Consider the following 72,089-nt stretch of genomic DNA (forward strand, 5'->3'; position numbering starts at 1 on the left):
TTTAGAATATTCTCCCCTTCCTTGTTTGGAAGTTTTAATGGAGAGAATAGAAGGTCTATTCTCTTATTTGGGTAGGAGGGAACACTCATTTCTCTATATTCTTTTAAAAACTCAAATTTTCATTCTTCTCGAAATTAGAAGGAATTTGAGAGAATGAAATTATATTTAATGAATTTTTTACTAAAAATTCTAAAATACCCCTATATATTCAGTCATTATTTTAAAATAAGAGTCTAATAGTAATATTGTCCTAAAATACATTTATTTTAACGTCTCCACATGGTACTTCCATCATGGGCTTTCGAGCACTCCAAGCCCATTTTTAAGGCCTCCAATTCAATGACACCAAAATATGTAATGAAAAAAAAAGCCCTTCTATTCCCTTAAAAGGCCACATGCTAGAAATAAGTTTCAGCTCATGCCCAAATAATAGTTTTGTGAAGAACACGTTTAGGCTCATATACATATTTTTGATGGGATTCATTGTATTAGTGTTGGTATGATCGCGCCCTAACTCATATGCATATTTGAATTACATAATTCATATCAAAATAATTAAAATAGAATTTATAAATTTAGATAAGAAAGTTCTATGGTTCTCAAAGTAAATTATTCTAAGTTCTAACAACAAAGAATAGTTCATATTACCACCACACATCTTTAACGCGATGGTAACTTCATAAGTATAAGTGCTTTGTAGGATGTGGGAGAAGGGAGGGCAAGAGTCAGGGCCAAGATTCAAGTCTCCAAGAGAGAGTTTCATACACATATACACTTAAATTATGTTAGAGTAGAATTTATATCTTGTATTGAAAAATAAAATAGCTTGTATTAAAATAATTAAAATAGAATTTAAAAATTAGATAAGAAACTTCTACCTCAAGTAAATTATCCTAAGTTCTAACAACCTTTATATTTTCGGAATAGAGTTTCATTTGAACTATGGTATATCTATATATATTGGATAAGAAAAAACAATTATTATTATTTTATTATAATATGTATTACTTGATACACAAGCAAGCGTGAAAAAACCATGTCCAAAGCCTTTTTCGGCTATACCAATACATTTACTTTTTAGAACAAAGAAGAAAAACTTAAAACCCTAGAGCAAAACTAAAACCTCTAAAATCTCCTAGTGGCTGCGTCCATGGCTCCAATCATCAGAAGACTGATTTCTTCACCTCTTTTTTCCAACTTGCTAAATCATAAACCCTCTACTCTGCTCGCTCCACTTTCTGTTCGTTCCTTCAGCACCAACCTTTGGACTTCGTTCGATTCCAGCGATGAACTCTGCTCTATCAACTGTCATGGCGGTTCAATGACTCGCACCGACAAGTTCCACGCTCGTCGTGGTATTATTCATATTTCACCATCTTCCTCTTATGTATATATATTTTCTTTTTTACAGCTTAATTCAAGCCTATGGGTTTTACTTTTACAGGTACACATGATCAGATAACAGAGTATCCATGGCAACTGGAAGGGCCACAAGGGACATATGAGGCAAAGAAAGTTGATGACGGTTTGTTTGTTCGGGTAGACATGCCGGGAATAGATAAGAGTGAGGTTAAGATCAATGTGGAAGAAGATAGCTTGGTTATAAAAGGAGAAGGTCTAAAACAATCAGAGCACGAGAGTAGTGGCAGGACCTATGTTGGAAGCATTGATCTCTGCCCCAATTTCTTCAAGTTGGATGAGGCAAAGGCTCAGATGCGTAATGGGATTCTAAGGTTGATCATTCCCAAGATGAAGGATGGTCAAAAAGAGTCCAAGACTGTTTCACAGATCAGGGTAGAGTGACCACTAATTGATTAACTGATCATTGATATTTGTTTGCTTCTTTCATGGCCTGCCTCGCCCTTTTCCCTTATAAGATTTTGTTGCTTCCGGTGTTAAAGGTTTTTTAATATATAGTACTAGTTGATTTGATGGTATTAGTGGCAATTGGCACAAATGTTGATGAAAGTTTTTAGAATGGTAAGCAGTTGTTGATATCTATGGCGATTAGTATGACAATTTATGACATACTCACAGTTTTCTCCTTCATTCTAGCACATAACAATCTTCATAATTACTCTTGTATATATATATTTAATCAAGTTACTGTTTATCGAATCTTTTGTTGTGGATTCTAGAGTCTGGTTTGTGAGTCATTTTGGGAGTGATATGTAATGTGGGCTCATCTTACATATGTTAAGGTAGTAATTTATTTTGGTTGTTCTCTTTAAGATGTTGAAGCAACTTTACAGAGTGAATGGATTTTTGGTCTTAAATAAAAGAGGCTACTTAATTATTTTGGGGCTGGTGCTGTCCTTGTCGGCTTTTGGAATCTTGAATGAAGAGGATTCTAAAGTTCCTGATGCTTTTGTAGCTAGAAATAGTTCTGCAATTGACATGTGGAGGTTGAATTTAGATGTCCTACAGTGAAACAGGGCTCTGTGATTCCCAATTACGATTTGTGAAAATGAAAATGCAATAGAGCCTCGATCATTGGATGGTCTCAAAAGATTAAATGGCTGTGTTTCTTTAATAATTCAAAATCACCAAGCAAGATTGCATCTCCATAGTGGCCATGAAGGATATTTTAGTATACACCAGATTGAATCCATATACTTGCCCTTTGATCCTCTCTTTTATTTTCACAACTCCACACACCCCTACTTTTGAGAAAATTAAAGGGTGTAATTGTACATTACATTGCTATATGTAGGTTATGATTCTAACTATTGAATGTGGTAGTTTAGCATTTGCACATCATTACTAAAGTTGAAGGGAAAGTGGGATATGAAGACAGGCTTCTTTAATCCTATGGATAACAACTCTTGCAGTTAGAAAATCCAAAGGTAAGACCAGACTAGTCCTAAGCATATGCTTTTAAGAGCTATTCTAGTGCTAATGGTAAAAGGCTATTTTCCTCCTCCCCCTCCATTGGGGCCAAGCTTATTAAAAATAAAGTTAAGCGGCTAATCTAGATGTAGCAAATAAGACGAAAGAATATATAAGAGAAATTTTTGAACCTCTAAATGTTTTGGAGAAATCAATCAAAACATTTATTGAGGCAGAAAACCCCGAAAAATAGGAAGACAAATTTAGAACAATTCATGGAAGGGGATTATTAGTCCAGACTACTCTACTTGAGTGTGACCATTATAACTCTTTTATCACTTTAGAAACCAATGCCTTATGCCCTTAAGAATCTAGATGGGGATGGGCTCATATGCGCTCTCTCAAGTGAGTTTAAGGCATAGTTTGAACTCAGGTCTACCCAAAACACTAGTGATTATAAGTGGTGGGAAGTAATAATTCTTAAGCTGAATCAATGTTATGCCATTGCTCCTGAAGATTTGTATTTAGGACCTAGATCTTGGAGGCTCACAATTTTACTCCTAATATAATAGCTATATACTTAGATAATTACAATATATTGCTAACCTTGCAACTCGAATCATTTCCTCTTTAAACCCCTAAACACTTTGTGCATGGAAAGATACCAATTCAATTACAAGACCCTTGACATAATAGTTATATACTTGATAAATGAGGATTTTTATTGGTGTACTAATATTTATTGATGCAAAATAAACTAATTTAAAAATTGGATAACCTATTCAATAAGACATAAATTTTAGTATGATAAGTGTTTTTGAGTAACCTTGTTAGGGTACTTTTTTTTTTCTTTTTTACACCTAATTTTATTTGAGTACCACCTATTTATTTTTCAAATACCACTAATAAGTTATTGGGTTTTCCCAAATATTTTTTGCTCTATTATTATGTTAATCACAAATATTTCATAACTCATTATCTAAATTGGGTCATGATATAAACTATCAAAAAAAGCCCAAAAAATCATATTTTTATCCAATTTTATTATCATTATTTAGCTAAGCCTAAAATCAACCCTATGAACCCAATACACACATCATATTCTATTTAAAGCCCAAGAATACTTATGCTTGGCAATATTTAAAAAGCCTATGATTCAAATTCATGGAAAAAAAAAAATTTATCAATGAAATTCAAATCTATAATCAAAGCCCATGATTTAAACCCAAGGAAATTTATTTATCCAAAGTCCAATTCACATTGGCAACATCAAAGCCTAATTCTCATTGGCAATATTAAAGCCCAGTTCTCGCTGGCAATATTTAAAACCCAATTTTCATTGGCAACATCAAAACCCATTTTTCATTGGCACTATTTTATCAAAAAAGCCAAAGATTATTAACGCTTGGCAAAGAATAAATATCATGATATAATATTACCATGGCAAAAACCATGGCAATCGTCTTATAAAAGCTCATTGGAGTTATCTTGAAGATTATGTTCTCATATTATAAACCCATGAAATACATGGCCATCATTTGCAGCACAACATCCATAATATATACCTTCAACACTCATGGTAAGTATTCAAACCCACAAGCTCATCATTTAAATTATGATGCGATTATTAGAAACCATGGACATTATTTACAATATGGAATTCATCATAGTCAATGTTATTTACAAAGGTATTTTGAAACTTGTCCTATTGTTTCAAACATTACAAATAAGCCCATTGAAGTATCTATGAAAAACCCAAAAATATTTATTAATAAAAGTTCATGAAGAATGAAAACCCATGGCAAACATGTGTTGTTAATGTCCATTTTGTAGGATGCACACAACCCAGCCTAAAGGAACCAGCCCAAGTAAGCAAGCCCAATCCAAAAGACCCCAACAAGAGGCAGATGATTGAAAGAGGACAAACTAGCCCTTGTTCATCCCTGACCAAAGTACAGCTGGAGGTCACTACAAGAGAACCAAGTCTTTGAAGAGGAACTAAGGGTTATCCCATCAGCTTTCTATCACCCTCGACCTGACGTGCACAATGCCTGAGGGCTATGATATCAGCTGAAGTCTAAAGGATGTTGGAACTCTATCATCTTCCTCAAAACTGTACCTCCAGTGGCAAGGGAGCTGAAACTAAGTTATCCAAACCTCAACAAATTGATGCTATAAATGTCAAAAACGTTTAAGACATGATTGATGTGCCAAGCCCATGAATCCTGAAGGGGAAAAATTGGGAACATGTGGTTTGGAGGGCATCAAGGGATTTCCAGCGGAACCCCCTGAAGTGGACTTAGAGTTTGACACTTGGCTTGGGGTTTTGAATCCTACTTCTTGGGGTCCAAATCTTAGTTGCAGCATTAGGATTCGTTCTTGATACATGCCTTAATCTCATTGGTTAAGCTCAGCCTCAGAAATCCTGGCATTTAATGCAAAACACTCCAAAATCTCATCATGTGTCATATATTACCCAAAGAAGCAAGGCAGCCCCTAAAGTGAATCTCCTACTTCTGGCCAAATCCTAGGAAGATTAACCTTGATTCACTGCCTTTGATCAGTCCTACGTTTTTTGGATTCTTGTTAATTAATGCTTCTTTAAAACTCCATTATAAAAACATAAGAATCTTAGCCTAGAAGGGGACAGCCACTCCCTCTGAAGCTCTTGATTCATTTGCCATCTTTTGCTTGTGTTTTAACTCTCCTTAAGCTTACCACTCATTCCTCTTAGACTACACTCACTTAACCTCAGATATTCTTCTCCCCCCTTACACAATCACAGCTCATAAATGTCTCCCAATTAGTCACAAACAGTCCACTACTCACTAAAGCTTTAACCTCAGTTTTAATCCTATCTCATTCACTCAAAATAGCCCACATTGCCTCATTCATGCTTTATGAATGCACACTCACCAAAATCTTAGTTTAATACTTGTTGCACTGAGTTGAGATCTCTCTCTCCCTTCACACCATGCCAAATAACTCCTTTTTCATCACTATGCACCCTCTAATATTTACTTATTGTTTTACTATAGGAGGATATAATGTATTTGAGACTTTTGAAAATTTTTTTTCTTCATATTGACGTAATGATGGCTGAGAGTACTGTGGACCCTATTGAACAAAACACACAAGAATTTCCTGAAGTTAATACTTTCTTAAATTTATTTAATAATTGAATATAATTTACCCTACTGCTGGAGATAATACCGTATTGCTGAAGGACTGATTTGAATTATGATACTGTAAAAGGACTAATAATATAACGAACTAATAACAATAATGTATTTATCAGGCTTTATTGTTGTCTTCTTGTCAGGGTGCAGCCTCTATCTCTTGCTTAGGCAGGCTTACATGACAACAAAAGTCTTTGGGCTTTATTTTAAGAGCCCATCGTCGAGTTTCGGCTTGGCTACCCCATATTCTATTTGGGAACATCAAAATTTTCCCCTCAACAAACCTTAATTGCTAATTTCAATTATTAATATGAATTTTAAATAATAAAAGATTATTTTCTTTGTCTTCTTTACATTTACCACCCAACAATTTACTGGACATGTATCATGTAATATTGGCCTTGGCTCTCATGATCATTATTTTTGTAACACAAACATATAAGTAATTTTAGTTTATTATTTTTTTTAAACGATAAAATTTTAATTTATGATTTTTGGTGTAAATAGGATTCGAATCTTTAATTTTATATTTCGCAGTAAATTTTTTTACTAATTGAGCTTACTAGAACCCATAAAAGTTTTTTTTTTTTTTTAAACAGCCAAAACCTTATACTTTTCTATATAAAACTACTAACCCTCAAGTTGGTCTTTCATATAAATTTGAAATGAAGATATTGTTGTAAGTGTACAATTTGTACCCGGTCCTCACCAGATGGACTCAGGCCCAAAGAGCCTTATACAATAAAATTTATAGAGTATGAGCTTGAAACCTAGACTATGGACTTTGGATAAAGAGAGAATTCAAGCTAGATTGCCGTTATCCGCGTGTTCAATAGATGAGAATAGCAAAGAAACTCTCCTCGGACGTAAGCCGAGGACCACTTGTATTGCCTTTCTTTCTTTAAGAACAATATTGCAACTATAGTTTAAGTATTCGATCCCCCTTTTCTTCTGTCAACTTCTCCCTTTTATATCTCTCTCGTTCTCTTGGCTCTATCTTCTTCTTCCTTTTTTTCTTCCACGTGTATCACAAATCTCCCCACTAGATACTTGTCCCATCTAGCACCTTCTTGAAACCTTCAAATACCAGCTAGAAGGCTGAACCTCACTGTTCAGAGGTCATTTCTCCATTAATGCGACTAGGGAGGTAGGTGCAAAGTCTTTAATGCGATGGTAGCAGCTTTTTCTCCTCTGATATTTCTTACACGTTCTTCCTTCCAACAACTGCGTGGATCACGCCTTTACCCAACAGATATTCCAGAATTCTGTTTCCAAACCCCTTGGCATGTCCCATGACCTTTACTTGACCCGTCAGAAGAGATACTCCTCCTTGGACAACTCCTTCACCCCTTGTAGCGTGAACTGGCCTGCGGGCCTCAAAGACTCTGCTTGGACAGGCTTACATCACCAAATCAGGCCCAAGGCCCAAATATATATATTTTATTTATTTTACCCCCACAAAAGCCCCTCAAAACTTCATTTTTCTCCCTATCCAAGGAGAGAACTAGAGTTTTAAACCAACAGCAAAGCCTCCACACGCTCTGCGAACCACCACATGTGTAAGGGTCACTTTGCTGCTTTTAAACCGCCTTTGACGCTTTGGAATCCGTAACTTTCGCATTAATGGCTGTGAGTTACGTCTTGTTTCCCACGTTCAACGGTGAGATGCGCATCCAGCGGTCCGGGTCCCTTTTCAAAATTTGGATGGGATAACTCTGATTTGAGGCCGCCTCCCACACGCCAAAACGCCTAGGAAACCGAACTTTGATCTATCCTTTCAGAAATCAATCAAATCCAAAAATTGCTCATTCTCTTTCCTCCCAAGAAGCTCATGATGAATCGTCTAGCTTTTTCCCGTAAGTTCTCAATCCTCTTTATTCATTTCTCCTCGGCCATTGTCCTCGGCCACCAATTATATCCTTTCCCTTTCTAAACATCTGTTCTTACTCCTACCAAATGGGTAGATTTAAGTGTTTAGTAGACACCGACGCCGGTATGGAGAGTTTTCGGGCCAACTACCATATTCCCCAAGACGTAGGCTTAAAATACTGCCCTTCAGAAGCCATAGGTGGCGCTAGAAAAGAGGGGGAAGTTATTATCCCCATTATCGGATTCCTAGAGGGTGGGATGACCCTTCCCATGAAAAACATGACCAACGAGTACCTACACAACCATAGGTTATGCCCAGATCAATGTACACCCAACGTGTTTAGAATCCTAGGTTGTGTCGACGCTCTAAACGAGCAAATGGGTCTGAACCTCACATGCCACGACGTTGTGTACATGTACGAGTGCCATAAGCTTAAAGACATAGGGTATTACCTTAAATCCATATCTAACATTGTTAGGCTCATATTCTGTCTTCTCAAGTCCAACAAAGGCATGAAAGACGACTATCTAATCGCTTTGGGAAACTGGTCTGACGGTCCTCACTACCCAGTCAAATGGGGAGACCCAGGTGTGACTCTATAGGGGTTAGATTTCCTAACCTGTGACTTAACCCTATTAACGTTAACATTACTGGTTACACTGTTTGTTATTACCCTTTTTTTTTTTAGTTGGCATTCGCTGCTGACCTAACCATGCTTGTCTCTTCGGATGTTTTTGCAGACAAACAACATGTACGGCCTCGTTTAAGTCTTTGCAGCGTCGCGGATCTCAATCGCGTTCTTTGATCTGAAGTGTTCGTAAGCGAAGACCTTCAAGTGAGGGCAGCCCATCTGATACTGGGATATGACCCTTTATCAGACAATTTCCAAGAGATTGACAACGCGATCACCACAGGCGACCAGAGACATAAAAGGATAGATATTTCAAGACCGGGCTTCCTTTTTGCCCACGAACTTCCGGACGACCCCTCAATCATTTTGTACTCTCACCCCATCGCCGCAGTTCCTCTCTCAGCGCACTCCTAGACGACAGCCGTCCGAGAAAAACCAACATCTTCACAACAAACGCTCGAAGAGGAAATTGATCAGTTTCGCCTTGGAGAAGCTGAAAGACCTCATGAGGATCACCTCGTTATCCTCTCGGACGAAGAACGCATGCTTGCGGAAACTTCTGGCATAAAGGGTTTGGTAATAGCACAACCTGACTCTAGTTCTGAGGAAGACGACATGTCTACCCTTAGAAAGCTAATGTCCAGGAAGGGCACACGAGCTCCCAAAAAGGATGCGGTTGGGTCGCAACCCCCTCCCATTCTGCCACCACCACCTCCTTCGACTGATTCTAAGATTTCCATCCCAGAGCCTAAGAAGAAAAGGAAGAATGAGGCCGAGGAGGCAGATATGGAGAGGCAGAAGAAACTTAAACAACAACAACAACAACAAAAAGTAGGCAGAGGTAAGCCGCGGGCCTCTTCAGTAGAGAGTGGGGAAAGCCGGGACTTGGCCGAGGTACGCCGTACACAGGCCAACTGGTCTCCTGCGCTGAAGTTAGATGGGGCCCCCATTTCCTCCCAATCCAGTATTAGGGCGTTCCAGCAAGGACATGCTCATCACCTGGCCAACGCATTGGAGAAACCTCTGCTCCTACCAAAGTACATGGAAGCTCTAGATAATATGACTTAGCCATATCTCTTTCTCTCCCTCAAAAGGGACTTGGCCTTGGTGAGTGTCCTCCAATTACGTCCATATCACTGCTGTCATTAGGGCTGTCCAGCGTGTAAAAGACCCGATCAACCCGTCCGAATCCGACCGACCCGAGGCCCAACGGGTGAACCCGAAGTCCATGGTGGTTCGGATTCGGGTCTCCCTCTAATAAAACCCGAAAAATCGGTTCGGGTGGCGGGTTAAGGGGTTAAATACCCGCATAATCCGACCCGACCGATAGTTAAGTGAAAAAAAATATATATATATATACATGTAGTCAGTCAATAGACCCGTGAAGTCTGAAGCTTGGGAAAGTGGGTTGATTGGACTATTCAAAGAAGACTACTTCAGTGACTTGTTAAGACCTACACGGCAAGTGATGGGACAAAAAGCTGAAGTGCAAATAGTGGTAAAGCTCCTAAAACCACTTGCTCCCACGGTTTTGAACTTTTGAAAATGCCAAACATTATTTCAAGTTTCAACTTTCCACGCATAGAGAGCTGAGAGTCTGAGAGAAGTTCCACACTTCCACGGTTCCACCACACAAACACAATCTCCTTTACCTTGGTCATTGAATCCCTGATGAGTCATGGCCTCAAAAAAAAAATCTGCTGAACTTCAATCTCTGATCACTGAAGATTTGGAGCGGCCAAACAGCTACACAAGCACAGCACTTCAAATCAAAAAAAAATTTCACTTCCCCATGCCTCTACTCTTAGGCTTAGGGTTTCAAGACTCTACCATCTCCATGGTCCATGGTCCAATCTCGGCTACACCGGCCTACATAGAGTCACAGACACAGTACACTTCAAGAGTTCAAGTGGAGTCTCGGGCCTCTCTTGGCTACACTTCCCCATGCCCAAGTCTCGGCTACTCTCTCTCAAGTCTCAAGCTCAACCCTCATCAGACCCATAAGTCTCGGCTACTTCCCCATGCCCAAGTCTCGGCTACTCTCTCTTAACACTTCACAAAGTTCAAATCAAAACCCAAATCAGACCCATACTCGGCTCACTCTCTCTTAAGTCTCAAGCTCAACCTTCATCTCTCTCTTTTATAAATTGGTCAAGTTTGAGTTCTTTTTTCTTTCTGCTTTCTAGTCTCTACTGATTTCAAAATTTGTCTTTATTTTTTGAAACAAACCAAGTCCTTTACTCCTTCCTTTACATCAAACTATTAAAGGTTCAAAATTTTTATAGTTTCTGCACTCCATGTGTCTTCTCAGCCTCTCTGTCTCGGCTTCCTAGTCTCAGATCAGGTAATTTTTTCCCCTTTTCATCCCTCTTTTTCTGTATCTTGTGTTTGTGAATCTGTGATATGGATTTTTAATCTGTGATATGAATCTGTGAATCTGTGATATGTATCCTGTCTCGGCTCAGTCTTTGTTTTTTTTTCTTTGTTATAAAATTTTAACCTTTTAATTACTAGGAATGTGAGTTTTAATTACCTTGCTTTGTGTTGTTATGAATCCGGTTGGGAAGTTGATGTTTGTTACTCTGTTTGGTTGTTGCTTTTTTTATTTATTTATGTAACTGAGTATATTTATGGATTTTTAATCTTTTTTACTTGGGGTGTTAGTTTTAAATACTTTGCTTCTATGTATAATTGAATAGAACCAAACAAATGGCGAATTGTAAGAAGGGTTGAGAGCAAGTGAATGGATATGAAGAGTGTCAAAGGAGAACCAAATAATGCAATTTTGTTTTTGAGTAGTAGAAAAGAATCTCTAACTAGTCTATGGCTGACCCCAAAATTTTACCACTAAGGATCGGTTGGTGTTTTAGTAGTGATAGTAGAAACGAAATCATGGCAGTTAGTTACTAGCATGTTATCAATGGAGACGAGAAACATAGAATGTTAAGCTTTTGATTCCTTAAGAAAACAAATAACTGAAACTAGCATATAGCATTGGAAGAGGAAGAGGAAGAGGATACAGATTCCTAGGCTACGAGATACAGACACAGACAAAGAAGTAGTAGTAGTAGAAGTAGAGCATATATGATTATGAAGAAGAGAGGTGCTTACCTTACCTTAATAATAAATGAGAACTTTTTTGTATCATAAGTCCATAACCAGCGGAGGCAGAGGCAGTGAGAATGAATTGCTTTTGCTGCCTTTCCTTCCAATTCCCACTTCCCCTACTTGCCCTGCCTTATCTGTTGCTCTCTGGGATTTAATGTGTTAATTCAGATGGACGTTTTTTAATTTGTCACTAATTAATTTGTCACTATTTATATTTATAAAAAAAAAAAAGTTTCAACTTTTAACATTGTATTGATTGGAACTTATTATAACTAATTGATTGTTTGTTGATTTGTTATAACTTTGAGAGTTGAAGGTATGGATTATATGTTGAACAAGTGTTTCATGTGCTTTGTGTTGTGGGGGTTATGGTAGAGAAAGCTTAATTGGGCTAATTTTTTTTGCTTTAGAGGACAAGCTGAGAAGGAGTTTAAGGTTGAAGTTGAAGCAATTGGACGTGTTCAGCATAAGAATTTAGTGAGGTTGCTCGGTCAGTGTGCTGAAGGTGCTCATAGGTATTTTGATATTTAGTTACATCCTGTCCCTCTTATCTTTATTGTTTATGGATATAAAAACTTTTGCCAAGGACAATTTCTTTCAAATGCTTATAGTTATAGAAGTGCTTAGTTTTGTTTTGACTCTTAAACATGCATGTAATTTAAAATGAAATCATGAAGTGCTATGTAATATACCTTGATACAGAACACTAAGTGTCAAATGAAATCAATACTTGTGAAGACAATACTTATGCATAATAATATTTCTTATTCTACAAAGGTGTAGTGTATGTGACTTTGCCCTTTTAAGAGGTCAACTACAATGATCTTTCTTAGGAATAGTTTATTATGGTTGTTTTCTAATGCTTAAATTTGATGTCTTTAGGCTATGGAAACCTCTAGTGATGCACCCCCTTCCCAAACAATACCCGCTGCCCAAGTTGATCCTACTGTCCAAGCTGAACCTGTGGCCACTCCAACCAGTGCTGAGGCACTTCCACCTAACCCTAAGGATAAAACCAAGGTGTGTGAGGCAGTTGTTGATTGTGGTAGTAATAGGAAAAAGTCTAGTGCTTCGGATCATTTTGAAAAAATAAAGATTAGTGAGGGTCAATTTAAGGCTGTTTGCCATTATTGCAAAAAAACTTATCATGCTAATAGTAAGGGACATGGTACTACTAATTTATTGAATCATACACCAAAATGTGTTAAGAACCCTAATAGAGTTTCACTTAAAGGGCAACAAACCTTAGCATTTGAACCCAAGGGGGAAGGGTTTCAGCTTGTACCATCAGCCTTTACTGTTGAGGCTTCTAGGAAGGCACTTGCTGAAATGATTATAATAGATGAGTTGCCATTTAGGCTAGTTGAAGGGTATGGGTTTCAAAAATATTCAACAACCTTACAACCTAAGTTGCAAATTAGGGAAATTCCATCTCGTCAAACTGTAGCTAGGGATGTGATTGGCATTTATGGTGTTGAGAGAGAGAAACTAAGGGAAGCCTTGAAAGGTCGTAGGGTGTGCCTTACTACGGACACATGGACTAGTATTCAAAATCTGAATTATATGTCCCTCACATGTCATTTTATTGATGATGATTGGAACTTGCATAAGAGGATTCTGAATTTTTGTCAAGTGGAGGACCATAGGGGGGAGACTATAGGTAGGAAGATTGAGATGTGTTTGCGTGAGTGGGGTGTTGATGGCATATTCACCTTAACAGTGGATAATGCTTCCTCTAATGGCACTACCATTAAATTTTTACAAACAGTAACTAAAGATTGGAAGGGGACTGTTTTAGAACATGAGTTCTTGCACATGAGGTGTTGTGCACATATTCTAAATCTGATTGTGGGAGATGGTTTGAAAGAAATTGATGCGTCCATTGCTAGGGTGCGTGAAGCGGTGAGGTATGTGAAGTCCTCACCAAATAGAAATCAAATTTTTAGGAGTTTTATGGAGAGATTAGGTATTGAGTCCAAGTGTTTACTAAGTCTTGATGTACCTACTAGGTGGAACTCTACCTATCTCATGTTAGATACTGCTGAAAAATTTGAGAAAGTGTTCCTAAGAATGGACTTTGAGGATGATAGCTATTGTTCGTACTTTTTGAACAAGGAAAATAATGGTGGGTTGGGAGCTCCTTGTGGGGTTGATTTTAAAAATTGTAGGACATTTATGGGTTTCTTGAAGCTTTTTTACAATGCAACAAAAAAGTTTTCTGGTTCATTGTATGTTACTTCAAATACCTTCTTTGATGAGATGTTTGTGATTCAAGAGAATATTGCTCATTTAATTAAATCTGAAAATCTTCTCTTGAAAAACATGGCAACTAAAATGGAAGCTAAATTTGAAAAGTACTGGGGGAAAGGGGATAAAATTAATCAGCTTTTGTATGTGGCTGTGGTTCTTGATCCAAGGAAGAAAATGAGGTTTTTGAAGTTTTCTTTTTCTGAAATTTATGGGGAGTCGGTGGCTGATGAGATGGTTGATTTAGTGAGGAAGACCATGGATAGGTTGTATGATGTTTACTCTAGGGTTGATTCGCCAAATGGGGTAGTACCAAGTGAGAATGAGAGGACACACATGGAAGGTGATACAATTGGTGGTAGTGATCCATATGCGATGGTTAATTCACGATATGAGCGGTTTTTAGAGGCTGAGAAGTCTGTAGGGTGTAGCAATGAGATTGAGATATTTGGCTGAAAATTGTGAGAGTAGAAGGGATGTGAAGTTTGAGATTTGGGGTGGTGGAAAGCCAATTCAGATAGGTACCAAGTGCTGTCCAAAATGACTAGGGATGTGCTGGCTGTACCTGTTTCTACAGTTGCTTCTGAATCATCATTTAGTACCGGAGGGCGCATTCTTGATCCATTTAGAAGTTCACTCTCCCCTCTTATGGTTCAAAATCTTGTTTGTGCTCAAAACTGGCTGCAAGCCCATGTCCCAATTTCTTTTCGCAAGTCAAAGGACGAGGTTGAGGTCTTGGAGGATGAATTTCATGAATTAGGTAATATGTTTAACTTCCAAACTGCTAGTCTATGAAATGTTATTAAATGTGTCATATACTTGAGCAAAATTTAATCCATTGTCTCAATTTTTTCTTTTCCAGTTTTAAATCAAGCAACAACAGCAGCAAGTTCTAGTTCCTGCTCAAGCAAAGGTGGTACTCGTACCACCATTAGTATTGATGAATGATCACAGATTGGGTATGTTTCTGCCCTTGTAATTTTTGTTCATATGATCCTTCCCTTTTGGTTATTCTGTAGCTAAATATTTTTTTCCCCATTGTATTGTAGGAGGAAGGAATGTCGCATTTTGTAAAGGAGGCAGTTTTTTTGGATATATTTTGAAGTTTTTTGGTAGCTTTTCTAATTATACATGAACTTGTCTTGCTTATAAAAAGGAAAACTTAGCATCAGTGTCGGCTTTCCTTTTTATAAGTTATGGACTTGTGAACTATAGATAATAGAGTAGTTCTTTATTGCTTTAGGAAAGCTTTTTTTGGAAATACTTAATAGTATTTCATAATTGTAACTAATTATATATACTGCTGGGAATATTGCCTAATGCTTTGGTAGTTTACTGCCTTATCTGCTGCCTCAATGGCTTTATATATATATATATATGGAATTATGAAGATATGGAGTATTTTTAGTAATGCTGGCTACGGTGTGATTCTGGATATTTGTTTGATGTGTAGAATGGTTGGTAGATCTGTGTTTCAGATTGATAGATTGATGAGTAACAGGTGGTAACAATTTAGAAAATATGGAAAATATTTTAGTAACAGGTGTTTTAGATTGGTACTGCCTAGGCCTTAAAGGCTTGGACAATTTGGAAAATATTTGTTATTATGTGTGGATGAGTAACAGGTGGTAACAATGCTGCTTAGTATTAATTTGGAAAATATTTGTTATAATTTGGAAAATATTTGTTTGATTGATGCTTAGGTTTATAATGCTGTTGATGTTTAACAGTTCCCAGGATTATTTGTTTGATTGATGCCTAGGTTTATAATGCTATTGATGTTTTAACAGTTCCCAGGTTTTACTTTTGTATATTTTTGTTCACAAATGCAATACTGTTCTGGCCAAATTCATACAGATGTAAGGAGTATAAATCTGGAGTTTTGGTCAATAATTGAAGGCCCAATTTAAAAGAAATTAAGTAAAAAGCCGGCCCACTCTATTAATTCCTTGAAAAGCCCAATAATTTTTGCCAAAAAGGCCCAAAAAAATTGAATCCAATAAAAAGGCTAAAATTGATCCAACCCGCCAATCCGATGAATCCGACCCGTTTCAACCGATGATCCGACCCGGCGGATTTAACCACTATTTTGGTTGGTTGCGGGCCAGTTTTTCAGTGACCCGACTCCATCGGGTCGAGTGCGGGTTGGGCCCAAACCCGGGCTGACTCGACCCGTGGACAGCCCTAGCTGTCATTACGCTTTAGCATAAAGTCGTTCATACGCACTTCGAATTTGCTTCAACAATAATGCACTTGTTCAATATTTCAATGCAGGCCATACAAGAAGTCTTCGCTGCAGAGAAATGGGTGGAAGATTCTCGAAAAAAGGCTACAGCTGAACTCAAGGTCAGAATGGAGACCGAGAAGGCCTTAGGCCAAGCCCTAGCGGAGAATGAGAACCTGACCAAGCAGTTGGCAGATGAAAAGAGGGAGAGAAACGGTGCAGAGGCCAGCCTTAAAACGCTTAGAACTTAGGTGGAAGGGCAACGCAAACTTCTACGTCAAAAGGATGAGGACCTATCTAAAGCTCAGCAAGAAAACTCTAACTTAAGTAAGGAGCTTGGCCGAGCGAAGGAAGAGGCTCGTACTCTCAAGGAAACTATGGAGGCTACCAAGAAGGCTGCTTACAATGAAGGGGTGGAGGCGACAGAAGATCGATTGGCAGAGGAATTGGCTGAGCTGTGCAGGGAATATTGCCAACAAGTATGGGCAGAAGCTCTGAATGTGGAAGGAATTCCCACGACCTCTGAATTGAGGAAACTTGAGAACATCTGAATTCCTAAGGACATCCAAGTGCTCGAAGAGCTCCCTCCTGCCAAATCTACCCCCGAGACAGTGCCTTCAACACAGCCATCCATCATTCAAGAACCCATTCCAACTCCTAAAGAACCTGTTGGTTCCGACAAAGAGAAGGAACAAGGTGGCAAAGCCGAGAAGCGTCCAAGCAAGGACACTGAGCCAAACGTTCCTCCACCAGTGGCAAAGGACAAAGGGAAACAAGTCCAAACCTCATTCGAAGCGGAGCTTAAACAAACAGAGGAGGAGGACAAGACCAAAGAAGCTGCCAGCAAGTCCCAGTAGGATCCCCCCACCAAGACTTAAAGCATAGGCCAGTTAGGACCCCCCCCTTTTCCTTATGTAATGAATTTTTGTATTAGAGCTTTTACTTTAACCTTTTTATTTCAGAATTTTATTTCCAATGTATCCCTTGATAAAAATTAATGAGAAACTTGAAAAGTTGTTCTTTAACTGATTTCCAATCTCCAATAGAAAAACACTAATTTGTTTTACCCTAACGTAAATTACATGCATGGACTGTAATGTGTAAAGTACAACAACATATAGTCTAAGACTTAACTTGGTATTTAGTTTGGGTCATAAAGCAAACCGTCAAATTTACCATGGTTTATCAATATGTCAATTTCCATGAGGCATGTAGCCATAGGACATGGTTTCTGTTTGATGCTTAGCGTAATGGACCGAAATGTTAATTTCCCCAAAGTGGAAGGTCCGAGGACCCGACTTAACTAAGGTTTTGTTTAACATATAATAAGATATCAATTCTCACAAGGTACGTGGTCTGAGGACCAAGCATGACCAAGTTTCTGTTTGATATTTATAATAAATAGATCGAAATGTTAATTTTCCCAAAGTAGAAGGTTCGAGGACCTGACTTAACTAAGGTTCTGTTTAACATTGAATAAGATATCAATTTCCACAGGGTACGTGGTCTAAGGACCAAACATGACCAAGTTTCTGTTCGATATTTATAACAAATATATCGAAATGTTAATTTTCCCAAAGTAGAAGGTCCGAGGACCTGACTTAACTAAGATTCCGTTTAACATTGAATAAAATATCAATTTTCACAAGGTACGTGGTCCGAGGACTAAACATGACCAAGTTTCTGTTTGATATTTATAATAAATAGATCGAAATGTTAATTTCCCCAAAATAGAAGGTCTGAGGACTCGACTTAACTAAGGTTCTGTTTAACATTGAATAAAATATCAATTTCCACAAGGTACGTGGTCCGAGGACCAAACATGACCAAGTTTCTGTTTGATATTTATGATAATGAATCGAAGTACCACATAATGATAATTAAACAGACATGACAAAAGTAACTTTCATTAATAGTAATACCTTCGCAGGTTATTTACATTCTAAGGGCGTTGTACAATTTTTTCATCTAAATCAGCTAAGCGATATGACCCTATGCCCGCTACAGAAGTGATTCGCTATGGTCCTTCCCAAGTAGGTGCTAACTTTCCCCACACTGGATTTTCGGAAGTACCCATGACCTTCCTCGAGACCAAATCTCTAGGCGCAAGTGGCCTTAGTTTCACATGAGCATCATATTCTCGTTTGAGCTTCTGCTGATAATAAGCCAGTGGAACCATGGCGGCCTCTCGCCGCTCCTCAACCAGATCCAGGCTTTTCTCTAGCAAACCCTCGTTATCTTCTGGGTTGAAAGAGCTTGTCCTTAATGTCGGAAACCCAGATTCCAAAGGTATCACTGTCTCGGCCCCGTAAGTCATGGAGAAGGGTGTTTCTCCTGTGGATCTTCGCAGTGTAGTCCGATACGTCCACAAAACGTGTGGCAACTCCTCTACCCATCTACCCTTTGCGTCATCCAGTCTCTTCTTGAATCCACTGACTATAACTTTGTTAACAGCCTCGACCTGCCCATTTCCCTGAGGATAAGCCGGAGTGGAGTATCTATTTGTGATGCCCAAGTCACTACAATACTTTCTGAAAGCTTTATTATCAAACTGCACACCATTATCTGAAATAAGTGTGTGGGGTATCCCAAATCTAGTGATAATGTTCTTCCAGACAAACTTCTTGGCATCTACATCCCTAATATTTGATAAAGGCTCAGCTTCAACCCACTTGGTGAAGTAATCAGTTCCCACAAGTAGCCACCTTTTATTTTCCACAGCTCTCGGGAAAGGCCCCACTATATCTAGTCCCCATTGAGTGAATGGACAAGGACTAGACAAAGGATTAAGGACACCACCAGGCTGATGGATGTTGGGCGCAAATCTTTGGCATTGGTCACATTTTCTCGCGTAGTCCTGAGTCTCTCTCTGCATATTGGGCCACCAATATCCCTAGGTCAGAGCTCTATGGGCTAAGGATCTCCCTCCAGTATGACTTCCGCAAATTTCCTCGTGCAATTCTTCCAAAAGTGCCTCCGTCGCTTCAGGGTGTACACACAGCAGGTATAGTCCGGAAAAAGAGCGTTTATACAGCTTCTGATCCTCGGACAACCAGAATCGAGGTGCCTTTCGACGAATCTTATCTGCTTCAGACTTCTCCTCGGGCAATACATCGCTTTTTAGGAAAGAAACTATGGGGTCCATCCAGCTAGGTCCAAGTCTTACCTGACGAATACGGATGACACTTGTCGTTGTTAAAACAGGTGTCAGCAAGTCTTCAACGAGGATAATCTTAGGCAAACCCTGAGCCGAGGATGTTGCCAGAGTGGCCAATAAGTCTGCATGTGTGTTTCCACTTTGAGAGACATGCGTCAGGATGAAAGAATCAAACTTGGATTGTAAACATTTGACCTTAGCTAGGTATTCTTGCATTCTAGGATCCCTAGCCTCTATAGTCCCCATCACCTGGCCCATGACTAACTGAGAATCCGAGGACATATGAATTGACTTCCCCCCTATTTTCTGGACCATATCCATACCAACTAAGACAGCTTTGTACTTAGCCTTGTTATTAGTGGCCGAGAACGCTAATCTCAACGAATTTTCAAAGGTGATTCCTTCAGGGGATACCAAAATAAGTCCGATACCTGACCCTCTTTGGTTCGCCGCGCTGTCAACATATGCTTTCCAGACCGGAAGACCTTTACCTGTGATCATACCAACTGATTTTTCATCCATCTACAACTCCTCTACAGTTTCTTCTAATGAGGGTTCGACGAATTCTGCCACTAAATCGGCAAGGACCTGCCCCTTCACGGAGGTGTGAGGCATATATTTGATATCGAAAGCTCCTGGAATAGTTCCCCACTTAGCTACCCTCCTTGGGTAGTCAGCACTTCGTAATACTGACTTGAGAGGAAGTTGAGTCAAAACCACAACGGTGTGGGATTGGAAGTAATGAGGAAGTTTCTGCGTAGCATGACTTACAGCCATAATCGCCTTCTCCAAAGGTAGATATCGCATCTCAGCTTCATTCAAAGATTTGCTAACGTAGTAAACTAGTCTCTGTACTCCACTGTCGTCCCGGATTAAAACCAGGCTGACTGCATGGATAGCTACAGCTATGTATGCAAACAGGACTTCATCGACCTTTGGACGAGACATGATGGGTGGTCGGGAAAGATACTCTTTAAGTTGATGAAAAGCCAAAGCTCATTCCTTGGTCCATTCGAATCCTTTCCACTTATTCAGCAACTGGAAAAAGTGTTTGCACCTATCAGCGGACCGAGAGATAAACCTGCTGAGAGCAATAGTCATCCCAGTCAACTTTTGAACTTCCTTTGGATTTCGAGTTGGTTGCAAGCCATGAATAGCCCTGACCTGTGCCGGATTTACCTCTATTCCTCTATGAGTCACCATATAGCCTAGGAACTTACCAGAGCCCACCCCCAAAGAGCACTTGGAGGCATTAAGGCGCAACTTGTACTTCCTAAGCGTTTGAAAGGTGTCATCCAAATCTTTCACATGCATAGGTACCGTCTTACTCTTTACCACCATATCATCCACATATACCTCAATAGTCTTTCCAAGCTGCGACTCGAACATCCTGGTCATTATTCTTTGGTAAGTAGCCCCTGCATTTTTCAAATCGAATGGCATCACTTTATAGTGATAATTTCCCGTAGGAGTAATGAAGGCAGTTTTCTCCTGGTCATCCAACGCCAAAGGTATTTGGTGATAGCCTTGGAAGGCATCCAAAAAACTCATCCGAGGATGCCCAACTGTAGTGTCCACCAGCTGATCAATGCGAGGCATTGGAAATGAGTCCTTGGGACAGGCTTTGTTCAGGTCTGTGAAGTCCACACACACTCTCCACTTTCCGTTCTTCTTTTTTACTACAATAGTATGCGCCAACCATTCTGGGTAGAATACTTCTTTAATAGCCCCAGCCCTTTTGAGCTTGAGCACCTCTTCCTTGACGGTCTCGGCATGTTCTTTGGAAGAACGCCGAGGTGGTTGCCTCCTGGGAATAACGGCAGGATTGACGTTCAAACGATGGCAAATGAAGCTTGGGTCAACCCCCGGAGCCTCGTAGGAATCCCATGCAAATACTTCAATATTGCTTTTAAAAAACATCACCAATTCCATCTTCTCTTGATGTGGTAGTTGTACTCCAACCTGAAAGAACCTTTCAGGGTCATCATTAATAAGAAAATTTTCCAACTCTTCACACGTTGCCTCCTCTGTTGTCACTGCACCGGACGCATCCAAAGTCGTTAATTGCTATAAGTCGTCCATAGCTGAGGTTGAGGATTCTGGTTCGGCCTGAAGCAGTATTGTAGTCGATATGCATTGCCTTGCTACCGATTGACTCCTAAGAATCTCCTCAATTTGTCCTCCCGACGGGAACTTTATTTTGACATGTAGAGTTGAGGAAATAGCTCCCAGGGCATGTAGCCAAGGCCTTGCAACGATGGCCGTATATGGGGAATAAGCGTCAACCACAATGAAATCCACATCAACTGTTTCCGGACCTGACTGCACCGGCAAACGAATTTGTCCCTTTGGTATGACGGCCTTCCCTTCAAAACTTATCAGTGGTGAATCATAAGCCGTAAGATCCTTGAGCTTTAAATTGAGCCCCCTAAACAAATCAGGGCACATAATATCCGCACCACTACCCTGATCAACCATCACCCTCTTTACATCGTAGTTCCTTATCCTTAGAGTAACCACCAGGGCGTCATCATGCGGTTGGATGGTCCCAACTTTATCTTCGTCCAAGAAGCCCAAGATAGGTAGAGAAACACCTTTAATTCTCTTTGGCCTAAAGCTAGACTCCTCGGTGAGAATATGTGATACGGACATCACCCTAGTAGAACAGGAACTAGTCCTGCCTGAGGCTGCAAGGATGACATTAATCGTTCCCAGAGGGGGCTGAGATGAATTATTCCTTTGGTTAATCGAACCCAAATTGCTTCCTTGCCCATTAGGCTGATATAAATGTTGCTTCAACTTTCCTTCACTGACCAGTTGTTCCAAATGATTCCAAAGTGTTCGGCAGTTCTCAGTAGTATGGCCTACATACTAATGGTATTGGCAAACAAGGTTCTGATTTTGCTTCGCAGGGTCCCCAGCCATCTTACTAGGCCACTTGAAGTAGGGCTCCTTGCGGACTTTCTCCAAAAATTGGTGGACTAATTCTTGGAATACGGTGTTAACTACCTGAGGGGTGGCTGAACCAAGTTGCCCAGAGAAGTCCCTCATCTGCCTGTTGTTACTGTACCTATCCGACCTAAAATCCCTCCTCTCGTGAGGGATAACCTTCGCCTTACCCTTACCTTGTTGTTGGTCTTTCTCAACCCTTTTATACTCGTCAATGCGATCCATGAGCTGATGTACACTCCGCACGGGCTTCTTGGTCAGAGATTTCCTTAAATCGTGATTAGTTGGGAGGCCCACCTTGAAAGTGTTAATCGCCACTTCGTCAAAATCGCCGTCGATTTCATTAAACATCTCCCAGTATCTGTCAGAATACGTTTTCAAGGTCTCACCCTCTCTCATGGCCATAGATAACAATGAGTCTAAAGGCCGAGGAACTCTGCTGCATGTAATGAATCGAGACGCGAATGCCCTAGTGAGTTCCATGAAAGAATCAACAGAACTCGCCTTCAATCCGTTAAACCATCTCATAGCAACAGGTCCCAGGCTAGAGGGAAATACTTTGCACATCAAGGTCTCGTTCTGAGAGTATACTGCTATCCTCTAATTAAAATGACTCATGTGCTCAACTGGGTCCGTCCTACCATTATAAATGGTGAAAGTGGGCTGGATGAACCGTCGTGGAAGCTTTCCCTTCTCGATCCTACGTGAGAAAGGGGACTTGGAGATCTGATGCAACGCCCTGCTCATAGCGTCATTTCCTAAGCCCCTGGAGGGAAACTTTTTATGCCTATGACCCGAAAGCTCGTCCTTCTCGTAAGAGAAGGTTTCACTAGAAGGAGTCCTGGACCTTGGGCTGTAACTGTTTCCCTGGGAGCCCCAGAGGAAGGATTGGAAAGAGGTGAGGCTCGCCTTCGTCTGATACGGCGTAATTTTTTTCTTAAGGTGGTCAATCTCCCTTTGCATGGCCTTGGCGTCATCCTCATGGGTGGCTCTGCTTCCACCACGAGAATGGCTTACACCAGGGTGTACCGTATGCACACTTCCCTCTCGATCCCTCTGACGCTCGAGACGCTCAAAGTGATCTTCACGTTGGGACCCCTAAGACTCTGCATGATGCGAATCTAAGCCTGCCATAATGTTCTAATTCCTTCAGTACTAGATTTCCCACAGACGGCACCAATTGTAAGTGCACAATTTGTATCCGGTCCAGTCACCAGATGGACTCAGGCACAAAGAGCCTTATACAATAAAATTTATAGAGTATGGGCTTGAAACCTAGACTATGGACATTGGATAAAGAGAGAATTCAGGCTAGATTGCCGTTATCCGCATGTTCAATAGATGAGAATAGCAAAGAAACTCTCCTCAGACGTAAGTCGATAACCACTTGTATTGCCTTTCTTTCTTTAAGAACAATATTGCAACTATAGTTTAAGTATTCGATCCCCCTTTTCTTCTGTCATCTTCTCCCTTTTATATCTCTCTCGTTCTCTTGTCTCTATCTTCTTCTTCCTTTTTTCTTCCACGTGTATCACAAATCTCCCCACTAGATACTTGTCCTATCTAGCACCTTCTTGAAACCTTCAAATACCAGCTGGAAGGTTGAACCTCGCTGTTCAGAGGTCATTTCTCCATTAATGCAACCAGGGAGGTAGGTGCAAAGTCTTTAATGCGGTGGTAGCAGCTTTTTCTCCTCTGATATTTCTCACACGTTCTTCCTTCCAACAACTACGTGGATCACGCCTTTACCCAACAGATATTCCGGAATTCTGTCTCCAAACCCCTTGGCATGTCCCATGACCTTTACTTGACCCGTCCGAGGAGATACTCCTCCTTGTACAACTCCTTCACCCCTTGTAGCGTGAACTGGCCTGCGGGCCTCAAAGACTCTGCTTGGACAGGTTTACATCACCAAATCAGGCCCAAGGCCCAAATATATATATTTTATTTATTTTACCCCCACAATTGTCATGTTGTGATGTTAATGCAAGTTTATACATATGGTCAAACTATTTTTTTTTTGGATAAATAAAACCATGAAGATCAACAATCCATTTATGACGATTCTCTATCAACTTGAGAACTCATACTGGTGGGGAAACTCATGGTGCACAGAAAATGATCTCTTCATTTGGTTTAAAATGGAGAGAGTTGTTTATGTTATATATCACCTGTTGTGCCCGTAACAACTATTGATCTATCTTTCTTATTATCAATTATTGATCTAACATCTACAATCATATAATTCAAAATTTGAAGATGATTGATTGTAGTGATGCTGTTTGATGTCAACTGTAACGAAAGAAGAAATTGAATAGGTCTTCGGCTTGAATATTTTGTTGTATCAAAAAAAAAGATTCAAAATTATTGTTTCCAACCATGATTGTGATGATGAACACTGCTAAAACTATTTTTTATGGTAGTAAGTAACTGGTAGATTTAAAATCAATTATTAATAACAATAGTATCCCAAAATTTAAATATAGAATCAATCATATATATGATATTATCTATACAAAATTACAATTATGTGCAGTCTGTCACAGAAAAAGCTGGAATGGGTAGCTAGTATGCGCAGTAATGAAAATACCACATATGCTCTGACCTGAGTCTAACTCCAAGGACACAGGACAGTTTGGACAACAGATATCTTCCAATCAAAAAGCGAAACGTTACCATTCTCAGAATCCAGTCAAGGCCATGTTAATTTCTCAGTCCCAATGTTTCTTGAGGAGGACGCAAATATCCTATGAAGTACGTGTGCGTTTCGGGATTTGGATTTGGATTTGGGTTTGGGTGTGGGTGCAGGAGCGGGTGTGAAATTTGGCAATTTTTGAAAAGTAGGGTGCGGCGGGGTGCGGCGATTAAAAAATTATTAAAAATATTTTTAATATATTGCTAAACATACTTTTTTCACATTATATAAACATATACTAAATTTAAGAGCAATAGTAAATAATAACTAGAATACAGAGAATGAGAGAGAGTCCAACTGAAGAGTGAAGGCAGAAAGTGGGAGAGAGGTGCAAGAAAAATGAAGAGGGAGAAGGCTGGGTCTTGGTTTTTTTCCAAACGGTGCGTTTGAACCTTTTTTTTTTTAATTTTTTTTTTCGGCCAAGTTAAACGATTAAGCACCTGTTTTTTTTTGTTTTTTTGAATTTCGGCCGGTATCGGCAGATTTCGGCCGATATTGCCGGTATTGGCAGATTTCGCCGATATCGGTGTTGCGCCCGATACAGACCGATTCGGGCCGAATTGGCGCAAATCGGCCCGATTTCGCGCGCGTCGGTGCGAATCGGCGCCGTATCGGCGCAAATCGGCGCGTATCGCGCCGAAAATAATATTTTTTTAATGTCCGACGCGGCACGGACGCGCAGGCAGCGGCGTCGCCTGCACGTCCCCGTGTCGCGCCGCATCGGACATGGGTGCGGCGGCCCAAACGCCGCATGGGCTGCCGCACCCGTGCTTCCCAGCAAATATCTCTCTCTCTCTCTCTCTCTCTCTCTCTCTCACACACACACACACACACACACACACACACACACACACACACAGGACAGCAGGCATTTTCCAATAGCCTATATCCAATGTGCAGCTTCACCCTTCACCCTCTCTAGCTTCATACACTCAAACTAGTAGATTAACCCCACACACACCCTTGTTCCTTTTTACAATCGGTTCATTCAACACAAAACCCTTCTTGCATAAACCCTCACCTCCTTTGTTTTCTTCACCTTTTGAGAGTATGGCTTCTTCATTTTCCCCCAACCCCAAGGGTCCTCCTTTTTCTGACTTTGGACTCACTGATTCTGGTTTTTACCTTCCTTTCTCTTATGGGTTTGTTTTACATGTCCTTAATTTCTTCTCTTAGCACAGCTTCTTAAATAACATTTCTCTTTTCATTTCTTGTGTGTTAAAACATGCAGGTGAGCTTTATGGTAAGAACAACCCCTTTCAGAGGAGTGGACCAAAAGGTGCGGTGGAACGCATTGCTCTAAAGAATGACAAATTATACATGCGGGTAGATATGCCGGGTGTCCCCAAACAAAACATGTCCTGCTTTCTCGACCATTTCAACAATGTCATTTTCGCTGGCTTAGCACCCAAAGAATGGGAGCACGATGACCAAGTTAGAGAGTTAGGAGGTCTTTATGGACTACGTTGTGGTTGTTGTCAGATCGCTAAACTCCACGGCAATATCACCAACGGTGTAATCAGGATGAAAATGTCCAAGGTTTACTTTTTTTTCTTTAACTTTTGTTTAAGTTCGTGAGAAATATACATGTTCGTAATAAATATTTTTGTATTTACTTGTTTGACAGAAAATATTGAAGAATGTAACTCGTTGCTCTTATGGTCCTCCCCCAGTGGACACTCCCATTATTTTTTTGCATAAGATATAGGTATCTCTAAATAATTTTAGTGGATTTATTTTGGGGGGTTTAATTTGTTTGTTACTTAGTTTTTTTTTTTTTTACCTTTATTATTAATATATTTTTGTGTTTTCATTGGATTCAGCCTCACGTCCATACCAAACCAAAGGGCCCAGAGAATCATATGGAGCTAAAAAGGTGAAGGATGGTTTTTATGTGTGGGTGGACATGCCTGGAGTCACTATGGACAAAGTGAGTGTTGGCGTGGAAAATGGTTGGCTTTTGTTCTCAGGTAAAGCTGGGAAGGAGTCCATTCACAAAGGAGTCTATTTCCTACCATTAGCTTATTAACCGAAAATGTTTAAGTGGTAAACGGTTTGTAGAGTTGGCAAGACCAAATTAAAAAATTAAGTGAGATGCTGACATGTTTAAATTTTATTGGCCGTGTCAGTGCTTAGCTATGAAGCACCGACGTGGCATTTCGGCCGCTGAACTCGTGTTCGACGTGGCCCGATGTGGGGTGCGGTGGGCGATGCCGCTACCTGCGCGTTGGTGCAGTGTCCTTTTTTTTTTCTCGGTGCGATACGCGTCGATGCGGATCGATTCGAGCCAAAACCACCGATACAGACCGTACCGGAGCTGAACCAACCGATTCAGGCTGAAATTAAAAAAAAATGGTGTGAAACGAACTGTCTAACGTCTGACTCTCTCCAATTCATTCTCGTCTCACGTCTCAGCTTAGCTTCTCTCACTCTCGTCTCTTTGTGTGCCTCCAGCTCCACACCTCCACCATTGATAACTGATAAGTTTTGTTAACTTCTGTTTCCTTTAAGCCTTTGTTCTTTTTTTTTTTTTTTTTTTTTTGAAACACTTTGTTCTTTTTCTTAAAAGGAAGTATTTTATTTTTTTGTGCCTGACCAAACACGTGAGCCACTGCTGAGCCACATCTTCCCTTTTTTTTTTTTTTTCTGAAAGCTACACCTATTTTAATACCTGCCACATACATCCTTTATTTTGTTTTTTAGGCTGCACATATTTTTTTTATTATTTATTTAATTCAAGTGTCAAAAACTTTTGTGTACTTATTATTATTATTATTATTATTATTATTATTATTATTATTATTATTATTATTATTATTATTATTATAAAGTTGTAATTTACAACTATTTTGTGTTGGTTTTAATTCCATGCCAAATTTGATTGTAATTTTGTTCAATCTTTTGTACCCTGTAATTTATGTGAGATTTATTTGTAAGGGTTGCATGTGAGAGAGAGTGTGTAAAGACTCAAGGCAACTTTGAAGACAAAAGAAGTTTTCGCGGGTAGCTCGCGACTAGCCATCCAGTGAAATGAAGCATGTGCTCAACACATGACTAGAATGCGAAGAGTCGAGATAGATGGTGACAGCTGGTTTTCGCGAGTATCTCGCGGGTAAGGCATTCTCGCGAGATTCCCGCGAAACAGTCTGTTTTGCTATTTTGTCTTATCTGCTCCACTACATCCTCATACACACTATATATACGATCATTATCCACATATTGAGTAGAGAGTATTTTTCAGAGAGAAAACCCTAGCCACAAACCCTTGAGAGTGTGAGATTGTCATACCCACAATTCTCTACACCATCCATTATGGTTTTCCTCTACTCCTACATCTCTATTTCCAAATCCTTGAGAGGTTGATAGCACAAACACTTACCACACCCATACTGAGTGTCAAGTAAGGTTTTGGTGCTGCTGGGAAGTATTGGAAGAAGCCGGGCTTTGGCGGATGCAATCGGGCACATTGCGGGATTCGGAAAGCTAGACAAAACACGGTTTCGAGAAGCCTTGTTGGAGTAGAAGCTTGGAGGGCTTAGGTGCACTGGATAGATTAGGCTTGGAGGGTCTCTTGCTATTTGTGTATCTCAACTTATTATTTAGTGGATCGATTTACCGATTGGAGGGCGGCAGAGAGGTTTTTTGCCAAGTTCTTCGGTTTCCTCTTCGATAACACATTGACATGTTATGTTGTGGTTGCATCTTTCTTCCCTTACTCTTGTACTTTACTTTTATTATTTGATATTCATATTTATGCACTAAAGTAGTTTTCGGTTTATTGTGCTTCATTTACTCTTGTTCCGCACTTAGTTTAAGTTAGAGTAAAAACACTCTAGCAGTAATTTATTAATTTGGGGTCTAAACAGCTCTTGTGTTTTTAACACAAATCCGAGCTTTCAATTATTATTATTATTATTATTATTATTATTATTATTATTATTACATGAGTTTTCTATTATTATTATCATATAAAAAAGCATGTTTAGCAATATATAAAATATATAAATAAAAATATTTTTAATTGTCGCACCCCGCCGCACCCATTTTTTCAAAAATTACCAAGTCTTGCACCCACACCCGTACCCGCACCTGAATTTGGAAACGTACTCATGCTTCATAGGTGCTTAGTTGGAAAAAAAAACCACATCAACCTTTACAAATATATTTCTTTTCTTTTCCAATTTTTTTCCTCTATTTTTTCTTTCAATTTTCCTACAATTTCTTTAAAAATTAAGTTTATTTTCCCACATTCTTCATTGTTCCAAACCCAAAACATTCTTCATTGTTCTTTTCCCAAACCCAGGATAGCCCTCTGTGTCTCCCAATCTCCTACTCCTCACTTAACCACTGGTGCTTGTGCCACGTCTCTTTCACCACCACCACTAGAACCGCACTCACTGAAACTGTTATCTCTCTGGAGATAGCACAATCAAGTCCTTTATGGGTTTTCTTGCTCTCTCCAAACCACTCACTCAAACAAAATCAGAAAGAAAAATCTCATTATCAACTACCACAACTGTGCCAGATCCGGATCTCATCATCAACTACCACATTCTTCATTGTTCTTGGGATTTCTCCTCCTCATCCTCCTCTCCCATGCGGATCCAAATCCCAATTGCTCCAAATCCAGCCCATTAGTGGACCTCCGATTCTTATTCAAAATAGTCTAGAACGATTGCTCTGTTCAAGTTTGCCAATTTGATATAAAACTTGGATCAGATCCATGTCCTCTCCATTTGGTTAACAACTACATATGAAAGTTTTTCCTCTATATGGGTTTCTAGTGGCTTTGGCTACTATACATTCACTTGGTATACAATACAGCACAACACAATAACCCACAATTATTGAGATAGAGGGGTTTCGAAATCATGGTCTCCACCAGGTGAGATAGCTATGCAAGTTCAATTGTTGTTTGCCGGAACAATGAAGAAAATTGTTATTGAAAATAAAATGAATATTATGTTTAACTAAAGAAAGTTAAGAGAAAAATAAAGAGAGGAAAAAAAGAAAAAAAAAGAAATATATTTGTAAAAGCTGATGTGGCTTTTTTTGCCAACTAATCACTGACATGGCCAATAAAATTTAGACACATCATCATCTCATTTGATTTTTTAATATTAGACATGTCAACCTTACAAACCGTTTGCTACGTAGGTTTTTTCGTTAGTAAGTTAACGGTAGGGATCAAATTGATTGTATGTTGAAAATAATAAGGACCAAATTGACTGTTGTCAAAATGTAGGGACCAAATTAACCGTGACACCAAAATATAAGGACCAAAACAGAATTTTCACCAATATTTTATTCTTTCAGAAAGTAAAATATATAAATACAAAATCAGAAAGTGTTTTCCCCTACTTTGTTTTCTTCTTCTTGTTGATAGATTTACGTGCCCTTATGTTATTAGGTTGTGTTGAGTTTGGTAACAATATATGCTAATGAAGGCAAACATTTGGGCATTAGCTGCAACAACGATGGATGTTGTAGCTATGATGATCAATTAATTTACCCTTTTGTTACTGAGGTAGAGTGTCCTAATTAAATAATCAGTCATTGTAATGGCTACTTAAGAATCCATTTCATTCTCAGAATCAGAGTTTTTTTTTTTTTTTTTTTTTTTTTTCAACTTTATTGTTTTTGTTAATAGATTTAAGTATCCTTTAAGGCCCATGACCCATTATATAGTTATGAGCCCTTTATCCCTACAACAAACATGATTGTAAACAAAAGAAAATATTTTTGACAAAAGTGTAGGGTATCAGCCTATCAGGTCAGGTTGCCAGGAATTGGAAAAAAAAAAAAAAAAAAAAACAATATAGTATCCGGTTAAGGAAATGAAAAAAGATAATAGAATATTTCCGATTTGTTTCTGGATAGGTCAATTTGTTTCCATTTCGTACCAACTACGAAAACAGTGGTGAAAGAGGAAATGCCTTGTACATAGTATCACGTGAACCCCAAAGTTGGACACTTTTTAAAAAGAAGAAAAGAAAAGAAATAGAGAAACTTAGAAGAGGGAGCAGATGATCAGACTCCTAATAAAAGGCTAGTAACTGTCCTAAATCAAGTCAGTTTGCAGTTCTTGTTTGACTCTGTTGTTCTTTGTCTAGAATAGTTGATTTTATTTAAATTGAAACTGTAGTTTTGATTAACTTGGCCCTCTCATTGATTTTTTTTTTTTCACAATAGTCTTTTCTTATGGTCCTTTGTCTTAACTTTCGATAGCACTGATTACTAGTGGTTTTGATGAAGGTTTTTTTAAGTGATTGGTTTTAATTATTTCAAGCATAAAAAGAAAAAGCTTAATCATTTGGGAAATAGTTAAATTCCAATCCAATTTAACCTTGAGCTTTTCTGAAAGCTTGTCACTCCATATTTCTTAACCTCTTTTTTTAAATGGAATGCAATGCACACCACAAATTAATTATCTTAAAAGAAAAACTCCTTTTTGTATAACATTTCAAGAAAATACTAAAATCACAAACTATTTTACAAACTGTAAATGTGATGGGTGGTTATTGGTAAGTAAAAATGTGATGTTAATAGTAAGCTTAGATGAGAACCAATAGAAAATAGTTACATAAACGGTTTGTAAAAATATTATAAAATAGTTTGTGCCTGTAGAATTGTTCAACACATTTTAACTTATAGATGGTTTTCTTCCGGCCACAATAGCAAGATTGTAGTTAATCTATCTTCTTTTGTTTATAGAATTTCACCTAGGGTATGTTTGGAATGGAGAAAGATGAAAAATAACGAGAGGATAGAGGATGGTGAAGGGTTTTCATCCAAGTATAGGGTTAGTTATTTGTCTGCTTTACTCTATCATAAAATATTACTACTTCCTTAGATATTGTTGATATTCTAATTAATTTTATTTTCATAACCCCCGCCCCCTTTTGAGAAAATTAAAGGAGGTAAGGTACATTACAATGCTATATGCTAACTATTGAATATGATAATTTGGTTTTGCACATTATTACTTTTTTCTTTTTTTGGAGAAACTTTTGCACATTATTACTAAATTGAAGGGAAAGGAGAATATGAAGACAGGCTTCTTTCTTCAATCCTATGAGAGGCTGAGAACTTATCTAGTACTGGTAATGGTAAAAGCTTATTCTCCTCCTCTTTCTCTATTGGAGCCAAGCTTACTTGAGTTTTTTGTGTGTAAAAACATACATAAATCTCATAAATTATTATGCTTTATTAGCAATTAAGTGCGCGCATAGATATATGCACTTAAGTTATAAATTTTGACTTGGTGTGGTAGTCACTTCACAAGTATAAATGCTTGTGGGGTGTAGAGGACAAGGGTCAGGGTTCAAGTCTCTAGGAGGGAGCTTCACACACATATACACTTAGATTAGGATAGAGTAGAAATTCTATCTTATATAAAAAAATAAAAAAAAGTTATAAATTTTGATAAGCTCTAATTTTGTGTAACCTTAATTGCTAATTTTGATTATTAAAGTAAAATTTTAAAAAAATTATCTCTCTAGCCTCTTTACATCTTTGCACCAAGTAATTTAATGGACTTGTTTCATGTAATATTTTTTTCTTGGCTCTCAAACTAAAAAATAAAAAAAATTATTTGTATTTAATAGAGTATTAAAAATACTGTAACTCTCTAGTCACCTTCTCCTATCTTTTATTTTTTTTTAAGAAAAAAAAAACCCTTAAGTTTTGCCCTTGAAACACTATTGAATACTAATTAAATATCACCATACAATGTTTACACTTAGGATTATGGTGAACACCGCTAAAATTATTTTTTCAGCTGGTAATTGGTAGATTTAAAATCTTTTTTTTTTCCCTCCAGATTTAAAATCAATTATAAGCTATCAATGACTCAAAAAAATTATAAATAAATCATATTACATGGATCTATATTTATTTGTTCTAATAATAGGATGCTTTATTAAGTATCCAGGATATAACTACAGGACTAGCGATATAATTTTATTTATACAAATATATATATATATATATATTTTTTTTTTTTTTGTGAGAAGGTATATCTATTTAAACTCATATTTTCAGTTTTTAAATATCATTATACATTTTTTATTATAATATATTTTTAAAAAATATAAATAATATTACCGAAACAACATTTCCCAACGATCTCTAAATAATCAAACCGGCCCATTAAATTTTCAAACAAACAAACCGAGGTTAAGAATATGACAGAGGGCGATAGATGGGCAGTAGTGCAGTACGAATATTGAACGTAAAGCAGAAATAAATTTGGAATGGTATTGGTATGCGCACTGCCGTACTGGTACTCATGAGAATAATATACTCTGACCATGCTCCAACTCCCCTAGGACAGTACTTGTACAACAAATATCGTCCAATCATGAACCGATACGGTACCATGCATGCTCTTCCTCCCAGACGAGGCGAGCCCATGTTAATTTCGCAGTGACCGTTTTACCCCTTACGTTCCTCTCTCTCTCTCTCTCTCTCTCTCTCACGCTCTTTTTGTGTTTGTGTGTGTGAGAGTGTGGCAGACACAGTACTGTAGCAGATACAAAGGGACCCAAAACCATTCAACACAAAACCCTTCCTCTCTAGTAGCAAATATTCAAAAAATAAAACCCTTTTTACTCAAACCCTCACCTCCTTTGTTCTCTCCAACTTTTGAAAAATGGCTTCTTCGAGTTCAACTTCTCCAACCCAGAGTCCCCCCAAGCCCGAAGGTCCTTAGTTTTCAGACTTTGGAATCGCTGATTCAGGTCTTTACCTCCCTTCCTCTTTAGGGTTTTACACATTCTTTGTTCTATTAGCTGTTTTTAACATTCTCTGTTCTATTAGCTGCTTTTTAACATTCTCTTTCATTATTTTCCTTCTTGTTCTTCATTTCTTGTGTGTTAAAACAGGTGGGCTTTATGCTACAAACAACCCCTTTCAGAGGAGTGGACCAATAGATGCAGTGGAACGCATTGCTCTGGCAAATCATGATAAACTATACATGCGGGTAGATATGCCTGGAGTCCCCAAAGAAAGCATGCACTACTCTCTCGATGCTGACAACAACGTGTTCTTTGGAGGCTTAGCTCCCAAAGAATGGGAGCACGATGACCAGGAAAGGGAGTACGGAGGTTTTATTGGACTGCGTTGTGGTTGTTGTAGACTCAAAAAACTTCATGGCAGTATTAGCAACGGTGTGCTGAGGATGACAATGTCTAAGGTCAATATCATTTTATTAGATAAAAAATGAGTGTTCCATTCATTTTTACGAGTTTACGTTTTAGTTGATTAGTTATATTGACATTGTGTTAGTAAATATCATTATAATACTTGTTTGAAAGAAGAAATTGAAGAATATGAAGAATAATAATACTTGTTGCACTCATGGTACTCATCATGTGGACACTTCCATGCCTCAATCGGATGAAGATTTTGCTGAAGGTGACTCCAAATTAAGTTATTTTGTGTGTGTTGGGTTTCATATGTTATTTTGAGGTTTAAAGAATAATAATTTTTGCGTTTCTCTGGGTTCAGATAAGCCAGAACGTTTACTTGCAGCCACTCACCCATTCCAAACCAAAGGGCCCAAAGAATCATATGGAGCTAAAGAGGTGAAGGATGGTTTTTATGTGTGGGTGGACATGCCTGGAGTCACTAAGGACAAGGTGAGTGTTGGCGTGGAAAATGGTCATGTTTTGTTCATTGGTGAAGCTGGGAAGGAGTCTAATCACGGGGAGAGTGGTAGGACCTATAAAGGTAGATTTGGACCCTTTGATGTGAAAAAGAATGGGGAGATCAAAACTGATGTGAAAAATGGTGTTCTGAGGATGTTCATTCCAGCAATAGGTGAAGAGTAGTACTGATCAATTTCAAGCGGGTCTCATTTAGGGCTTAATGTTTAGAAATTTTCTTTGTGTCTTATTTCAGTTTTGGCCTTTGGGATATGTGAGGGTACTACTTATGGTAATGCTTGTTTTGCACTCTTTGGACAGAATATTTGACTTCTTGGCTATCGACTAAGACTTTTATTGTCCTATATATGGTATATGGATGTATATGGCATGAATCTTTTTTCTTCGTATCCCTTTTTATTATCTCTCTCATTTTATTATTATTATTTACTATATGTGATGAATTTTATCTATGCCCTTTTAGATGAGTCGAGCAATCGAATGGGTAAATAATCTCAATTACCAAAAAAAAAAAAAAAGGGAAATGATCTTTATTTCAAAATGGAAGTCTTGGTGCAATCTGTGTGAATATCATGCATAAAAATATTTACAATTTTTAACCTAATATAAAAATTCATAGACCCAGTAAGGAGGAAATTTAAAGTTTAATGCAATCCTCTAGAAATTTTTTTTTGTTCTTTTAAAAAGTATAAAAAATAATAATCCAGAAAGTACTTTCTCATAATTTAAGTGTCCCCACGTTATTGGTTTTGTAAAGTTCCCTAACAATCTGCATGTTACAAGCATGATGATGATTGATGACAAGCCTTTGGGCATGAACCTCAACATTGAATGTTGTTCGCTTGATCAAACGAGTTAAAGGAAATTACTCATCATAATTCTAGCAAAATCAAATCAGTTGAGGAAATTACTAATTATGATTCTAGGAGCACCAAATCAGCAAAGGATATTGTCATTCTTGGCAAGTCTAGCTATGCACTATATAATTGGTTCCTACAATTCTTCTTTTATTCTATAATTATAAAACGTAATTTTAGTATCTTGTACAAGAAGTTGATTGTAATATGTAGTATATAAGAAATACAGACTTATTCTATGTGACATAGAATTTTCTCAAAACTCTTCATGTATAAGATCTAACAGTGAGATAGAGAGATTTTTTTTTTAGAACTATGTTAACCTCTTCTGGGTCTTCTCTTCATCTACCCAAACCCCATCCTCTTGAAGTTTTTTTATTCTTTCAGAAAGTGTTTATCCTTCTCTTTTGTTTTTGTTTATAATGTTGTGTAAATTAATTTGTAAACTATCTGCTAATGATGATAAACAATTGGACATTAGCTACAAAAACATTGGATGTTGTAGCTATGTTGATCAATTAATTTACCCTTTTGTTTCTGAGGCAGAAAGTCCAAATTAAGCCATTGGTCATTGCAATGGGCCCTTAAAAATCCAATTTATTCTCAAAAACTGAAAATCAGCGGTTTTTATTTTTTTAACTTTTGTTTTTGTTGGTAGATTTAAGGGAAGTGTCCCTAGGTTTATTTACTAAATAACTTTCGTAACTATCTAGCATCTGCTAATGATGAAAAACATTGGAGCATGAGGTGCAAGTGTGCAACAACATTGGATGTTGTAGCCTAGTAGCTATAATGATCAATTAATTTACCCACTAGTTTTTAGAAACAAGATTTCATATCCGAAGATTTGGATGTGAATTCATACACGCTTTTGGTATAACAATATTGCCTGTTATTCATTTTTCTCTTCTTTTTTTGTGGTTTTTTTGAAAGTTGGCAATTTTTACATTCTGAGTTAAAATTTAAACTCGTTGTTCAAAATTGTTTTCTTCGTTGTTCATATAATGGATGCCAAAAATTCAATTTTGGAAGATTCAGTTAGGCTTTCTTTTATCCATTTTAAATGGACCTTGGCTCCCGGATTAGGCCTTTCCTATCCTTGAGGGCCCAATATTTGTAATATTTTAAACCTCAACACTCTACCCAATTAGCTCTTCATTCTATCACTCTTTCTTCAAACCGAGATTCAAGGGTTTTTGGTCAAGGGAAATTTTTTGGGGCGAGATCGGCGAGATCAAGGACTTTGATGGTTTTGGTTGGGAGGTCACTGTACCTAATAGCGTGGGTCATTTTGCATGGGCCTAGTTGTTTGCGACAACATGGTTGTTGTAGGTGAGATTGACGTGATTATGGGTTTGCTAATCGGATTTGGTGATGGGTTTTGGCCATGGTTTGGTTGAGTTTAAGTGTGGGTGTGGGTGTAGCTGCATTTGGGTTGGGGACTCTGGTGGACCAGTGGTGGTGGTGGGTTTGATGAGTGTGGGTGTGGGTGTAGTTGGGTATGGGTGTGACTTTGCCACTGTTGGAATCATTGATAATCTCTTGCGGGTTCTTTTGAAAATCCCATATTGTATTTTTGTTCTTTTTAAAGAATTTAACTTTGATTTGATTTAATTTTGGATTTTTTTTAATGGGTTTATCAGTGGATTTCTGGGTTGGATGAGTTTCATGGTGGTGGTGAGGGTGATTGATGGTGGTGGAGGTGGGAATTGCCGTGTTGGTTGTGTGGGTGGTGTGTTTCACTTTGTTTGCAATTGTGTTGTGGTTCAGGTTCATGGTGGTGGTGGAGGGTTGCTGTGGTGGTTGGGATGGGTGATTGATTGTGGTAGTGGCAGTGGCAGTGTAGTTGTGGTTGTTGGTTAGTAAGAGGGAGAAAGAGATGAAGAGGAAGAGAGATAGAGAGAGAAATAGTAATAAAAAAAAGAATAAAAAAGAATATTTAAATAAGGTAAAAAGAAAAGTTTCAGATGTTGGAGGTGTTGTAAAATGAAATGATATAATTAATAAAGTATTTTTGAGATAGCAAAATGAGATAATTTGTAGAAGCTAAATGTGCATGCTTTTAAAATACTAGTGTTGTATTATTTTTGGGCTAGGTCAGTTTTGTTGAGTCAATGGGTTGGATGCACACCCTATTACGAGCTTTGGACTATCCGGTGCTTAGCTTCCTTAGTTCACTGCTTATTTTGACCAAAAAAGCTTCTTAGATGATTTTAGTTTACAACACTTCTCTACACATTCTTCTTGGCTCTCCCACACATGTCGTTTTCTAAATAATAATTAAAAAAAACTAGTTTCTCTCTATTAGAACGGAACGTAATATCAAAAGATGTTCTTTAGAACCTTTGTATCTGGAAGTCTATCATAGATGCCATAGTTTAATGCTGATGTTTGATAGGCTAAGCAACTATATATATTTTGCACTGAATAATCGCTATGGTTGTCGGAGAGCTATCATGAGCATCTTGGAATACTAGTGCTATATTATCTTTGGAGTGCCTCAACTAATCAACTTCTGTTTTTTTTCAGCTGGTTCTTGCTCTGTTTCTCTTCTTGGTTGGTTTGTTAAAAAAATTCATGTTTCTCAAAACAAAAAAAATACTACTATATTATTCTTCTGCTAGACTTACCGAGGAAGTTGATAAGCAGGGGCGGAGCTAAAAATTTTGGTTTGAGGGGGGCCAAATTGTGATGCTAATATATTAGTTAAAACAAACATTTACATATGCACATACACATAAATTAATTTATTAAGAGAATTTATCATCTTCTAAATTTTAATAAGTATATAAAAGTCATGTATTTCTTCTATTAGACATGTACAAAAAATTATCATTTTCTACATAGTTTAATTTGTTAAACCTCTTCAATTATATGATTTTAATATAATTTCTCTTTCTTTTTAGAGCACCATTAAAATGACTCAAAATTTGGGGGTGCCAAATTCAATTTTTACATGCTACATTTTTTTAAAATGTAAATAATATATGATGATGTCAAAAATTGTCAGTAAGTTACATGGTCCTCACGTGCTCCAAACAAGACCTGTACAACACACAAGTTAGAGAATTTCTTACAACTCTAGAGTGCCAGAGCTGGGGTAAATTATGCGTACCTTGGTTTGTGAGAGTTTTGAGATTTTTATAGTAGTATAGAGTTGACATCCATTCCTTAGCAGAGAAGATTTTTCCTTGTAGAGAAGATTTGTGTTAGCGTGTGTATCTTTATGGGACTCTTTCCTTATAGAGATCTTCTCAATTAGGATCATTTGTGGGACACAAGATGTTTCCATTTATATCATTTCGTGGAGTTCAAGCAAAGCCATGTTGGGCTCGTTAGGAGCTTCTTTGTCCTCGTCAACTTAATCTCGTCAGTTTTTCATCTTGTCTAGATGCTCAAGTTGTCAGGTTCAAAAAGCCATTTGTGAAGAAGAAGTGCCGACGGGTCAAGATCAGAGTCGTCGTCTTTAGTTGTGTACACGCCATTTTTATTAAATGCATGACATAGCTGACGAGTTTATTGAAAACGACGATTATATCTTTTTCTTTCTAGAAATTACCCTTTTATATATATCTATATATATATATATATATATATACTATAAATAATTTTTAAAAATTTTGGGCCTCACTGTTTTGTGTGGCTCCGCCATTGTTGATAAGCGCCACTGTTGATAAGTGACGACTATGACAAGTTCAAAAACCCATAAAAGAAAAAGAATAAACAAATCGGCTCGTGAGATTCCCAATCATATCGGTGCAAATGATCCCTGTCGTGACGCGTAGTAGTCCTTCTTTAAGAACTATTGAATGTCTAGCAATTGCAAGCCACATACGTACATAAGCTTGCCATCCTTGAATCCATCCATCGATTCACAAACCAATACCAACATGACCCTCATCTCAGATTTCCTCCACGCTACTCTTATCACCGCAAATGAACTCTCACGCATACTTCTCACTCTTCTTTTACTACTTCTTGTCATCTTTACGCTCTCTTGCAACTACGCATGGATGAAGAAAAGAACCTCGCTTTTGCTACTGCCTCCAGGTCCACGTGGTGTCCCGTTATTCGGGAACCTCCTCTCTCTTGACTCGGAGCTTCACTCCTACTTCATGAGCTTGGCCCAAATCTACGGGCCCATATTCAAGCTTCAGCTCGGCAACAAGATTGGAATTGTGGTGAGCTCACCTTCCCTGGCTTGCCAAGTTCTCAAAGACCACGACGTCACCTTTGCGAACCACGACGTCTCAGCAGCGGGCAGGGCTGCCACCTATGGTGGGTCCGATATTGTATGGAGCCCATATGGGCCTGAGTGGCGGATGTTGAGAAAAGTGTTCAAGATGCTTAGTAATACAACGTCGGACTCCATTTTCATGATTCGTCGTAAACAAGTCCGAGAAACAGTTAGGTACTTTTATGATCGGAATGGGTCACCCGTAAACATTGGGGAGCAGATGTTCTTGACTGTGATGAACGTGATTACGAACCTGATGTGGGGTGAAACAGTGGAAGGGGAAGAGGGGGCTAGCCTAGGTGCTGATTTCAGAGAAGTGGTGTCGTTGATGACAGAGCTTATGGGGAAGCCCAACATCTCGGATTTTTATCCGGGTTTGACCAGGTTTGACTTGCAAGGCATAAAGAGGCAGATGGATGGGTTGGCCAAACGGTTTGATCGGATCTTCGATGTTATGATAAACCAACGACTGAAGATTGATAAAGAAGGTGGGAACAAAGAGAGTAAGGATTTTTTGCAGCTCTTGTTGAAATTGAAGGATGAAGGTGATTCTAAGACACCTCTCACCATGATCCACCTCAAGGCCATGTTCATGGTACGTTCTTTTCATTCACAACGTTGTAGTAAGTATTATTCGTAATTTTAAGGGTAAGATTAATATAAATGTGTGCAGATAAGGTATACATTAATCATTTATTTTAAAAAAATGTTTTTAAAAAAGTCCGTCACTTTTTTATTGTTCTATAAAAGGTTTTCTAAAATAGTTTTACTAATGTATGCTCTAAAGACATACTTTAGTTTATTTTGAAATGAATCACTAAGCAAAAAGTGCTATAAGTCAAAGGTCGTTACAGTACAAAGGCTCCAACTTAAAAATGATATAGTGATTATTGTTGCATAGGATGTGCTATACACTATGTGTGCATTTGGGATTAACTAAATTTTTTAGCTTATCTCTACTTTTAGCTTATTTTTGCTACTATTTATGGGTCTCACTGCACTTTTTGATATTATTCATGAGTCCTACTATACTATTCAACTTATTTTTTAATATTTTTTCTACACTTTCAGCAAAAAAATTTCAATTTTAACTAAATAAACTGTTCCAAATGAACACTGTACACGGTATATACTCTAGTTAATATAATGTTTTGAAATCATGACTTCAACTTTGTGTACCGCAGAAACGGTGTTTAACCATGACCAATTAAAAAATATATTATATTACTAGTTCTGGCGTTAATATTACAATTGTGTGGCGTCGTTTTGTTTGATAGCTAAATTGTCTAGCAAGGCCTCCACATAATGTCATAATCTAGTGTATAATGTGAACAGGATATGATGGTCGGTGGGACAGACACATCCTCCAACACAATTGAGTTTGCCATGGCTGAAATCATGAACAAACCGGAGGTGATGAGGAACACTCAACAAGAATTGGAGGCTGTAGTTGGCAAAGATAACATTGTAGAAGAGTCTCATATTCACAAACTACCATACTTACATGCTGTAATAAAAGAAACATTGCGGCTACACGCACCCGTGCCATTATTAGTCCCCCGTTGCCCAAGTGAGACATGCACCGTGGGAGGCTACACCATTCCAAATGGGTCTAGGATCTTTGTGAATGTATGGGCGATACAAAGGGACCCCTCTATTTGGGAAGATCCATTAACTTTTGATCCAAAGAGGTTCTTGGATGGTAAATGGGACTATAGTGGAAGTGACTTTAGTTATTTTCCATTTGGGTCTGGTCGAAGAATATGCGCTGGAATTGCAATGGCTGAGAGGATGATGATGTATTCACTTGCTACACTTCTGCATTCTTTTAATTGGAAACTTCCCCAAGGAGAGAAGTTGGACCTTACTGAAAAGTTTGGGATTGTGCTGAAAAAAAAGATCCCTCTTGTCGCAATACCTACCCCAAGGTTATATGATCCATCTATGTATGAGTAGGACTGTCCAAGGCCTAGGCCCAAGACCCCTACTACAAAAAACTTCTACTCCTTCATAAAGAAGGCCCCATCGCCCATTTTAAAAAGTCCCAAAATTTATAAAAATAAATTTAAAAAAATGATTCTACATTTTATCCTCATCAGTGCTGTTAGAGATTCTATAAATTTTACTATAGGCTTACAAAATGGCATGCCAATCAAAAAATTAATTAAAACATTCATCAACTAGATTTTATTTCATTAACAATGACTAGAGAACCGTTACAACAAGTCCTAGTTCCATATATTTCGGTCGGTTATGGATACTTAACAAATTAGTTAGGTTCAGTTACATGTATGATATGACTAAATCTAGACATGACAAAACGGGTTAGAATTAATTTTTTTGAATTGAATAAGAAAACAGGTTGATGCGTGAGCCGACCAGTTTTTTTATAGGTCAACTCGACCCGACCTAACACGTGACCCAACCCGTCTTTTAAATTTTTTTTTTTGGGTAAAATATAATAAAATTAAGACATAGTTGGTTTACTTGTTTGTTATGGGCTTTAAATTTCACAACCCAAACTCTATTGACAAATTGATATAAAGCTCATTTAAAAATAAATATAAAAATCAAATTTTGAAAATAATTTTTGTTTAACACCATTAAAAAAATATATTTATATTTATCGTGATTCAAATACAATGATCTCAAGAAGATAATTGAGACTTTTATCTAGTTGCATGCAAATGAATTAAAAGATGACTATTGAGGCATTCTTTCTTGCTTGAGTAATTGATAAGTAAAGATTTTTAGATATCAAATGACAAAATACATACCAAAATAATTTGGTTGTAGTAAACTTAAAAACATATATTTGAAATTATAAACATGTATGAGAAGAACTTATAAGTGTAAAAAGAGTAAAGTCAAAGTGTATCAATGAAATTGACATAAATTATGGATGTTTAGACCTGCTTTTTAACAGTTCATAGTCAAAATAAAAGGCTTTAAAAATAAAAGATGAAATTTTTGGAGTGTATGTTGCTTAACAAGAATATGAAATTTATAAAAGAGATCATGTATAAATAGAAATATAACATTTAGTTATGACCTATGATACGCATCTAAATTCATATTATTAAAGTGTAAACTAAACAAAAGTTGCAAGTGATTATCATGTGAAAATATAAAAACACATCAATAAAGAATAAGAAAGGAGGAGTGACTTACCACCATCAGAATACATAGAGAAAGAATAAAAAATTAAATGTAAAATGAGTAGTGCTAATATAAATATACATAAAGAAAGAATAAAAAAACTAAATTTAAAATGAATAGTGCTAATATAATATACATGGTTACTGTAGTAACAATACATATTTACAAAAATTTGACTTGCCTGATGTGGATAATTTTTGGACTAAAATGTATAAATTTGATACATTTTCTATTATATGCTTTCTGACGTGAGTGTTGGCCTTTTGTGGTATTTTGTACATTGACAATGGTTTTTACTTATTTTTGGTTAAATTGAAATTTGTGCATATTCGATTATGGACTTAGGGTTTAGAGAATTGGAGTTCACTGTATGTATCATCTTGTACTTTTTGTTCCTGGTTATTATTCAAATTTAGGACCTCTATTGCCTGTGCTCACCATATTTAACCTCAGGATCATTATTATTGTAACACAAACATAGATGTAATTTATTTTGTCACTGAGCTGATATAACTTATATTTGCAACTCAAGTGATTTTTGAAACAATTCTGTAATTTTTTTATATACACAAAATTTTCTCCTTGATTTAGTTTCAACTGTTCTTGTTGAAGGCTGGTCACGTATCCTGACCAACACAAAACTGATAACGCTAATTTAATTATGGGTCTAAAAAACTTATCAAATAGTAAAGTTTTTTATGGTTGAATAAGAGATCTGAAGTTCAATCTCCGCCTACACCAAAAATCGATTGGTATTTTGATTTGATAATAAAGAATTATTATTAGGAATGAACGTCATAAGTTGAAACTATCTCAATTTTTTAGTTTCTAAAAACTTATTGTTTGATCCTATATAAAATATGTGCATGATTTTAGTGGGGATAATAACACTCGACTATATGAAAAATTAGGACCTACTACTATTTAGCTGTAATGCACATTTTCCCGAGGGAAAAAAAAAAAAAAACACTTGACAATTCTTTATTGATTTGCAAGTAGGAATTCATTTTGGTAATGTGTACCTTTTTTAATATTTGTACAAAATTTGACTTGATTTGATTTTTAAGAAAATAAATAAAAAAGTATTTAATAGAGTACTAAATATATCTTAATTTGTGCCATTGAAACACTTGTCAAGAAAAGCCATCAAAACCACCGAACATCTTTGGTGCGGTGGTCACTCCATAAGTGTAAGTGCTTGTGGGGTGTGGGGAGCAAAGACCGAAATTCAAGTCTCCAAAAGGGAGATTCATACACATATACACTTAGATTAGACTAGAGTAAAATTTCTATCTTTTATTAAAAATAAAACCATCAAATATATATTTAAAGAAGTATGATATCTTTAAAGAAGTATCATCATAAGTACAAATTTTCTTTTTACAAAACCACTAATCTCAAGATTGGTCTTTCATGCAAAAATGAAATGATGATATATATTTTTTCTTTTTGGTGAAAAGAAGCTTCATTAAAAAACTAGAAAGGACCAATAGTCTCAGGACAAATCCTATTAAAATACATCCCATTGAGGTCAACCTCAAAAACATCAACTAAGTCCATAGGCGGACTATTAAAAATAGAAAAATCAGCATCTAAGCAATAACTCATCCTCACATCCACACATCTGTTCGCCTGACCGAAGTAATGCTTAATACAAATCTGCGGTATGCGAGAAATCAAAAGCTTGCAATCATCCAGTAAAGGAGAAATGATGTTATTTACATATGAAGGGTTTCCTAAAGCATCCACAATAGCCTTGGCATCAAGCTCAATTTCAAGAGAAGTAATGTTCAGGTTGCTGCAAAGTAAAAGCCCCTCCCTTAAACCCCAAAGTTTAGCAGCAAAGCTACTTGTCATGCCAATCCGCCTACTAAAACTCATTATCCATCTACCTGCATCATCCCTAACTACCCCTCCACAACTTACCAAGCTAGTATTGCCACTATAGGAGCCATCTATGTTGAGTTTCAGCCAGCCTTAAATCGGTTTCTCCCATCTAATCCTCTTCGTAATTTTTTGGGACAGCAACCTTGGGGAGGAAACACAATGAAAGAACTCTAAGGCTTGATTCACTATCACCATTGCTAGCTTTGGGTTCCTGCTCTTCCCATTAAAAATCATATTGTTTCTACTCTTCTAAACATTCCAAACAGCAAAAGGAAAGACAACTTTCCAAGGTGGTTGGGAAGCACATAAGTTGGAACTAAATTTGCCATTTAAACTCAGCCACTCTTGAAGGTTACTACTCCAAAAGGTTTGATTTGAAAATAAAATCCCCAATTGGTACCACAGACATCTTAACAGAGGGCAATCCCTAAGGGCATGCAAAATAATTTTTTCTTCTTCATGACATATTGGACATGTGGTATCTTGACTAACACCCCTCCTTTCAAGGCAAAACTTAACTCCAATGCTATTATGAGCGCATTTCCAAAGAAAAGTTCTAATTCTAGGGAGAGTATTCACTTTCCAAATCCAATCAGCTGAAAAAGGCTCTGTGTAATCAGCCCCATAGCAATCCTATAAGCACTTTTCAAGTCGAACTTGCCTTAAGGAGACCTCGACCAAGCCAACTTATCAACACCTCTACTCAAAATTGTCACGGGGGTTGCTTGAATCATCCTTTTAATTTTTAAAGGAAGCATAAAGGGGATTTTCCCCCAATCCCAACTTGTGTCCAACATAAAGTCTTTAACTTCTAAAAGCCTAGCCTCCTGAGTGATTGGACCCTGAATAAGCCCTCTAAGAGGACCTCCATTTGTCCAATAATTTTGCCACACATTCAACCCACTATCTTTGCCAACCAGCCGCCTGCTGCCCTTGTTGAAAGTATCCATACATTTTTTCATTGTAGCCTATATAGTGGAACAAGGTAATCTATTGGCATTGGCAGCAACCCTTCTTCTCTGAGTACAATATTTCAGCTTTAACACTTTAACCCAAGGGGCCTCCTTTTCAGTGTGAAACCTCCAATTAAGCTTAGAGAGGAAAGCTATATTCTTTCCCTTAGTTGATTGCAACCCAAGCCCCCCTTCCTCCTTAGTATGAATCTTTTTGGCTAAATCCGATGATCCCCAAAGGAAATTTTGGTTAACTCTATCTAACCCATCCAAAATTCTGCCGAGAAGATGGGTACATTGCATGACATACGAAGGTATTGCAGCCAAGGAAGCTTGGATGAGGACAGCCCGCGCAACCAAAGAAAGCATATTTGCCTTCCAGCCCGAGAGTTTTTGTTTCACTCTATCAAGGATGAAATTATAGTCCTGAGAAGAAGAGCCAGGAAGCTTTAGGGTAAAACCAAGATACTTACCCAAGGAAGGAGTGGAAGCAAAACTAAGAATGTCGCAAAGTGATTCCCTTGTGTCTCTATCCACATTTGGAGAGAAATAAACTCTCGACTTAGCTTCACTTATTGATTGCCCGGATATCTCACAAAACTCATCTAGAACATCTCTTATAGCGAAACAATTCACCCAATCAGCTTTGGCAAAGAAGATGAGATCGTTCGCAAAGAGAAGGTGAGAGAATGCAGGACCACTTTGGGAGGCTTTGATTGGCAGCCAAGTCTTCATATTGCACCTCTCTTTTATTAGTTGACCAAGAAAGTCTATACAAATGATGAACATATATGGGGAGAGCGGGTCACCCTACCTTATCCCTCTAGAAGGCAAAATCGGGTCTAAGGCTTCACCATTAAAAAGGATGGACGTGGAGACCGTCGACACACAACTCATTATGACATCTATGAGCTTTGTGGGAAAATTGATCCTAATAATCATGTCTCGGATAAAACTCCACTCAAGCTTGTCATAAGCTTTCTCCAAATCTATCTTCAAGGCCATATACCTCGTCATCCGTTTCTTTTTCCAAAGGGCATGAATTATCTCCTAAGCAATGATAACATTGTCAATTCCTTTTCTACCCAGGACAAATGCCATTTGCAATGGAGATATAAGCTTATCCAAGAAAGGTCTCAACCTTGCCACAATAATCTTGGTCACCATTTTATACACCGTATTACATAGGCTAATAGGCCTATAATTGCCCAGTGTCTTAGGACCTTGGATCTTAGGAATCAAGGCAATAAGGGTTCTATTCAAATGCTTAGGCATTTACCCACTCCTCAAAATTTGCTTGACTTCATCAATCACTGAGCCCCTTACTATCGACCAAATTTTTTGGAAAAAGCTCGCATGTAGACCATCCAGGCCCAGGGCTCTAAGTGGTTTTAAGGACCACAAGGCAGCCTTAATTTTTTCTTCAGTTACCTCCCCATTGATGCTCTCTCTATTCCCATCCGAGAGTCTAGCCTGCCAATCCGAAATGCAAGGATCTTCCCTAGCAACCACCTCATGAGATGTCAAGTAAATCCCATTGAAACCACTTCTAATAAATTCTTTAATGTCACTTTCCTCATTAATCCACTCCCCTACTGCATTTTTAATTGCCAAAATTTGGTTCCTTTTCCTTCTAACCAGAGTCGAGACATGATAGAAAGCTATATTTTGATCACCCTGGATCATCCAATTCACCCAAGATTTTAAAGCCCATAACTCTTCCTCTTGGTTGAGCACAAGGTCGAGATCCCTAAGGAGTTCCTCTTCCAACTTTAGAAGAAAGCTTGAAGGTTTGATAGCAAGAGCTCTCTGAACACCATTTATCCTTGCCATCAGATTTTTCTTCCTTTTACAAATATTCCTGAACTAATTTTTATTCCAAGCCATAACATCCCTAGTGAAACTATCAATGGCCTCAACAAGATTATTTGCACCTCCCCACGCTTGAGAAACAACGTCAGGGAAATTTGGATCCAACAGCCAACACATTTGGAACCTGAATAGCCTCTTCTTACCACCGTTTAAATCCGGTTGCATCTCCAACAGAACTGGGCAATGATCATAATGATATCTTGGGAGATGGGTAATTTTTGCATCCGGGCATAACAAGCACCAATAAGGATTCAGAAAGAACCTATCTAACCTCTCCTGAATCAAAGCTTGAATTTCCCTCCTATTAGTCCAAGTGTATCAAGGCCTCACAAACCTGATATCAATCATATTACATTTATCTAGACACTCCTTAAACAAAAGTTCACACTCACCACTCTTCCCCCAAATTTATCATCATTTGCCAAAGGTTCATTAAGGTCCCCTGCTATAACCCATGGCATATTATGAAAGTCTGCTACTTTCATGAGATTATTCCACAAAATGTGTCTTTCAGCACTCCTAGGACTAGCATACACAGCAGAGAAAAGCCAAATAACATTAGAGATTCGTATCTTAACTGTGATGATATTATATGATGGAAATGCAAGCAAATACATATAGGGTCAATCCCTTTTCTTCTTCTTCTTCTTCTTCTTTTTTTTTTTTTTTTTTTTCATGTGGCTAATGAAACATAACCATGACAACAATTAGAAGGACAATTAGCTTAGAAGGGATGAAAAACCCATCTATGATGATTCTCTATCAACTAGATCGGGACTCATTTAGCTAATGGTGTATAAAATGATTCTCTTCATTTGCTTTGGAATTGTGAGAGATGGGTTAGTGGTTTCTGTTATTAGCTGATCTCTTTCAATTATCATTTGGTCCAGTTCAGCAAATAATTCGTACATTATCATTGCAGTGGCGCTTTATATAGCTGTTTGATATCAAATTGTTGTAATCAACGAAGAAATTGAAAATTTTATTGGTTAAAACCCGTTGTTTCCAGATAATTGGAAGATTTAAAAAATAAATTATAAATAATCATATTATATGGGTCAATATTTATTTATTACTTTTAATTTTATCATGATCTATTAAGTATCCAGAATTTCTAATCCAAAAGAAAATATACCCAAAATTTGAATATAGAACTAATTATATGATTTTATTTCTACCAATATGAGATGAAGTAAAAACGTATATACCATACACATTAATAAATCAAACCAGTTTTCGTGAGGAGAGTCTAAAACAGAAATAAAGTTAGAATGGGTAGGCTTATACATATAGGGTACGTAGCTAATGCTATGAGAATACACAGACCTGGGTCCAACTCCAAGGACAGTTGGACAACAAATACTATCCAAGCAAGAAGCGATACGTTACCACTGCAGACAACCCCACGTTACTTTTTGAAGTGACCATTTTACCCCTGACGTACATTTCTTGACGAGGAGGTGGATGAGTTCTGCACAAAATCTGTTTTTAAGAGCATCAGCTGTTGCAAACCAATAACCCAAAAAACTGTGTGCTTGGTGAAAGATTATTAATGAGTGACACAACTTTTTTCATCCTAGTCTCTTCTTTTTCGTTATTCCTTTTACAATTTTTTTAGATGATTCATTATGATTCATTCTCATGCACAAATAAAAATAATGATTACTAATTAAAATTGATGTTACAATGACACCCATAACAATTTACCCAAAACAACTTCTCAATTTGTGGATATATTTTTCTCTTAAAAAAAAAAAAAAAAAGCTGTGGGTTATTGGTCAAAATATTAACCAGCAGGACAGCTAGCCTAGCTAGCTACCCGTAAATATCAAGCTTTATCCTTGCCGTTCTCATGTATGTGAGTGTGACAGACACAGACACAGACACACCCTACCCTTTTCCCATTTTCCCATCGGTTCACTCACTCTCTCCACAAAACCCTACTTGCACAAACCCTCACCTCCTTAATTTGTTATCTTCATCTTTTGAAGAATGGCTTCTTCTTCAAGCTCAACTGCTCCAACCCAGAGTCCCCCAAACCCCGAAGGTCCTTTCTTTTCAGACTTTGGAATCACTGATTCAGGTTTTTACTTCCCTTCCTCTTATGGGTTTTACAAATCCTTTGTTCCTATTAGCAGCTTTTTAACATTCTCTTTCATTTTTTTTTTTCCATCTTTTTGTGTGTTAAAACAGGTGAGTTTTACGCTAAGAACAACCCATTTCAAAGGAGTGGACCAGTAGGCGCTACGGAACGCATAGCTATGGCAAAGAATGACAAAGTTATATACGTGCGGGTAGATATGCCAGGTGTCCCCAAAGAATGCCTGTACCTCACTACGTTTCCTGACAACGTTGTGTTTTGCGGAGGCTTAGCACCCATAGTATGTGAGGGTGACCGTGGAAGGTTGTATGGAGCTTCTTATGGACTGCGTTCTTATAAACTCAGAAAACCTCAAGTCAATATCAGCAACGGTGTGGCTACTGTCAAGATGAAAGTATCCAAGGTCATCATCATATTTAAATTTAAATTAAATAAAGAAATTTGCGTGCTTGATTCACTTTTTTTTTACAAGTTTAGTAATAAATATTGTTGTTTCTTTTTTGACAGCAGAAATCGAAGACTGGAACTCGTTGCTCTAATAGTCCTTCATGGGATGAAGAATTGAAAAGAGGTGTCTCTAAATTAAAAACCCTTTTCTTTAATATGGTCAAAAATAATCCAGCTTCCTTTATATGTTGCCCTGATCTATTTTGGTGTTTTTTTTTTGTTGGGTTTCATTTGTTAATAGTACTAATAAATTAATAATTTTTCTGTTTCTCTTGGGTCCAGATGAGCTCAGTTTTTATTTAGTCACACACCCATCCGAAACCGAAGGGCCTAAAGAAACATATGGAGCTAAAAAGGTGAAGGAAGGGTTTTATGTGTGGGTGGACATGCCTGGAGCCACTACTGAAAAGGTGAGTGTTGGCGTGGAAGATGGTTTTGTTGTGTTCTGTGGTGAAGCTGTGAATGAGTCTAATCATGAGGAGAGTGGTAGGACCTATAAAGGTAGATTTGGACCCTTTGATGTGACCAAGATTGGGGAGATCAAAACTGATGTGAGAAATGGTGTTCTTAGGATGTTGATTCCAGAAAAAGCCGATGAGTGATATCAATGACAAGTGGGTTTTGTTTACTGCTTCTATGTTTAGAATTTTCAGTCTTTCTGCCTTTTGTTGCTTTGGGTTGTGGACTACTGAGAATGGTAATGCTTGGTTTGCATTCACTCTTTGGACAAAATATTTGAATATGATATTGCCTTATGGAAATGATATGTATGTAGGTTTATTGCAACTCTTGCTTTATTAATTTCTCTTTTTAATCCTTGTCTCTCTGTCTCTCTCAATTTTTTTACCATATTTGATTAATTTTTTCTAGGCCCTTTTAGATGAGTAAAGCAATCGACTGTGTAATGAACTCTATTTGAAAATAGAAGTCTAGCTTGGTGAAAGCTGTGAATCATGTATAACAATATTTACGACTTTAACAATTTTTAACCTAGTAAAAAAGTCATAGAGCCAAAACGAGAGCTGGAATTGTTTTGACTTTGAAGGAAAACGAAAATTTTAATGGAATCCTCTAGATTTTTTTTTTCTTTCAGAAAGTTAAAAATTGAAAAAAAAAAAAAAAATCAGAAAGTGTTTTCTCCTTCTCTTATGTTTTTTTTGGTTGATTTAAATGTCCCTACGTTATGTGTAAATTTGTAACTTTCTGCTGAGTGCTAATGATGACAAACATTTGAGGTCAGCGGCAACAACATTGGATGTTGTAGCTATGAAGATCAATTAACTTACCCTTTTGTTTGAGGCAGAATCCAATTCATTCCCAACTCAGAGATTTGTTTGTTTTCAAATTTTTTTTTTTTTGGAAGATTTAAGTATCCCTAAATTAATTGGGTTGTGTAAGTTTTGTAACAATCTGCTGCTGATGATAAAAGATCTGGGCATGAGCTGCAACAGCATTGGATATTGTAGGCTTGTAGCTGTGAGGATCAATTAGTTTGCCCATTTGTTAACTTGAGAATTGAGCCAGAAGTGCAGAACGTCCAATGTCATTGGACATTATTATTGCTGAATGGATCTTAACTCTTATGCATTTACTAGTTTTATTTGTCTGTGCTGAAGATGAGACATTTGGGCGTGAGCTTTAACAAAATGAATTTTTATGGATATGAAAAATAATCACCCTTTTTCTGATGCATATATATTTTTAGAGTCAAGTTTGCAATACTTAATAAATTATAATGTGAAAGTTTTAAGTCTACCTTTATAAAAAATATAAAAAAATTGTCAGAAAAATTATTTATTTTATTATTTTCTAATAAAATATTTTTAAAAATAATTTATAAACCAATGCTTAACATTCTCCATTATTTTATTTTATTTTTTTAGACAGGGATTCAAAATGATTAAACATTTGCAACCAATAAATTCCAAATTGTTGCTATTAGTCATAATTACCAAAATTGTCACTATTTTATCTGTTGGCCAAAGCAGAGAATATATCCAATGTTTGTGTTGGTTTAATTGCGCTGGCCAAAATAAAACCCCTGTGGCTTGTCACAGTTTTTTTTGGAGGTAAACTAAACAAGCAAACGTAGAAGAGAGCGAAGATGATCAGACTAAAAAAGCTTATTAAAAGGCTGAGATTCCTAATTCAAGTCGGTTTGCACTTTGCAGTTCTACCTTGACTCTGACCTCCTTTGTCTATATACCATAACTAGAAATTTTGATCATAATCACCCAAGAGTGCTATACCCAATTCTCCAGTGCATGAAATCTCGCGTATTTTCATTTTATACGTCATTTTCTCCCTTTATTTTCTCTGGTTTGACAGATTGTATTAATGTATTTGTATCTCAATAAAAATCAATGAAATATTAATTTTTGTTTTTACTCTTATTTCTCAAACTAAGAATTAAAGAGTGTAGACATGCACTATCTATAATTTTTTTTTTATGGAAATATATATGAACCTGTACCATGCAATTATAATTTATAGGAGAGACTTACATGCAATAAAGGTTTCGCCACTCATATATCGTTGTGCAACCTAGCTAGGACTAAACGTGGCAAAGGATTGATTCATGACGTTAACTGAATGCATTAATCATTATTTTTGTCTTTGTATAGTTATTTATTGTACTTGTAACTCGGATTTTGTCCAACCATAGGAAAAGCAAAACATCAAAGGAAGACAGAAAGGATATATATAAATGAATGGGGATTGGTGGATGCCCTTGATCCTCCCTCTCTCTCTCTCTCAAATAGCACAATATGTTGCTCAACATTATTGCTTGTAGGGCTATCCATCACGTCAAACCCGACCCACTCGTCTGACTCGAAGGCCCATGGGCGGATCTAAATGCCCAGACAAGTCGAGTACAGGTCCATCAATGTTAAAAATTTTGTTTTCGATTCAGGTTCAGATTCCACATTTACTAACTCATAGAAACCGACCCGACCCGTTAGAAACTTAAAAAGAAAAAGAATGGGTTTTCACATCTCAGTCCCTCTCACTCACCATTTTAGACTTTATGTATTATTTCTATTTTACGTTCTGCCTCTCTCCCTTCCTCTCTCAAATCCCTATCCCTAGCCCCCTTATTTCCATCGCCGTTGTCAAGTTGATTGTTTTGCCACTGTCGTTCACTCACTTGCTGTCCTAGGTTTGGTCTCACTCAAACCCCTCTCTTGAAGCCTCCTTTGATCTACCATTTGAGGTTCTGGTCTTGTGCATCTGATGGTGGGTCAAAATATGGTCTATTTTATAAAAAAAAATTGCACTGATCTTGTGATGGATATGGTGATGGTGGGCGATGGGAGTGGTGGTGGTACCACTCTAGTGTTTTCTTTCTCTTTGTTTTAGTCTCATAGATCTGGGTTTTTGTTTTTTGGGTTTTTTTTTTTTTTTTGTTGAAAAATTTCTATGTTCTTTGGGTTGATTTTTGTTGGGTCTGGGTTTTGATTTCCCTGTAACTGTATTCTTCATATTTTCAGTGTTCATGTTCTCTTTGTGCTTTAGACCCGAAATCACCCGACGGCTCCGACCCACTCATCCGACAACTCGAGCCACCAAGTCCGACCAAATGTTCGAGCAGTTGCGGATCTATTTTTTGTTCACCCGATCCAATCAAGACAGGTTCAAGTCAAGCCAAAACCCGATCCGACATGACTCATGGACAACCCTAACTGCTTGTTGTGTGATATAGTACGACCTACCAACTATTCAGCTCCTCCAGCTAGAGGACATTATTTGTGTACCTCTTATTTGAATTTGCATAATCTCTTTGGCTTAATTTTTTTTTTTTTTATTGATCCTCTGCAAAGATTTAACATGTGACTTTGTGGATGTGTATGGCCTATGTAGGTTGACGGATACTCACTAGTCAATAGTGAATGATATTATGGATGCGTGCATTCCCAATTAAATAGTACCTTAATAAATTTAATAGATTGTCTAGTATTTAGAGCATTCACAGTGATACTTGTAAAAATTTTAACTTTTAGTACCTTAAACACTTATTTTATCTATTTTACCACACTATTTATAATACACTCAACATCAATAGTTTTATATTTTTACCACTTTATTTAAATATTATTTATTTATTTTTTTTATTCTCTCTCTTCCTCTCTATCTCGTTCTCTTCTCTGATGTCTGTACCAAGATCAACCACTAAGGTACTTTTATATCACCATCATTGTGAATGTTCTTACTAGTATTTATGTCTAAATATCTTGGTTTAAAGCTTATATTTTTAACCATCAAAGAGAACTTTCAAGTCAGTGCAATTAAATTAACTTAAACCTATTGATGATGCCAAAATCGTCAATCAAGGTGGTCATCTAGACAGAGGATAACTCAAGATCGTCAAAGGCCTGCAAAAGAGAAAGGATTCAAGCTAGAAGAAGGGTCACTGGTGTGGTGCCGACCACCGAGCCTCCGATGATGAAGTTAGATGACTTGAAAAGAATAACTAAGAGCTCTGTTTGTGTTATGAGTGTAGAATAAAAGATGAATTCCTACCTCCGCTTGGGGTTTGGTATAGCTTATAGCCGTTGGTGTCATTCAATGTCATTCTTGTAACACCCCTAGATGGTTTGAATGAGGGATCCGATTTCTCTCCCAACGGTCATGTTATCCGCATTCATTGGTGTGTAACGGCATTTCATTGATCATGACTTAAATGGTGCTCCTCTTTGTCCAGTGTGGATGAACCTAGACAAAGGGAATTTACTGGGTTTGTCACCTATGATTTTATAAGACATGCCACAATTGGATCACCATTCATTTAAAGAGTAATTAAGAATTTTGCTGAAGGTTTTTTTTTAGTATAAATTTATTTTTTGGGAAGATTCTAAAACAGAAATAAAGTTGGAATGTGTAGGCACTAGGCCGTATTGTATATATACCTATGGGGTAGCTAAACGGTATGAGAATACACAAACCTAGGTCCAATCCAAGGGCACAACTGGTAGGGCTGTAAATGAACCAAGCTGATCATGAACAACTTAGGCTCTACTCGATAAAAAGTTTGTTCATGTTTGTTTGTTTATAAATAAGTCAAGCTTGAGCCTTAGTTTTAGGCGCGTTTAATAAATAAGCCAAGCCTAAACAAAAAAATTTGTTCACGAACAAGCTCATGAGTTATTAGGCTTGATACACAACAATTCAAGTATAGACTCATTTATAAGTTTATATGTGTTAGCTAAATATACTCATTACGCATACCTTAATAATGACATGGCCAATATGAGACCACTAACTATATCATCTTAATTTTTTCCTTCCCTTTAAACTGATCAAGAACCACTTTAAACTATAATTACATTCAAAAATGAATAAATAATTAAATAGGCCGCATATGATCTTTCACTATCAATCATCTAAAGTAAAGTTATGAAACATGTTAGTATATTCTCATTCATAATAGTTACAAACATGTATTTTTCTAGTCCTTTACATGAATGTAAAAATTGTATTTTGAAAAATTGCTGAAGCTGTAGATAAGGAATGATGAATGAATGAATTTAATTATGTAAATTATTAATTTGAATAATGGTTAATAATAAGTAGGACTATATGCATGATAAAATGAGTATACTATTTTCTTTTTTCTTTTTTCTTAATTTTATTTTTAAGCATTTGATAATGTAATTTTTTTAGATTTCAAGCTCAAAAACTTGACCTAAGCTCGAGTTTGAGCTTGATATTAAACTTGAGTTTAGCTTGATTAATTAATCAAGCCAAGCCAAGTCAAGCCAAGTTCAAACTTTTTGGCTTTCCCACGAGCTCAAGCTTAAACGCTATTTTTAGACTTGTCATAAGCTCCAGCTAAGCTCGAGCTTTTTTATTTTTCCTAACAAGCCAAGCTTGAACATGCACTACTCGACAAAACTTGGCTCATTTACAACCCAGCACAGGACAACTTGGACATCAAATACATATAGTATTTAATCAAGAAGCGATACGTTCCATTGCAGACAACCCCATGTTACTTTTTGAAATGACCATTTTACCCCCAAGATTTCTTGAGGAGTTCACGCACAAAATTTGTCTTCCTAATAAAATCTGTATGCTTGGTGAAAGATTATTAATGAACAATGGGCCACAACCCCATCCAAAACTGAAGGGCCTAAAGAATCATACGGAGCTAAAAAGGTGAAGGAAGGGTTATATGTGTGGGTGGACATGCCTGGAGTCACCAAGGAAAAGGTGGGTGTTGGCATGGAAGATGGTTTTGTTGGGTTCTTTGGTGAAACTATGAATGAGTCTAATCATGAGGAGACTGATAGGACCTATAAAGGTAGATTTGGACCCTTTGATGTGACCAAGATTGGGGAGATCAAAACTAATGTGAGAAACGGTGTTTAGAGGATGTTGATTCCAAAAATAGCCGATCGGTGATATCAATGACAAGTGAAATTTGTTTACTGCTTCTATGTTTAGAATTGTCAGTCTTTCAGTCTTTTGTTGCTTTGGGATGTGAGGACTACTGAGAATGGTAATGCTTTTTTTTTTTACTTGTTCGGGCGTTCAATCGGAGAATCCATTCCAAGTATCAGGACGAACTAATGCGCAATTTTACTTGGTGGACCATCACAAAAAAGAGATCAGTATGATGGTGGAATGTCCTGGGGCTATGAAGGACAAGCTTGGTCTCATGCTTGGGTTTAAAAGGGAAGACTCTCTGTAAGAAACCAGAGAGCTAGGAAAGGAAACCAGAAAGAGAGAAAAGAAAGATTGAAGAATTCTTTATTCAATTGCATAATGAATCTGTACAAAGAATTTTGCTTTATACAATAATTGATTAACCAACTAATCTAACAAACTTTCCAAATTATAAGGACACACGTACTCAGTTAGTTATTAGCAGTTACCACACGTGTGAAAAATTTATCTAATAAATACTATTATAAACGACACACAACATTGAAGCAAACGACATGTAGCCTGCTCTTCATCTTTTAACTTGAGCTGTTGCATCCTTTTTGTTCTGTTTTTGGTCTTTGCAATCAACAGTATTTTGACATTCGCCCTCAAGATGAGAAGTTGAACTATGAATGTTCATAATGTTCATCTTGCCTAATAAGTGCTTCAACTATTGACTGTTAAGTGCTTTTGTAAGCAAGTCCACCAATTGTGAATGCGTACGAGTAAAGAACAATCTAACAATATTATCTTGTACTTTATCTCTGACTAGATGACAGTCCACTTCTATGTGTTTGGTCCTCTCATGAAACACAGGATTTTCTCCAATGTATATAACAACTTGATTGTCACAAAAGAGAAGAGTAGGCTGAGGATGATGAATCTCCAAATCCTTCAACAAGGCTAATAACCAAGTCATTTCACAAACAGTGATAGCCATAGTCCTATACTCTACTTCAGGAGAAGATCTAGACACCATAGATTGATTCTTTGACTTCCATGATATTAAAGAATCACCCAAAAATATGCAAAATCCTGTAGTAGACCTCTTGGTATCAACACAAGATGCCCAATCAACATCTGTGTAAGCCTTTAGGTGAAAATATGATGTAGCAGACAACAAAATGCCTTGTCCAAAGCAACCTTTTATGTACTACAACACCTTATAAGTAGCATCCAAGTGAGGCTTCCTGGGTTTGACATGAACTGGCTCAACTTGTGAACAAGGTATGCAATGTCAAGTCTAGTGATAGTTAGATATAATAACCTTCCCACCAACCTTCTATATAGTCCAAGATTAGATAACAGCTATCCTTGAAACTTGCTCACTTTCAAATTTTGCTCCATTGGTACCTTGCTAGGCTAGCAAGCTGACATTCTTACATCCTTCAATATTTTCAAAGCATATTTTCGTTGACACAATGAGATCCTTTTGTCTGATCTAGCCACTTCAAGACCAAGAAAGTACTTTAAACCTCCAATGTTCTTAAGTTCAAAATGCTGACCTAATGAACCTTAAGTTCTTCAACTGCTTGAAGATTGTTGCTTGCTATGAGAATATCATCAACATACACCACCAAGGCTATGAAAGAATCATTGAACTTCTTAGTAAACAATGAGTAGTCAGCTTTAGACTGCTTAAAACCATGTTTCGAGATAACAGAACCAAACTTAGAGTTCCATTGCCTTGATGTCTGCTTAAGCCCATACAAAGACTTATTTAACTTGCAAACAACATTTCCCTCTTTGCTGTGAAAGCCCTGAGGGAGTTGTCTATACATCTCCTCATGAAGATCCATATGTAAGAAAGCATTGTTGACATCCAATTGGACCAAATGCCACCCTTTCACAGCAAATATGACAAGCAAAGTTTTAACAGTTGTCAACTTGGCAACTGGAGAGAAGGTGTTTGTATAATCCAACCCCTCTTGCTGAGTGAATCCCTTAGCAACTAATCTTACTTTATACCTCTCAATAGAACCACTAGCCTTGTATTTCACCCTATAGACCCATTTACACCCAATTTCCTTCTTATTTGAAGGCAAAGGAGTAAGGGTCCAAGTATTGTTGGACACCAAGGCTACAATCTCAACATCTATGGCCTCTTGCCACTTAGGATCCTTAACAGCTTCGTGATAGAATCTTGGTTCAGGTATAGAGGTAATGAGAGAACAAAAATAGGCATAGGAAGGGGAAAGGTTTGAAGAACCAAGATAATCAAAAATAGGATATTGGATACCTGAAATGACTGAGGAAGAACCTAACTTGTTGTTGGGATTGGACTGAGTACATTCATTAGAAATTATAGTGCTGCAATTGTAATCATGCAAGTATGAAGGTGGTTTGGTGGCTCTAGTGGATCTTCTTAAAGGAGGAAGTGAAGTTGTTGAAGGTGAAGGATCTTGAACAATAGTAGGTCTATGGTCAAGTGACAAAGAACCTTGTTCTGCAGAAGTTGCAGAAAATGGTATTTTTGGTGGTAAAGGAAGTAAGGACATAACAGGATCAGTAATGGGAGACTCCAAAGATTGCTTGGAAATAGGAACAAGATCAGAACTAGAATAAGAAAGTGGATTAGCTTGTGTGGTAGTGAGAGGTTCTAGAAACATGGAATTAGGTTGAGTGGCCACAGGAAGACAGAGATGAGGAAGAGAGATTGTGGAATGTGGTGAATAGGTAGAAGAAATAAAGGGAAAAACAGTTTTATGAAAAGAAACATCTCTTGAAATGAAAATCTGCCTTGTAACCAGATTTAACAGTTTGTAACCCTTGACACCAAAAGGGTAACCAAGAAAAGCACTTGGAATGGACCTAGGTGCAAACTTAGATCTATTGTGAGCTAATGTAGAAGCAAAGCAAAGACACCCAAAAACTTTAAAGTGATCATAAGGAGGAACCTTGTTGTAAAGCTTCTCAAAAGGAGTTTTAAGTTCTAAACTTTAGTAGGCAGCCTATTAATGATATAAACTGTTGTCAAAACACAATCTCCCCAATAACAAAGTGGAATGTTAGACTGAAATCTCAATGCCCTTGCAATGGTTAAAATATGTTGATGCTTTCTCTCCATAACTGAATTCTATTGTGGAGTAGCACTACAATAAAATATATTTTTAGCAACGAAAATTAGTGAGGAAATATTTTTTATCACTAAAAATACAGATTTAGCAACGAAATATGGATTTCGTCACTAATAATGAAAAAAAATTATAACATTTAGCGACAAAAAGTAATTTTCGTCGCTATTGATGATATAAAATATGAGCACTAAAGGGGAAAATTGTGGTGGGAACTTAATTAATCTATTGCGACGAAATATTTCGTTGCTAAAAGTTGAAACTTTTAGTGACGAAATATTTCGTCACTGTAGGTGTTGCTAGAATAATATTAGCGATGAAAATTATTTCATCGCTAAAAGGGAGCATTAGCAACGAAAAACTTTCGTCGCTAAAAACATTCACACAAAATAGGTTTTTCATTTCATAGTTTTGGTGATGAAATCATAATTCGTCACTAATAGTATGCTATAGCGACAAAATCTGAATTTTGTCGCTAAAAATCTAACAAAAAAGTACCAGACAGCAACGAATTTTTTCGTTGCTAAAAGTTTAAGTTTTTTGCAACAAATAGTTTCATCGCTAAAAGGTGCTGCCAATCATGTTATTAGTGACGAAACCCATTTGTCGCTGAATGTGACATTTAGCAACGAAAATAAATCGTCGTTGAAAGGGAAAACAGTGGCCATTAGTTTATTATTTGTGACGAATCTAACTTTGTCGCTAAAGGCATACAACAGTGACAAATTCAAATCGTCACTAAAGGTTACGTGTGTGTGTATATATATATATATATATATATCACATTTCAGCTCTTTTTTTTCACATCAAACCATCAGCTCTCTTTTTTCCCTTCACATCTAATACACATCTCAAGCTCTCCCTCACAACCAACGCCGATAGAGCTCGCCAGCACTAACCCAGGCTTCCACCGACGACGCCAACCCAGAACCCGCCGGTGACAGCGCCAGCCCACCGCTGCCCTTTCTCTCCTTCACCCTCCCTCTCTCCTTTCTTTCCCTCCCCCTTTACCTCCACTACCTCCCCTTTGTCTCCCTCTTTCCCTTATCATCTCCTTCCTCTGATTTCAGCATTGTAAGTTTTTTTTTTTTTTTTTTTTTTTTGTGGTAATCTTTGGTTTGTATTTGATTAAATGATATGGGTTTTGAGTTTTTTCCTTGTAAGTGTAAGTATGAGTTAATGGGTTTTGTAAAATTGTTAAATCAAAGCTTGTTCTTATTAAAGTTTCAGCTTCAGTTGTGGGTAAGTATATATGTTAATTTTCTATTATGAGTATTTTAATGGTGTAATGGTTTGCTTTAGTTTCAGTTCTATGTTCTCTAATCTAATTGTTAGAAGCTGAAAGTTGTGGTTTTGTGTTAGCTATTTGAAAGATTGAAGATATCATGGTCTTTTATTGTGGTTTTGTAAAATTGCATGACATTTGGATGTGTATAGACAGCTCGTTTGTATTTTACAAATGAGGCATATGCTGCTGAAATGAGCAGTGAAAATCATATGATACACCTGACTTTGAGGATTTAATTCTAAAGTTAGGCTAAATGTTTTGAGCTATAAATTAGTATGCTCATCCTTTGGAATGTTTGGATTATAGATAAATTTTATGCCTTGGTTTCTCTATGGTTTGGGTACATAATGTGTTTGATGAATGTATCATGTGTTTTAGGAAACGTTGTGTGATAGGAATTAAAGATTTTCTTGAGTTTGAGAGTTAGGTTGTGATTGATGTAAAAGTTTATATATTTATGAAGAGTTGTGGGTAAGTATATCTATTTATTTTCTATTATGAGTATTTTAATGATGTAATGGTTTGCTTTAGTTTCAATTCAATGGTCTCTGATTTGATTGTTAGAAACTGAAATTTGTGGTTTTGTATTAGCTATTTGAAAGATTGAAGATATCATGGTCTTTTAGATGCCTATTCATGTAATCTAACATGTATATTATAGATAAAAAATACCCACATGAAGTGAAGGTCAATTGCTATTAGTTGATGATTTTGTAAGAAAACATGTTAAACCTGTAAATATGACAGATTTGGTGTTTACAACAAGAAAAATTTGGATTAAATCATATTCCGTGAATTAGGATGCTAGGAGTAGTTTTTATGAATTCTAAGACACACATGTTTGTAATAGAAGTGGTTTCACAACATTTGGATCAATATAAAAATAATGGTTTAATTTTTAATTTGCATGAAATTCTGTCAGGATAGATTTGAGCTTGTTGTCTTGTATGATTTTTAATTAATCATGGTTTTATGCTTTGACTCTGAAATTGATATAGTATATACTAGACATCCAGGGGAGTGATTCTGTAAACTTACATAACGTTTGGAGGTGTATGGACAACCCATTTGTATTTTACAAATGAGGCATATGCTACTGAAATGAGCAGTGAACAACATATGATACACCTGACTTTGAGGATTTAATTTTAAAGTTAGGGTGAATGTTTTGAGCTATAAATTAGTATGCTCATCCTTTAGTATGTTTGGATCATAGATAAATTTTATGCCTTGGTTTCTCTATGGTTTGGGTACATAATATGTTTGATGAATGTATCATGTGCTTTAGGGAACCTTGTGTGATGGGAATTAAGGATTTTCTTGAGTTTGAGAATTAGGTTGTGTTTAATAGAACAAAAAGGCTGAAGCTTTATGATATATTTAATAATTCTAGCTTTATAACCAAGTATTAATTAAGCCATAATTGGACTGCATTTATATATATATATATATATATATATACCGTAGAAGAAATTAATGGTTTTTAGTTGAATGTGATGACAAAGTTAGTGATTGTTTGGGTTGCTGTGGAGGAATAGAAAGAGGCTTAGATCTACGAAAAGTCAAAGATCAAAACTTAGCCAACAAATCAGACTTGTACATTTAGCTTGATCATAGTAAATAAAATCTATTCAAATACCTATAAAACTCTATACTTGTGATGTTTGTAATTGGTTTTGTGATAAATTGTTGTGTTGGAGTAAGTGGGAGGCTTGCATGGTATTATAAGGTGGTTTAAATTTATATTGGGAGTGTTTTTAATTTCTTGCAAATGTGAATGGGCCTTATTGATTAGATGTGATGAATAATACTTTAATTTATTTCAATACTTGTAAACACTCTATACTTTTGATGTTTGTAATTAGTAGTAATTGTTATTGAGATGTTTTGAACTTATCTTGAACTTGATATGGATATTGATGTGGTCATTTGTTGTGTTGAGTTAGTAGCAATTGTGTTCAAATTTTACACTTGTTAATTACTTGATATGGATAATGGTGTGGACTATGCTATGAAAAGTTAGCAATAATTGTTAAAATACTTATTGGTTAGTACTTTATTTTAGCAATTGACCCGCACTATATGGTGTGACAATTTTTTTTGATGCATTATTTGAAACTAATTGTATTATATTACACTTGAAAATCTATATTTACTTTCTACAACTTATACATTAGGAGTTGTGATTTTGATTTATTGGTGTGGCTACTATTAATGCATTGTTAGAAATGTTTCTTATAACATAGTTAATGTTTTTACTTTACGATTTTAATGTAGTATTGTTTTTATATTTGTGCAGATTTCTTATTGGTGGCTTTTAGGGGATTTACTTTTGGCATTACTTGAACACATATGAGGACATCCTCTATTGGTTCTAATTATATTATGCTACACTTTTTGTATTGTTATAAAACATCTTGAGTTATTGTATGTGTTGCAAACAATTATTGTATGGAAGGAGTTTGAATTATATACTTCTTTTATTTTTTTACTTGTGGAATGTATGGTTTTTTTTATTTATTATAAATGTGTTGTTATTATAAATGTATTATTCAAATGTGAGGTTTTAATAATGTAATGACAGGTTATAGGTTAATATCAAAGCCATGAAAAAATTAAACATAGAAAATAAGTTTTAGAGACGAATTTTTTTGTCACAAATATAGCAACAAAAAATTGTTTTCGTGATGACATATTTTGTCGCTAAAGGTAGCTAAATTTTGTAAGAAATGGTTTTAGTGATGAAAATTTTTGTCACTATATGTGCTTGGATTTTCTTAAAAATAGTTTTAGTGGCGAAATTTTTCGTTACTATATGTACCTAAAAATAGTTTTAGTGACAACATTGTTCGTCGCTAAATATTATTTAATAAACTAAAGTATATTTAGTGACGAAATATTTTCGTCACTGAACTATGTTTTTAGCGAGGAAAACATTTAACGACGAAACATTTTCGTCGCTAAAAGTTTTTTTTTTTTTAAACAAATCAGACTTTAAGTGATGAAATTTTTCGTTGCCAGGACTTTTAACGGCGGGGTTTTAGCAACGAAATGAGTTTTGTCGCTAATTAGTAGATTTTGTCACTAAAAGTCCTTAGCGACGAGAAACTGAACTTTTAGTAACAAATTTTTTCATCACTGAAAATACATTTTGTTGTAATGTAACAACACAGGAACGTTGATGAATAATCCCATGTTGAGCGTAAAATTCTTTGATGAAAAATTCCCAAGCATTATCAGTTCTAATTACTTTGATAGTGGTTTGAAATTTATTGTATATCATATTACAAAATGATATCTGTAAAGGCCTAGTATCTGTTTTAGATTTCATGAAATAAACCCATGTGGATCTGGTAGCATCATCCACAATAGTGAGAAAATACATAAATCCATCATGGGTAGCTTTAGCAAATGGTCCCCATACATCGCAATGAATTAAATCAAAAGCATTGACAGACAAGTGAATAGAAGTGGGAAATGGAAGTCTTTTATGCTTTGCAATAGGACAAACAATACAATCTTTATTTGAATGAAAAGATGTTACATTAGGAATATAATGATGTAAAACATGGAGTTTGTCATTAGACACATGTTCCAGCCTAAGATGCCATACGTAAGGCTTAGTAACAATGGGACATTAGAAACAAAATGAACAAAAGAATGAAAAACTAACTCTAGTATAGCAATAGCTTCTAAGACAGACTTGCAACTTGCAAAAGTTTGCAGCAAGTATAGATTATTTTGAAGTTTACCCAATTCAATCGTTTTCCAGCAAGTAAGGTCCTGTATGAAACAATAGTTGGAAAGAAAAACCATACAACATGATAAAGATTGGGTAAATTTGCTTACTGAGATCAAATTAAAGTTAAAGGCTAGGACACAAATCACATTCTCAAGAATTAAAGTTGAAGTGATCGATACTATGTCTATGTGTGTGACAAGGACCTTTTCACTATTGGGTAAATGAACACAAGAAGAGACGGAACTAGAAATTTTAGTAAACAATGAAATGGAATGAATAATATGATCAGTAGCCCCTGTATCAAGAACCCAAGTTTCTTCACTATAAGCTGTTTTGTTTGAAGGATTTTCAGCAAAACTAAATTCTTCATATTAAGGCAGATAGAATCTTGAAAAGAGGCACAAGAAATACCCGAGAGAGTTGAATTGGCTGAGCGAATAGCATTACTGGTGCCAGAGGTGGATGCATGAGAGTTCAGCATTGAAAGTAATTGCTGACATTGCTCAAAGGTGAAAGGAAATGAATCAAATTGTAATGCAGCCTCAGACTGACCAGGTTCACCATCAAGAACCACTTGATTAGCCATAGACACTTTGCCCTTTTGCTTGTAACCTGGTAAAAAGCCAACTAGCTTATAACACTTCTCCATAAAATGACCAAGTTTACCACAATGGCTGCATACAGGCCTGCCTCTTCCTTTAGTATTGCTTCCCAACTTGATTGAAACCTTGAGTCTTGACTGCAAGAGCAGTTGAATCATTTGAAGGACCTCCATTGAAACCTAAAGCCCTCTACCTTTCCTCTTGTATCACTAAAGAGAAGGCTTTATCAACAAAGGGAATTGGTTCCATCATCAGAATCTGAGTTCTTACTTGGGAATAGGAGTCATTCAAGCCATTAAGGAATTGCATCAAGGAATCTTGATGATGAAGAGTTGTGATCTAATCATTCACACCACAAACGCATTTACCACAAGAACAACAAGGTAAAGGCCTAAAATTAAGCAATTGATCCCAAGAAGCTTGGAGTCCAGTGAAGAAAGTGATCACTATTGCATCTCCTTGCATAACACTTGAAATTTGTTTCTGAAGCTGCGAAATCTTGGGACCATTAGCTTGTGAGAAACAATTCCTGAGTGCATTCCAGACCTCCAATGCAATGTCTCTATAAATCACACTTGCAATGATGTGAGGAGAGACTAAATTCAAGATCCACGAAGAAATCATGGAATTGTTCTTTGACCAAGCAATCTTCTCTAGAGGAGTGATTGCCATAGCAGCTGTTATGGGACCATCCACAAAACCTAACTTGCTCTTCGCATCTAATGTCATTTGCATAGCCCTAGCCCAACTAGGGTAATTGTCTTCTGTCAAGAGTTGAGTAACAAGAATCGCACCAAGTGACTCTCCATGATGCAAGAAAAATGGACTTCTCGGATCCTCCATTGGAGAGAGCTCATGATGAGTAGTGGATTGAGAAGTAGAAGAATGTGAAGTTTGATCTTGATTCGCCATTGACAAAAGCATTAAGCTCTGATACCATGTAAGAAACCAAAGAGCTAGGAAAGGAAACCAGAAAGAGAGAAAAAGAATTTGAGAGAAAAGAAAGATTGAAAAATTCTTTCATTCAATTGCATAATGAATCTGTACAGAGAATATAGCTTTATACACTAATTGATTAACCAACTAATCTAGCAAACTTTCCAAATTATAAGGACACATGTGCTCAGTTAGTTATTAGCACTTGCAACACGTGTGAAAACTATATCTAATAAATACTACTATATAAACGACACATAATGTTGAAGCAAACAGCATGTAGCCTGCTCTTCATCTTTTAATTTGAGCTGTTGCATCCTTTTTCTTCTGTTTTTGATCTTTACAGTCAACAGTATTTTGACACTGTGGTTTAAAGTGCACTTCCCAAACGGAGAAGAGTATTGTATTCGTAGCTCTATCAAACTCCAACCCACTACTAGGGCCACTACTCTCTCAGCAGGCTCTCTGTGTAAAGTGCAGTTCCCTGAAGGAGGCAAGTATCCTCCTGTTCGTAGCTCTATCAGGATGCTTTTGTCCAAGATCATCCCCTGCATCGGAAATGGTGTTCTTATGGTTTCTGTTCCGTTTGAATATTGTTGTTCAGAGACAAAATGAATCAATTTGTTTGCCTACTTTAATTGCTTTTCTTCTTTTGGGTTTGTAGCTATATAGGGTTCGGAATCAATCAATCAAGCTTATTATAGAAATGACTGGAAGAAATGGTTTGGACACATTTTGGTTGGTAACTTTTTGTTAATTTGTTTGTGTTTTGAATCTTCAGATTTGTCTTGCTTGTTCTTAATTTTTTTGAGAAGGATTGCTTGTTCTTAATTTGATTCCAAATATTTCCTTTTTGTGTTTATTTATGGTACGGTTAAATCTAACTGGAACATCTTAATATTTAAGATTATATATATTATCGGTCTCATTATTAAATTTCTCCCATTGGCAGTATAATTTTGTTTGCTTGTACCTTGTACCCTCGTAAATTAATCATTCTATCCGATTATTAGGGTAAATCAATTATTCATTAAAAAAGAAAAAGAAAAAAAGAGGATGACCAATCTTCTATCTAGCATAAATGGGCACCATAAAATTTGATTCGTATTGTTGATGAGCAAGAGACAAATGGAATGGGATTAGGACCTCAAGGGCCAAATTATTTCACTTCCAAGGAATTTTCGAGCCTTGTTTGGATCGGGATATCATATATATTACAATGGAGATGAACAAGATTCATGGAGATAAGATCTTCCTATGATTTTGCTAAGATTAAAACTATCTTATCTGTGGCTCTTAAACTTGATCGTGATTTACTTGATTTTGAATTGAAAATTGCTAAATACTCTATAAATTTGACCATACAGTACATAAATTAATATTGCAATAAATGCCATTACTGGTTCGATTTGGCTTACCTCTTTAATCTTTGCTTTCTCTGATTTATGTTGAGATACTGCTGCTTTTAGTTGGGTTGAAGTTATTTGAAAATAGTTTCTATGAAAAAAAATCGTGATTTGAAAAAAAAATCATTAATGCTATATTTATAAAGTCACAATTTTTTTCCATCACTCATTATCAATCAACTTTACAATTGTTAAAAAAAAAAAAAATTAAACTTGACAATTGTGAAATTTTCTATAAAAAAAAAAGTGTATAATAACATTACTAAATAAATATAAATTTAAAAAAAGACACGGAACATGAAGGACAGGGTTATTCGTTATCAGGGGCGGAGCCATTTGGCTCCTGGCCCCCCCAAAAGTCTTCAAATATCCGCTAGAGTATGTAAAAAAAATTACATGCCCCCCCCCCCCCCCCCCCCATATTACTCTCAACAATTCTTGTAGAGTTCTAGTCCAATACAACTTCAAATTAAGCAAAAAACTTGGCCCACATCCAGCCCCACCTGCTAGCCCCAATTTCCTAATCAAACAAAATTATTCTTTTTTAAATCATAGACACTTTCAACCCAGCCCAAATCCAAAATCTAAAACACCTAATTAAACACAAACAAAAGGCATATTCAAACTTCAATCCACACCGTCTGAAAAAAAAGAAAAAGAGAGAACAATCTAATATACTTTCATGCCTCAACCTTAGTTTTTTTACCTTCTCAATTCACGCCTCCAATATTGTCATGCTCATGCCTCTGCCTCAAAAACAATCTCCCCACCGGCTCACTGTGACGTTGCTATCTCCACCAGCCGGCTAAACTAGCCTTCATTGCCTCAACCTCACCTCAATTCCTCAAGGTATCTTACTCATTCATTCATTCATTCATTCATTCTCATCTCAGTTCTTTAGTTGACTTCTTTCTCTTTTTCTCTACAACTGAACTAAATACTGATAGTAAAATAGAAATATCAAGTATGTGTATGTGATTTCCCTTTGCCAGCAATGCAATTTATACTTATTTGACTTTGTTTTTTGTTTTTTTGTGTTTATTGTTATTGTATTCTTTATTATTTGATCCCTTGACTCCGAGACTAGCCTTTTGGCTTTTGTGTTGTTTGTCCCTTGAGTGGGGACTGGGTGGGGCTTGCATTGTGTAGTTAGGTAGTAAAGTAAGTAAATTATAAATGAAAAAAAATAATCTATGGAAGGAAATTGGGGTGAGGGCCGTGAGTCTGTGTATTTGGTTTTTAGTCATTACATTATACATGGTAGTGGGGTGTTGTAAATTTCTTTGGTTTATGTTGATTGTTTATACTTTTGATTGATTTGTTTATTTAGGTTTTTTTTTAATCCTAAAAGGTCATTACTTAACTACAAGTGTATTTATATTATAATTCATGTAAGAATGAATTTTATATGATAATTTATTATCTCTCTCTCCCAAGTTAGTTTATCATTTGTTGAATTGATTTTTTTTTTTTTTTGGGATTGAAATTTGGTGTCAAATAATGAGCAAACGACAAACAATTGATGCACTCTTTAAGAAAAAAGATATTAGTCATTCAAAACTTAGGAATTCTGTAGAAATAAATGTTAATACTTCAATGCCTAATAAGTGTCCCTCCAAATGTTCAAGAATTGAATCTAAAGGGACAAACCGTGATCCAGGATCATGTAAAAAAATATATGAATTCCCTGTCAACGAACAAGATGAAATTCGATGTACTTATCTTATAACCGGTCCATATCAACCTAGAGACATAAAGTATCCACACAAAGGACCGAAAAATCATTGCCGTAGTTTTCAATCTTCGTGGTTTGAATCACATTCAAATTGGTTGGAATACTCACCTTTTTTGTATGTCTACATTGAACTAGACAGTTTTTCATATTTATTAATATTCAAGTATATGATAATATATGAAAGTTGATAATTTTGTATCCAATAGACTTATAAATCATATTTAGTATATCTTTATTACAACCCCCAAGTAATTATTCTTGGGCACCTGTCCGTTATCATACTAAAGAGGAGGAATCTTTCAACATGCATGTGACCTTATGAGATCATCTTATTCCTTGCTATGAATTTTACGTTAGTGCTCCTATTTTCTCAACTTTGTGGTTAGCTAGCTTGTAACAGCTTCCCATTGAATTGGTATTCTGTCTGGTGAGTGGTGAGTGCTTGATGGAAAAAAAAAAAAAAAAACCAAAGGTTCCGTTTCAGGCGTAGATTCAGTCTACAAATAATACAAAAAACATATAGTTTCGTTAAAAATGTCAATAACAATTTTCGGAGTCACCATTTTTTCAAAAAAAAAAAAAATACAAATAAGAATACCGTTTAACTCGTATCTCACAATGTCTAACATCAGTAGTCACTAAGCAAATATTCAGCTGAAAGCGCAAAGAAGTAGGGTGTTTAATATTAGCACATTTGATTAAGACTGCACCACGAAAAAGATAAATATCATTCTTAAAAAAAAAAAAAAAAAAGATAAACGAATCATTCATTTTACTAAGAACTTGACCAAATACTTTTTGCGGCTATTAACTATACGCAGCTATTCCTTCTCAAAAAAAAACTATGCGCAGCTATTAACATTGAGATTTTTGGGTACCCACTAGTATAGTCTATGCCCAAAGCCTACAATGTACAATCACAACCAACTTATTGAGAGATTCAGCGAAAAAAGAAAAACCAACTTTTTGAAAGGATAAAAAAAAAAAAAAAAAAAGCAAATATAGAGACGAGGGAAAGTTTTATCCGGAGAGTTGAGTTTTTTTTTTTTTTTTTGTTAGGACAGGCCAGCTCACCATAGTCAATAGTGGCCTCTGCCTTTGCCCTCTTCCTATATATCTCACCCATTTCTTTAACCTCTTCATCACCATAAAAAAATCCCTTCTTCACTGTTACACTTTAAGTGTTTTTGAAATTCCTAGTTGTGAAGTGAAGGGAAAATTTGAAACTTTTTAGCTTTTACCATTACAGTTGATAGGACTAACGAAGTTAAGCATAGACGAAGCTGCCTTCATGGACGAACATGATCAGTATCCGCGTCATTAGAAAGAGTTAATGACATTCAATGCTGCCAATAAAGCCCCAACTATTACGAGACCAACTGGACGAACCGGTGGAAACGCATTAAAATCCATAACTCCACCAGAGACGTTATCAGGGGAGTCATTAACACCCCAACGGCTATAATCCCCAAGGGTATATAAAACCCTCGCAACACCAATACAAGGTACGGAGACAGCATCACAACCTGAACTAGTTTATCCTTGATATTTCGATTATTGCTTTCTTTGATACTGACTTTGCCATCGGAGACGTTGTGGCAGGCACCACACCGGTGACCACTTGAATAAGTTCTTCCTCCCGCAGGTTCGTCAGAGTACTGCCAGGAACCATCTGGACGAATTTCAGAAAAACCGACGAGATACTGCTTCATCAGTTTGGCGCCGTCTGTGGGAACGATTTTCTCATACAACAAGAACGTGGTTCCTACCAGCTCCAGATGGAATCCAACCAGGACTCAGCGGCCTTGGCACAGCAAGTCCGAAATCTCACGGCCACCGTCGAAGAACTTACCAGACAGAATCAAGAGATGAGACAGAGGTTATAGCAAGAGGAGAACCGGTCAAGAGCTGTCCAAGAGGACGAAGGGGATAGCCATGGAAGGAGTGACCCGCGGAGGACGGTAACCCCAGAGGAACAGCATTCTGACATCCTCCAAGAGATGAGAAAGGAGATGGATGAATTAAGAAATGCCATCAAAGAAAAGACCGATCGAAGCCTAGATAAAATGGTCAGAGCGACGGACTCCCCTTTTACCATAGCAGTCTTAGAACGACCGGTACCAGCGAAATTTCGGCTGCCTCAGCTCGAGCCTTTTGACGGGCTCAAGGATCCCCAAGATCACCTTAATACCTTTAAGACGACCTTAGGCCTTCAACAGCCCCCTGATGAGATCATGTGTCGTTCTTTCCCCACTACGCTGAAGGGAGCTGGACGATAGTGGTTCACGAGATTGCCCACTTCGTCCATCAACAACTTTGAGCAGTTAAGTAATGCTTTCCTGCGCCATTTTGTCGGGGGCCAATGCCCCAAGAGACCAGCGGATCACCTACTCACTATTAAGCAAGGAGAGAGGAAGACCTTGCGGTCGTACGTAAAACACTTCACTCGAGAGACCCTAGAGGTGGACGACGCGGACGATAAGGTCCAGCTGACGATATTTAAAGCAGGGCTTAAGTCCAGAGAATTCGTCGTCTCGTTAGCAAAGAATCTGCCCCGGACAATGGCGGAGATGCTGTTGAAAGCTCAAAAGTACATGAATGCTGAGGATGCACTGGCGGCCATCATAGACGAGGAAAAGCCAAAGAAGGAAGGAAGGAAGGAGGACGAACGCAGGGGACAAAAGAGGGAGCGCCCAAGCCGCCGAGGAGGTGACATTGACAGACGAAAAGACGAGAAAACTCCACGACCGGTAAAATTCAAACCTCTAATTATGCCTGTTGACAAGATGTTGACGCAGATCCAGGATCAA

At 37.0% G+C, this 72,089-nt stretch overlaps 5 protein-coding genes and 1 pseudogene across 6 annotated transcripts; 4 read left to right on the top strand and 2 right to left on the bottom strand.

Annotated features, from left to right (window-relative positions):
• The first annotated feature begins 1,150 nt into the window (after positions 1–1,150).
• Positions 1,151–1,925, top strand: LOC142612888 (heat shock 22 kDa protein, mitochondrial-like). Its single transcript, XM_075785065.1, has 2 exons — positions 1,151–1,355; positions 1,445–1,925. Exons 1-2 carry the CDS (start codon positions 1,151–1,153, stop codon positions 1,801–1,803), a joined length of 564 nt encoding a protein of 187 aa, XP_075641180.1. The 3' UTR covers positions 1,804–1,925.
• A 10,257-nt stretch (positions 1,926–12,182) lies between these two features.
• LOC142613065 (zinc finger BED domain-containing protein RICESLEEPER 2-like) lies at positions 12,183–15,207 on the top strand (annotated as a pseudogene).
• A 24,097-nt stretch (positions 15,208–39,304) lies between these two features.
• Positions 39,305–41,681, top strand: LOC142611664 (flavonoid 3'-monooxygenase CYP75B137-like). The gene is made up of 2 exons (XM_075783761.1): positions 39,305–40,246; positions 40,987–41,681. Exons 1-2 carry the CDS (start codon positions 39,305–39,307, stop codon positions 41,605–41,607), a joined length of 1,563 nt encoding a protein of 520 aa, XP_075639876.1. The 3' UTR covers positions 41,608–41,681.
• Positions 41,682–46,700: 5,019 nt separating this feature from the next.
• On the bottom strand, positions 46,701–47,483 carry LOC142612022 (uncharacterized). The gene is made up of 2 exons (XM_075784155.1): positions 47,082–47,483; positions 46,701–46,880 (listed from the first exon to the last, which is right to left on the bottom strand). Exons 1-2 carry the CDS (start codon positions 47,481–47,483, stop codon positions 46,701–46,703), a joined length of 582 nt encoding a protein of 193 aa, XP_075640270.1.
• A 33-nt stretch (positions 47,484–47,516) lies between these two features.
• LOC142612023 (uncharacterized) lies at positions 47,517–48,139 on the bottom strand. Its single transcript, XM_075784156.1, has 2 exons — positions 47,915–48,139; positions 47,517–47,798 (listed from the first exon to the last, which is right to left on the bottom strand). The coding sequence occupies exons 1-2, from the start codon at positions 48,137–48,139 to the stop codon at positions 47,517–47,519; spliced, it is 507 nt and encodes a 168-aa protein (XP_075640271.1).
• Positions 48,140–49,390: 1,251 nt separating this feature from the next.
• On the top strand, positions 49,391–50,833 carry LOC142614310 (uncharacterized). Of its 2 annotated transcripts, none has more exons than XM_075786901.1 (4): positions 49,391–49,605; positions 49,716–50,026; positions 50,131–50,194; positions 50,353–50,833. In XM_075786901.1, exons 1-4 carry the CDS (start codon positions 49,515–49,517, stop codon positions 50,670–50,672), a joined length of 786 nt encoding a protein of 261 aa, XP_075643016.1. In that variant the 5' UTR covers positions 49,391–49,514; the 3' UTR covers positions 50,673–50,833. The 2 variants fall into 2 exon arrangements, with proteins under 2 accessions (XP_075643016.1, XP_075643017.1); XM_075786902.1 differs by having other exon boundaries at positions 49,392–49,605; positions 50,134–50,194.
• The last annotated feature ends 21,256 nt before the right edge of the window (positions 50,834–72,089 follow it).

The sequence above is a fragment of the Castanea sativa genome, chromosome 10, assembly GCF_040712315.1.
Source record: "Castanea sativa cultivar Marrone di Chiusa Pesio chromosome 10, ASM4071231v1".
Lineage (NCBI taxonomy): Eukaryota > Viridiplantae > Streptophyta > Magnoliopsida > Fagales > Fagaceae > Castanea > Castanea sativa.

Bases quoted from the DNA above. Each gene is read 5' to 3' on its own strand.
- LOC142612888 (XM_075785065.1), top strand. From the start codon at position 1,151: ATGGCTCCAATCATCAGAAGACTGATTTCTTCACCTCTTTTTTCCAAC. The intron at 1,356-1,444 runs GTATTATTCATA...TTACTTTTACAG, and splicing joins CAAGTTCCACGCTCGTCGTG to GTACACATGATCAGATAACA.
- LOC142611664 (XM_075783761.1), top strand. From the start codon at position 39,305: ATGACCCTCATCTCAGATTTCCTCCACGCTACTCTTATCACCGCAAAT. The intron at 40,247-40,986 runs GTACGTTCTTTT...TAATGTGAACAG, and splicing joins ACCTCAAGGCCATGTTCATG to GATATGATGGTCGGTGGGAC.
- LOC142612022 (XM_075784155.1), bottom strand. From the start codon at position 47,483: ATGGCAAGGATAAATGGTGTTCAGAGAGCTCTTGCTATCAAACCTTCA. The intron at 46,881-47,081 runs GTAACTGAAGAA...TTGATTCCTAAG, and splicing joins GAGAGAGCATCAATGGGGAG to ATCCAAGGTCCTAAGACACT.
- LOC142612023 (XM_075784156.1), bottom strand. From the start codon at position 48,139: ATGTATTTGCTTGCATTTCCATCATATAATATCATCACAGTTAAGATA. The intron at 47,799-47,914 runs GTGAGTGTGAAC...GCTTTGATTCAG, and splicing joins ATAAATTTGGGGGAAGAGTG to GAGAGGTTAGATAGGTTCTT.
- LOC142614310 (XM_075786901.1), top strand. From the start codon at position 49,515: ATGGCTTCTTCTTCAAGCTCAACTGCTCCAACCCAGAGTCCCCCAAAC. The intron at 49,606-49,715 runs GTTTTTACTTCC...GTGTTAAAACAG, and splicing joins CTTTGGAATCACTGATTCAG to GTGAGTTTTACGCTAAGAAC. The intron at 50,195-50,352 runs GTGTCTCTAAAT...TCTTGGGTCCAG, and splicing joins GGATGAAGAATTGAAAAGAG to ATGAGCTCAGTTTTTATTTA.